At 43.4% G+C, this 72,089-nt stretch overlaps 1 pseudogene; it reads left to right on the top strand.

Annotated features, from left to right (window-relative positions):
• Positions 1–27,283: 27,283 nt before the first annotated feature.
• On the top strand, positions 27,284–63,187 carry LOC134486034 (nidogen-2-like; annotated as a pseudogene).
• The last annotated feature ends 8,902 nt before the right edge of the window (positions 63,188–72,089 follow it).

Here is a 72,089-nt window from a genome sequence, read left to right as displayed (position 1 = left end):
TGTAAAAGGTTTTTCATGATCCAATAAGATAGCTCAATGGGTAAAGGTTCTTGTGTGGCCAAGCCTGATGTAATCAGTTCACTACCTGGGACCTACACTGAAACCTGACTCCTACCAGATGCCCCTGACCTCCTTGTTTTGAGGTTTGGTCTGTTGCTCTGCATTGTAATGCTAACAGCAGACCCCCAAGGCCTGATTGTCCCAGAGACAAGAGTCCATAAGTAGACCCAAGTGATGAGATGTGATTTTTCCCCAAATTATTTCTGATAAGTGAATAAAGATGCCAAAAGTCAACAGTTGGGCAGAAGACACAGAGACAGGATTTAGCATTCCAGGACTCCTGGCACCAGAGAAGAACCATGAGGGGAAAAGAATGCGAAGGGAGGAGGAAGCCTCCATGGGTCAGGTAGGTTGGCTAATTGGAGTTAAGAGAAGCCCAGACATAGGAAATTTAATTTTATAGTGGGATTATTGGCTGTGAAACAGACATAACAGCAAGAGGATCCATATCTGCCCAGCTCCTTTGCTGATTAATGTAAATATAAAGCTTGTGGTTGTGTTAAAAAGAAAATTATACAAATTCTAGGTTTAGAAATATAAAATTAAAAGAGTTAGCCCCAAAAGCCACAAACTCAGGGCTAAGCCCTGCCTCCAGGAATAGCAGGCCATAAAGATAAAGAAAAGGAATACAGGATCCAGCTCAGGCTATCGAGGACTGACCCATAAACCATCCAAAGACATCCCCCCAGCTTACTCAGAGTCATACTTTAACCAGATGTCCTCCAGACCCTGATAAGCCCCTACTTGTGCTTTTCAGCCATTGTGTCCTGCAGAGAGCACTCCAAGAAACCGGACAGCCCAAGCCTAACCAGAGGTGTTTCAAATACAAATGCTCCATCAGTTTTGACATACGTTTAAAAATAATGAGGACCTGAAGACCCTACCCTTCTCCTGATTTAGTAGCTCTGTTCCAGGAACCAGGGGGCCATAAAACCTTCTGGAGTCCCCTTATCTCCTGGAGCCATAAAACAATCCTGTAACTTGTGGTGCATTCCCCTTTGACATCCCCCATCCCCTGGTGCTCACAGCCTCTGCCTTTAAATACTCTTTTTCCCAGCCTCTCGGGGTTGACACCTCTGTCTCCTGCATGGGATATGTGTCGGCCCGGAGATCTCTGTAATAGGTCTCCGTAATAAACCTCGCCTTTGCTTATTACATCCAAAATGGTCTCTCTGTGTCTGGGGTCCGCGATTTCCCAAGACTTGAGTAAGGGTCTCTCTGCGTGGGATCTTTCAGTGTTTTATCTAGGAACTAAGTGTTCAGAGGCAGGGGAGAAACCCTGTGTGAGGATTAAGCAATTTCTACAACATTCACGCATCCAAATCCTGCCATACACACACACACACACACACACACACACACACACACACACACACACTCACACACACAAATAAAAATAGTCACTTTTAAAAGGGGGTAAAGGAACTTGTCATCACCCATGAGGATACAAATTCTATCACTACAGTCCATGGGGTAGGAGGACGACCTCCCCACTCATTTGTCCTCTGGTCTCCATATACACACACTAACATATATAGACATAAGGACACAGAATACATTCATGAGTTAATTAATTAATTAATTAAAAGCTTTTCTAATTCTCTGTTCTTGGCCCCAGCTCACGCTGTCTTTGCTTTACACAGCTCAACTCCCCACATCTGCCTCCCCTTCTCTCATGCCTGTCATGCTTTCATGCGTGTTACTCCTCCTTTAGTGTCCATGTTTAAATCTATATTCGCCTCCTTATAAACTATAGTCTGGTGATTAGACAGATACTTCCCAGGTTGAAAGAACTTGCTGTGCGATCATGAGGCCTGCAGTCCGAATCCCAGCATCCTGCAAACACCAGTCACTACAGCTGCCAGGACTCAGACATCTTCTTAGGCAAAAATAATGAAATACTGCCAGTAATTTGGATGAACATACAGTTATGAATATATGGCAAAATGCAAAACTTTGTCCTTTTAAGATGTAGCTCACAAAAAGAGTGAGGACTGGGGTCATGAGTCAAAGGGAAGTAAACATACTGGTTTCTTTTATACCATGTGAACCAAACAAGTACTGTTATCTCTGCAAATCTGTTCCTTTCTCATAAGCCAAATCTAAATAATGCTTTGGAAAACTATCCACCTGGACCTGGATCATTCTGCTCTGTTGTCCCCATCTTGATTTTCCTCACCTCTCTTTCTCCTCCCTCCTTCCTAGACTTTTCCCCACCTACCCTTCCTCTCATCCAATGATAGGGTATGCCTTATCCTGGACTCGCCTTGCTCCATAATGGCATCACCTTACACAGAGCAGTGTCACAGATTTCAGCAGAATACAGGAGAGGGATGGACTGGGGAAATAGGATGCTCAATGTTCAACACAGTGATGTGAAGGGTCAACATCTAGCCGAAGTTCTGTTCTCAGACAGAACAAGGCCTACATTAAACTCCTGGGCTTGGCTATTTCTGTAGATTTCTAATTTCTCAAAGCCTAGCTGAGGAGCCACCCATTTAGTTGAATGCTCACTTTGTTCAATCATTAATGTTTAGGAGGGTTTTTTTACCCTTTTACATCAATATGGGAAAGTTCGCCAACAGTAATAATAGTCTTGACTATAAGATCTGTTTGTCAAGTCCATTTTCCTCATGAAGAACTATTATAAAAATTGAGGACCAGCATGAAGGCTCAGCAAAAGGCTTTTGCCACAAAGCTTGATGACTTGAATTCAATGCCTGGATCACATGTGGTAGAAGGAGCTACCACCCACAACTTGGCCTCTGACCTCCGCACCCATACATGTATATACATACATACACATAAAAATGCGATGAAAATTTAAAACGGAAAGCCTAACAAAATTAATTATAATTCAGCCAAGGTACCTTTAGTGCAATTCGAGTTGCTTTATCTTCTGCTGACTTAACAATACAGAGGGGGAATGGAAAGAAATGGCCTATTGTTTTGACTGTGCCTAAAACCTCAAGCATGCCCAAGAGAAGGCAAGCCTGTAGGATGGGCAAGGTCCTAGAGGGATTGTACCAAAATATCACCACATAGTAGAGAACACATGTAGTCAGAAACTACTTAAACAGAATGTGTAAGTCCTCAATACACAGGACACAATTGATGGTGCTTGTGGTGCAATTCTTAGGGGCCCTGCAGTGTGTAAAATACATGACACTTGTGTTATATAACTGTCTGGGATTCAGTGAATCTATATGCTTCAGTTCTAGCTTTGGATTACCTCAGCGGAGCTTTGTGGAGTTTTTTATCGATAGAGTAGCTCTTTACCTCCTCATAACCTTATTATGCTTTAGGCTTTTTTTGTTTTATTTTTTTCCTCCCACTATTTAAAGTTGACCAGAAGAAAAGGCTTGTGTTGAGGCTACGTTGGTTGGTCTGGTTTTCTTCTTGGAGGTAGGCTTCTGAACATCAAAATATCTGAATGGACCACCTCACCTCTAGATCCCAATGAGGGCTTTTCATTAGAACCCAACTGAAATTGTCTGATTGTCTCTTCTCAAAGATCAGGAAAAAACAACAGTGCCATTTCAGATCTCTTATAGAGGGAGGGCATGTGGCTGCCTCAGTATTCTGTTGGTCAGGATTTTTGTAAAAACAGAATTTTTAAAGTCTGTTAATGTTTCACAAAGAAGAAAGCCACAGTTTGTGGTATCCTATAGTTTTATAGCTTGACATTGTGTGTTTCTTCCTTTTAGGAGAAACCCTACCCAGTACAAGCCATCACATGCACAGAATGTCCAATGAGTGGGTTGGTGTAGTACTTTAGGGAGGTCAGAGGTCAGATAGAGTGGGCTTGAAGTTTGGTTTTCACTCTGGCTGAGTGGGTTCTTGGTTAAGGCAGGTAATCCCTCTACACTCCATTTCTGTATCTGAAAATGAGGCACGATTACCGGATAAACAAAACAGTGGAAAGAGTGCCCAGAGCGAGCCCTGTACGTTATAGATGGCTCAGTTAAGGCTTGCTATTGCTATCACTGACTTCAGGAACATCGTTCTGGCTCAAGTACCAAGTTCTAGAGGAAGTGCTGGTGGCCAGCAGGTCACATGTAACAATAACAGGTGATTTGATTTGGGGAAAAGCAGAGCATATCTAGGCAAACAGCACAAAGAAAGCCAAAGACAACTGGAAACATGGCTGCTTTCACTACCCAGTGGAACCAGCTCACACTGATGTTATATTTGGGCAGCCATGAGCTCTTTCTGCATCATCAGAAGTACACCAGCATTTATTTACAGAACACTGTTTTAGGGCCGCTGGGAAAGTCTTAAAGGAAATGAAAAGTAGAACCTAAGAGAAACAGAGTCTGGGGAGGGGAAGACTTCTGTGTGGAGGACATAGAGACTGATAGAATATACTTAAGTATAGTTTGTGTGTGGGTTTGCTTCTTGTTTTTCTTTGTTTTTTAACTCAAGTCTCATGTATTCCTAGTAACAATCAAGAATGTAGCAAGAATGCAAAGAATCAGGGAGTGGATTATACAGGAGAAAGTGTGGGAGTTAGGAAAGCCATTCTAGTAGTATTTTTTCCTATTCATGTCAGCAAGGGTTTACTGAACATCCCTGTGTAGCAGGTCTGTGCTGTGAAAAATAAGATAAAGAGATACTATGCATCACTGACCACATTCCAATGACTATGCAAATCCAGCCAGGAATACATTTGTAAAGCTTTCTCTTGTCCTATGATCAGAGAAACAAGCATTCTTAAGTGACTACATAAGGTAGATAAGAGAGCAGAGAGACAGAGACAGACAGAGTGGGTCAAAGATGTACCATGACATGAAACTACAGTTCAAACCCTGGAGCCTTTGGGAATGACAGACCTAACTAGAGTACTGGAGAGTTTAGAGGAAAGGCTGAGAAACATATGCCCAAGTATTAGGAATGTAGGAAGAGCAGGTTCTTTGGAACATCTGCAGGTGGGAATGGCAAGGAGCAGCATCTGCTGAGATATACCAGGATCCAGCTGTTATTGCAGATTCTGAGGATGTAAGGCTGGAAAGAACAGTATATATCAGAGGAGATACAGAACAGCATTAGCTTTCCAGGACGGTGGGGAAGCTCCACCCAAGCATGTCAGACAGAGATATACCATAGATTTGTTTAAATTTTATGGACAGTGCAGGGTTAAGTGTAGAGTGTATTAATAAGGCATAGGAATTCCTACATGTAAGAAAAGTTTACGCCAGCAGTGGTGTGTTTTCTCTCACAGTGAAGGGGTGGTGACAGGAGGGCAGGGCTCTCTGCAGTTTGGCTTTGTCATGCTTTGCTCTCATAGAGGCCATTCTGCCATAAGAAGATGGTTGGTTGAGCACAGGACCTTGCAATTGTGTTTAATGATACAAGAATGGGATATAAGCCAACAGGTCCTTTATCATCCATCATAAAGGCCCTTCCAGAGACCAACAGCTTCAGTAGATTTCTTCAAGTCAGGTACATACCATCTCCAATGGCCACCTTTGGCTGTAAGAAAAGCTAAGCAATCAGTAATTCTCCTTGTATAAAAGGTCTGGGCATGGGAAACTGGAAATAAACAACGAATAAGTTAAGCTACCATTTCTTCTACCATAGGGAGCAGGTGAGATACAATGAGGACCTGCAGCAGGCTAATGGTAAGAATACATGCCTTTAGAAGAAACGTGGAATTTAGACATTCTTCTCATTCTTGATGTGGAGTCTCAGGGGAAACTCAGCAAAAGGCTAGATGTAAGTTCAAAAGCCAAAGGCTCAGGGCTGGGTCTGAGACTCTAGCTGTGAGCAGGGGCCATTAGAAGAGTCCGGACACTCCAGGATGGCATGGAGCAGAAAGAGAATCAGGCCTCAGTAATGACATGCTTTTAGAGCAGAGGCATAAAACAAAGACCTTAAGGAAGAATATAAGGAGATGACCAGAGAGGAGAGCCAGGCAGAGAATTTCTAGAAAGAGACTCCAGAAGGGCAAGAAATACCAAAGAGGTCTAGAGGTAAAAGGGTGGAAATTGCATAGAGAATTTTGTCATATGATTTCATAGCTGGTCTCGATCTGAGCCATCTATTGGTGGAAACGGAACAGTCCATTTCCCTGTATTGTAAAGGAAGGCACCTGGCTAGTTTAAATTCCTTCTCAGCAGAGGCTCTAAAAATGCAGAGAAAGAAAATCAATGCAGTAGGAAGTAGAGAAAAATATTAATGGCTTGACTGGGGTATAGTTAGGGATTAGGAGAAAGGCCAATAGGAAGGGAATGGTTGAAGACACAGGAGACACTTGTAGGAATGAGAAAAGGCATTCAGGCATCGCCCTTTATCCATGGCTTTGTATTTCATTGCCTTAGTTATTCATGGCCAACTACCTGCAGCCCCCAAACTTCCATAAATAAATAATGCATAGGTTTTTTTCAGTAAGTCTTATTAAAGCATCTTGTTCCATTCTGTTTTGTTAATGCCTTTAGGGCTTACTTTTACTATGATTTTTAACTACGTGTATGTATGTGTGTCTGCATGTCTCTGGTTTCCACATTCCCTAGAGTATGAGACAGTCCTGAGTTTCATGAAGTGGGTGCCCAGTACCAAACTCAGGGGCTCTCTGAGAGCAGCAAATTCTTTTATCTGCTGAGCTGTCTTCAGCCCCTTCAGCTGCACCTAATTAACAACTCAATGCTGTCCTAGGGGTGCATAGGAAAAGCCCCAACACAAAGTTTCAGACATCCAAGGGATGTGTTCTGCAATGGAAGAGGTAGCAACTGTAATCATGACTGCCGGACCAATTTTAGTTGTCTGTCAGAATGGGGGCCACCATTCCTAGCTTTGCTGCACTTAGAGTCTGAACAGTATGAAGCTTTTGAGTCCAAAGAAAAGAAGAGGAAGGCTGTTGGGAAAGAATCTGAATGCCCCCCCCCCCCCCCCATACCATCTCTGTATTTAAAATTATAGGAAACCTACATGCTCAGTAACACAGATGACAAGACTGCAAGTCTCACAGTCATTATACACCGTACATCTTACATCAGATACTATCTTGCGCGTGGTATTTCTTAGGCCCAACATAATTCCACGTGAGCCTCAGTCTGAGAAGACGTGCTAATTTGCCCTACTCTATTTTTTCACAGACCATCACACCAACCTTGGAATAAGTTGGATAGCAAAGTTAGGCAAAGAGTCCCTGAGTACTACAAGAGCTGGGCTACACAGAGAGTGTGCTCCCCTGACTTTGCATGGCACATGCTTGTCTGACAGTCTATGTAATTCAGGGACACAAGACCATTCACTTCAGCCATCTCTCTGCCGGATTCACTTCTTGATCCTCAGATTATGTAGGAATCAAATCCAGTACTATCTTTACTTTCAAAGTCAGTTTGCCTGTTTTGCTGGTGACTACATGGTATGTTAGAGCCTTGTACTTATGCTTCAGTTTCCAAACCTAATTGTGATCGTGGGCCGGTAAGTTCGAGGACCAGGTCATGAAAGCCCTCATAGCTTACCCACCTGGGTAAGCTTGCAGGAATATTGCCAAATGAATGAGAGACTGATGAAAACTGGAGTACAGTAGTGGGTGGGTTGCTAAGCAGCCTGGTAAAGAGGATTACAAATTAGGTCCCATTAGTAGAAAAGGTGGGGTGGACAGTGAGAAAGACCACTTTTCAGGGCCAGCAAAACTGGGTCCTAGTCCCAGGCTGGCTTGCTTGGCTTCACTCACTCAACAAATACTCCTCGAATTTCTAGGGATTTGACAGGCTCAGAATAAGACAATATTTCTTCTCCCAAAACATACTGAAGGTGTCTAATTGGATCACAAGAGAGATATGGGAAGGCATTCCACCTTGGTAAGTAAATGTGGGGTATGTGCTGAGCAAGAGGCTTCTAAATCAAGTTGTTGTCCAGGAAAGCATTCTGAAGACTATTGCTTCATGCCTTGAGGGATACAAAGGGTCATTTGTGGAATGGTGGAAAAATTTACCCACCACAGGGAACGGGACTAGTGTTTGAGTTATTCTGCATCATGAAATGTAGGTGTTGGCATTTGACAGCTGATAGCACAGCCAGAGGTGAATCTAACATAAGTTAGACTGCAAAGTAAAAGTGCCAGTGAGTCAGTACAATTTGCAGTTGAAGGTAGAAGTCCAGAGACAAGACAAAACTGGGTTTAAAGATAAGCTTTGACATACACCAGTCATGTGACAGTAATCACTTAAAACAAACAAACAAACAAACAAGCAAACAAACAAACAAAAAAACCCAAACACTCTTCAAGTTTAGTTTCCTTAGCAGTGTTCTGATTTGGTTATCTATTGATGTCCAGCAACTCCTCTCAAATGAAATACCTTAAGACAACACATATTTAGTAATTCTTTGGGTCATTATGAATTAAGAATGTGTTATGGCTTAAATGAGGCCCTTGCTTCAAGGGTCTATCACATGGCTTCAACCAAAGTCAACCATGGTTGTGGTGCCATCTCAAGACTCCAGAAGCTCATTTACAGGTCTCTTGGCAGTTTGGTTCTTGCTGGGTGGTGACCAGAGGCTCTCTGGAGTTCTTTACTATGTGTTGCCCTCCTAAGGCAGTATACAGCTTCCTCAGATCCAGTGGAGATATGGTGTTGACTGGCAAGACAGAAAGGCCATTGAAGTGAATTCTGAACACTATGGCCCCATTCTGTTGGTCAGAATTCACAAGCTAGCCTACCCTTCTCAGGTTGGCAGGGGTGTGTTGTTGGAGAGTAGAAGTGCATGGGAGGATGGGCATTTATACAAGAAAGAGAACACTAGGAAATCAAGCTGTGGGGATTCCATCTTGAATTTTGGTTTGCCTCTAATTTGTAGGCTAGACCTCCAGTCAATGTTAGAGCTATTGCTATGCAGAATAGAGGGACAGTGAGCCAGAGGCAGAATGTACTGTGTGTACATTATTTACTGAGTAAATAAGGTGACTTTGGACTAGTCAAATCACCTCCTGCCTCTGAGACATCATTTTGTCCTCAGCAAAATGTAAATACTTGGTCACAGGGGGGCAAATGAGAAAAAAAAAAGTGCAAGCTTCAGTTTGTTTTCTGAGGGAGAAAACATAGCTCTCTCCAGCTTGCGGGGACAAACTGCTCTTGGCCGTTTCTGTTTTGTTGATTCGGAGTCTGTCAGTCTAGTATCTTCAAGGATTTTAGTATTTGGCCCCTTGGAGCCAAATAATAAAGAAATATATTAAATAATATATAAATAAGTAAGAATTACATGGCTAGGAATAAACACAACGAGAAAGCTGGTTTTGGGCGTCCTTTAAAGTATCTCTAAGGTTTTTTTTAAAAACTACCTTTGCTTCTAAGGAGCCCATGGGGGGTGGGCCTAGCTGAGAGAAAACTGGCTGTATGTGGGAAATTTCACGCTCCTGATAATAAAATGGTAATAAAATCTCATCTGGCTCCCGAGGCTTAGAGCAGAGGGGATGTTTATGGTGGAGGGGGTTCCCCAACACAGGTGCAGCTGCTTTCCAGGTTGTGAGGTTTCCAGCCCTACAGGGCAGCTGGGATTATGGACTCTGTGGCCTCCTGCTCGGGCAGTTCCTTAACTTTGGGAGAAAACACTCAGTTGTCCTGCCCTGGCGCCAGGCAGCTTCACTCTAGGCTCCAATTGAATGGTGTCAGAACAAAGTGAGATTCACAGTCTGCGCTGGGGTGGTTTGCCCCAGGGAAGGTAAACAGCTGGGGAGGACATTTCAGAGGGTGGCAGTGTCCTCCCAAAGGTTAGCCAGTGATTGGGGATAGAGTTTGGGAGTCAGCCTTTCACAAAGGCATGCTTCTCAGCAGGAAATGTGGGTGGGGCGGAGCAGTCCTGGGATAGAGACAAAGCTCCTTTGAATGTTTATCAGAAGGCCTGGCTTCTTGCAAGAGGGGTACCCGGGACGCCAGGGCAGGGAGAAAACTCCAGTGTGTAATCTCATTACACTCCCTCGCTCTGCCAACCTAGAGTGCACAGTTGCTTACAGCCTCCAGCTGCCAGCGCGCTGAGTGTCCCTCCAGCTCATGAGGTCACCTCCTGCAGCGTCGTAACCCAAACTGGAGAGTTGTGGGTAGCCCAGGAGTAGTTGGGACAGCCCAGACCAGATCTGGCCAACAGTCTCACCTTCCCAGGCTGGCTGCTCCACCAAACTACAGCAGTCTTAGAAAACCTAATGAGAGCCAGTTGTAGTGGCCGCTGGCAAACTTTCTCAGAGTCGCTGATTGGTCAGTAGCCGAGAGCTGTAGCCAATCAGCGCGGTGTTTGGACCGGCATTTGGAACCAAAGGTCCGAGTGGGCGTCTGGCGGGCACAGTGGCCTGCAGAGACTCAAGGTGGGGAGTGCAGAGCCAGGGAGGAGTGAGCATGTCTTGGGACGGGACAGCCAGGCTGCTGGCACCGCCATCACCGCTATCGCTGCTCCTGGTGCTGGTGCTGCTGTCACGAACCGGGGCTCTGCATCCTGAAGAGCTCATTCTTTATGGGAAGTCGTGGGAAGATTGGCTGCTGCGGGAGGGCGATGTTGAATGCTCCGCGGCTGTGAAGCTAGCAGTATGTAGAAGTAGCTTCTACGGTGTCCAGTTCAGCAACCTCTGTGTAAGTTCAGCTCCTAGAGGTGCGCGGCTTGGTGTGGGGTTGTAGTTTCTTCCCAGGGTGTGGAGCAACTAACCTCCATGTTTAACTGTCATCGCCGCTGGGGACTGGACTTAGCAGCGGTGCTGCAGCTTCTTGATCCCTACTGTGGAGGAATAAGGATCATTTCAAGGGAGAGCTGGGACCGTCCCCCACTACTTTGACTTCCCAGGTAGGAAGATGAAATTGAGGCGGCTAGTGCGGTTTGCGTTTAGGGGCAGTGGGAGGCTGTGCACGCAGGCATAGCAATCTAATTAAGGACACGGCGCCCAAGGTGTGCAGTGGTGGAGAAAGATGAGCGGGTTCAAGAGGGGCCGCACCTGTGAGTCGCAGTGCACTTGATCACTGTCGCCAAAGTTGAGTTTGTTACCCTGGATGTGTCTCAACCTGCCAAGAGGAGGGAGTCTTCTTGACTTGAGTAGAACTCTGGACCGTAGGTGCGTTCGACTGGTGGTTGCCCACCACCAGTTTGAGCGACTACCGTTTTGCCCTTTTAAAAATGTTTATGTGGGGCGGGATTCACGTGCTACCTCATGCGTGTGAAGAGCAGAGAACAACCAGTTTTGTTTTTTGTTTTTTTTTTTTTTTTTTTTTTTTTATCCCACCTTCTGTCGGGTCCTAAAACTCAAGTCATCAGGTTTGACAGCAGAGTGCCCTTACCTGCTGAACTGTCTCACGGCCCTGTGGTCTCATTGTAGGTGGGCACCAATGGGATCATCTCCACCCAGGACTTACCCAGGGAGACTTAATATGTCGTTGATGATTTTCCTACTGACTTCCCAGCCATCGCCCCATTCCTGGCTGACATCCACTCGAGTCACAGCAGTGGCTGGATCCTGTATGGAGGACACCTCCTGGGCTGTGCTGAGTCTGGCTGCTTGCTACCTGTGCACAGGCTTCCCCCCACCCACTTCTTCCTGGCCACCTGGGAGCAAGTGGGCGCCTAGGAGGAGGACAGGCTTGGGGCTGCCTGGTCTGGAGAGGTAAGCAAGGGGTACCCTGCAGCTGAATAAACAGAAGGGTTGGGCTTGAAAAGGAAACTAAGAGATTGGCTAAGAGGCATTCCCTTGATTCTGCTCCTCAACACTAAGAAAATTGCTTAGTAAAATGAGGGACTAAGGTGCAGATACCAAAGACCCTGAGGGAACTTCAGGCACTTTACAGTTTTTTTTTTATTACCTATAAGTACACGAATAGTTCTAATGATATATTCATCAAAAAATTAAAAATTTGGGAAATTTAAAAAGGAACAACTTTTTTTTTTTTTTTGTATGAGCTGGGTGTGGTGTCACTCACCTTCAATCCCAGCAGAGTCAGAAAGGCAAACAGATATCTGTGAGTTCTAGGTGAGGCTGGTCTACAAAGTGAGTTCCAGGACAGAATACAGAGAAACCCTGCCTGGAGAAACCAAAAATATCCTATAGGTTCGTGTGTACATTTCTATTTATTTCTTTAATATTGTTGCCGTTGACAACAGTGGGTCCACAGTGCCCATATTACTGTTTCACTTGCTTGTTCTGCTGTTTAGTATGCTCTGGTCAGTGTATTTCTGTAAAATTTATTACAACCTTATAAAATCTCACCCTTCCTAGTGGTCATTAAGGTTGCTCCCATGACATTTTTACTATAATCAATACTATAAAATGTTTTATAAGGTTTTTATTTTATTCGTGTGTGTGTGTGTTTGTGTGTGTGCCTCTGTGTGTGCCTGTGTGTGTGCCTGGGTGTGTGTGTGTGTGTGTGTGTGTGTGTGTGTGTCTTTCTCTTTGTCTGCTTGTGTTGGAAGGGCCAGAAGAGGGCTTGGGCCCCCTGAAGCTGGAGTTGTTACATACAGACAGTTGTGAACTGCTTGACTGACAATGGATACAGAGATTTGAGCTAGCATGCTGAAAGGACTACAAGGTGCTGAGCCACCTCTTCAAAGCCAACACTTTTTAAAGTGTCAAAACACTGCACAGCCTGAGCTGACATCACAGGAGAGTGAGCAAGCATGCCTTGAACTTCTTAGTAAGTTCCCTGTAGCTTTCTCCACATTGCCTTTGTAACAGTTTACATACTTCAGTCTGCAGGAGCCTGCTTTGCAGTCTCCCTGGAGAAAACACCAACTCTGCTCTGGCTTTGGTCTTGGCAACATGTGAAGCGGGTCTGGGTGGGTGAGGGTAAATGGCCTCATTCCTGGTGTAGGTAGAGACAGAGTCCTCTTGTGAAATTCCACCTGGGTGTAAAATGCCATAGACCTGGAGCAAATCTGTGTTTGCTTTAACTCCCCTAGTGCCTCTGAGCTACAGAAGTGATGTCTTCCCTAAGAGCTTGCCCATTGTTCCTGAGTTTGTTCTGTGAACTTAAAGGAAGAGACATGTTTTCCTAAAGCCTGCACCAGCAGAGATGGAGAAATTGTTTGAAGTTCCAGTTTCTTACTTGACAGGTTAACATCCAGTTTTGTTTACTGACTAGCCTTGTAATGCCTTGGCTTTGACATCTCAATTACAGTTCAACAGAATACCTTCAACTCAAACACTGCCTCCTTGGCGCAGGCCAGCCAGGTAGAGGGCTAGAGAAGACAGTCCCCACTGTTAGGTTTCATTCGCTCAGTCATTCATTCATACATTGTTTTTAAAACGTTTATCTAATATCATGTATAACAAGCTTATAGTGGAAAAAAGATAAAGTTTTATAATACAAGCAACTAGGTCGCCAATTCTAATATTTCTATTTTCTTACAGTCTTTTTAAAAAATTTTAATTTATGAGTGAGAGTGTGGGTGTGCATGCACATGTGTGCATATGTATGTGTGAACCAGAGATCAGCTTTAAATATCTTTGCTTGGGAGCCATCTTGTCTTTCTACTCAGGGTCTCTCTGGGACCTGGGGCTCCCCAGTTAGGCTAGGCTTGATGGCCAGTGAGCCCTAGGGATCTGCTTGTTTTTCTCTCCAGAGCAGAGATTACAAGTGTGCTGCTACGACCTGCATTTGATCTGGGTGCTGCCATTCAAATCAGGACTTCATGCACGCACAGCAAGCACTTCATAGGGTGTGCTGCCCTCCAGCTTCTCCTGTAATGTTAAAAAAATCTATGTCACAGGGTTAGGGTTAGGAGCTAGGGTTTAGGGTTAGGAGTAAGGGGTTAGGGTTAGGGTTATATATGCAGAGAGTCATATATATCATATATAATCTCTATCTGAACATAGTCGATATTTGTTAATTCAGAAACTACTTTTACACATTTTCCTTATATCAGCACTGAAATAGACATAGTCTCTAAGCAGAATGCTCTTTCACTGAATGGCCTCTCTTACATTTAGTAGGAACACCACTGATAACCTTTTGTTGTGGTAATATGGTGGACTCTCCAGCTAGAGCTTCCTCCTAACCCATCTTGATTCAGGGATTCCATTTGGGTAGGTTTCAGTGAGCAAGCCATTTCTCCAGGATAGAAGGCAGAGCATGTATCAGCCTGTGCGCTGGAGGTTAATGTACTAGGGGCATGGCAGGCACAGTGTCTTTCAGAAGAGCAGGGTGTTGGGATCTGATGCAGGAGCACTCAAGGGTAGAGACGTTGTCCCCTCTGAGGACTGCAATTGGTTCCTGGAAGTAGGCAGCCTTGAACGATTTGAAGTGGGGAGTCTGACGTTTATGTTGTTCCTTTTGTTTTGCTTTTGATCCCCCCACCCCATGCATCTCAGGTTGGCCTCAAACCTCATAATGGAGGATGATCTTGAATCTCTGATCCTTTTGACCTGACTGACCTGTGCTGAGATAGTGGGTGTGCAGCATCACACCCTACCCATTTGATGGGAACTGAACCGAGAGTGCAGGCTGGCCAGGCACTCTACTAGCTGAGCCACAGTCTTTCTGGTGACCTTAGTTAGTTAGAGTCGAAGGGCAAACTAGACAACTGTTAAATAGTCTGTTTGTTCACACCATCAAACTTCTCTTTAAATTTTTAAAATTGTGTTTATGCACATGGGTCATATGCCTACATACCGTTGCATGCAGTGCCCGTGGAATACCCTGGACTGGATTACCTACAGTTGTGAGCTGTCATGTGAGTGCTGGGAAATGAACATGGGTCCTCTGGAAGAAGAGCCAATGATCTCAACCAGGGAGCCATCCCTCTGCCCCCCTCTCCTTACCTTCTTGCAGGAGTGTTTTATACTGTCTTCTCGACACAGTCCCACAGGATAAGCACAGTAATTACTGTTTATATCACAGAAGAGAAAATAATTTCCAAATCTGCCTTAAGTGAGGCAAAGTCACCTTAGAAGACATACTTTTCCCCTTTCTTACACTTTCCATGCAAGACCCATTTCCTGTACACGAATCATATAAGTAGTTACAGTAACAATCGCTGCACTTTTTCTGAAGACATCTAATAAATAAGGTTAGCGTTTTAGTGTTCATTGCGGCTTTGGTGCTAGGATAGTTCTTGGAGCCATATTCAAAGGAAGTGTGAACTGGAGTGAAGTTGCTGTGAAGGATGCTTCTGATGATAACCTCACTTTGAAATTATGTTCTGCTGCTCCCAAGGAAAATTCAGCTGAATTAGCTAGCCTCTTGCAACAGAAAAAACAAACAAACAAACAAACAAACAAACAAACAAAAATTAGAGCAAGAAGCATTTGCACTGAGGCTCCGGGGTCTTGAGGCTGCAGTGGGTCCCAAGTGTTTTAGTGTTTATTTGACATGAAGATTACAGCCCCAGAGAGATGAGTGTACTACATAGGATTCTCATTTCATTAGCAACCTTTCATTAGAAACAGTCTTTGACAGTTTCCCTTTGGTGTCCGTGCATGCGGTACCTGTGTGTCTGTGTGTGTCTGTGAATGTGTGCGCATGTGCAGGCACACACAGACATTCATGCATGGTTCACATTTGTGTGGAGATGCACGTGTGTGCAGACCAGAGAAGAACTTTGAGTGTCATTCCTTAGGGACTATCCACCTTTTAAAAATTATTTATTTGTTCTGCGTACGTGTGCATGCTTTGACACTGTGGTAGTCACAACATAAATTCAGAGTCAGCTCTCTGCTAATCCTCCTTCATGGGGTCTGGGAATTGAGCTCTGGTCATCAGGCTTCCGAAGTAAGTGCCTTTATCCTGCTGAGCACTCTATCCAGCTCCCTTTCAAATCATTTTCAGGCACACCTCCCTCTGACCCAGTACTCAGCAGCTAAGCCAGGATTGATTGCTGGGTGACGAGGTTCAAGGAGTTGCCTTCCTTCTTATGGGACTAGAGATCTGGGACTGACAGACACCATGACTGTTTTTGTTCAGTGTGTATTCTAGGGATCAAACTCAGGTGCTCATGCTTGAATAGCAACTCCTCACACTGAACCATTTTCCCAGCTCTTCCTTCAATTTTGCAGTTCTGGGCCTTGAACACAAGTCCTCATGAAGGTTAGCTAAGTATGTCCTTCATGAATGAGCAACACCCATAGACACAGTAATTCTTTCATTACACCTTCCAGGTACTGGTGAAGTCAGGAACAAGGCAGAAAACACTTGCAGCAGTGGTCTTGGAAGACACAATCCCTCAGTCTTCATTTTCTAAGCTGTAGATTGACATGGTAGTTCTGACTTTTTAGGGTTGTCATGAGAATTAACCAAGGCGATGTGTTGTTCCTGCCATGTAACGATCTTGTGGTAGAACTCCTTTATGTAAGGACTTGGTTGTTTTATTTCATTTTATTCTCTCTCTGTGTGTGCATATATGTGTACGTATATGTTTACGTGCTACATGGGAATATGTATGTCTATGTATGGTGAGTGTGTATGTAAATAATCTATGTTAATGCTGTATATGAAGTTGTGTGTCTGCATGTTCATGATGTGTATGTATGTCTGCATTTGTGCGTTATGTGTGTGTTTGTATATGTGTGTGTGTGATGTGTGTGTCTGTGTATGGTTTATGTGTATGATGTGTGCATGTGCATAATGTGTGTGCTTGTGTGTGTCTGTATGGTGTGTTTATATGCATATGGTGTGTGCATGTTGTGTGGGTGTGTGTGGTGTTTGTATGGTATGTGCATACTGCATTGAGGCCACTTGTGTGTGCATGATATATATGTGGGGTGTGTGTATGGTATGTGTGTAGGACATGTATGGTATGTGGTTTTGTATGATTTATGTGTGCATGTAGCGGGGTGCACATGCAGAGATTGGGAGGAGATCCTCCCGGTACCAGTTCTCTCCTTTTACATGGGTTCCTGGAACTGAACTCGGATTTCAAGGCAAGGGATTTATTTACCTTTCGAGCCTTCTCTGGCCCTCTCTGTAAGTACTTTTTAAGTGGAGGTTTGTCCAAATTACTGTTTTGGGTTTTTTCCCCTTTGTTTTTCTTATCTTTTTGTAGGGGAATTTGGTGGGGAAAATTCTGTAGCTTTCTTGTTTTTTAACTTTTCCAAACATCCATATTGTTCTTCAGATATTGCCATAGGCTGAATGGGCTTCAGGACTTGTTCCATTCGATGAGGTTTTGAGCACAAGATGTGTTTTCAATTACTCCTGTGGAAGGCTCTTCTGAGTGCTTGGAAGACCGTGGGATTGAACTCTAGCTTTGATAGATTTTTTTTTTTTATTTTTGAGGTAGATTTTGGCACACAACAATCTCCTTTGCCTGGAAGATTCTGTGATCTCTACATAGTTTTCTTACATCTGGTATAGTAATATTAATATTAGTCACTGGAAATGACATCAGATGAATAATATCTTTACAGCGTGAAATGTTTCTGCTCTCATCTTTCCCTCCAGGATGTTCACATTGGGTGTGACAGAGTGTTCTACCTGGCATGCAAGAATGGCATGGTGCAACTGCATTACAAAAATGAACAAATAAAGTGTTTGTTCATTTAGTTAATCTGAGATTTCTTAAACTGTCACTTCATAGAGCAAAGAGGTAATGGCTGAAAGACCTGAGTAATGAATGGTACCGTTTTTTGTTGTTGTGTTGTGGTTGTGGTTGTGGTTGTTGTTGTTGCTGTTACTCTGTGTGTTTTTGGTGTCAGGGGAAGGCTGTTGTGTTCTCACTGGGAAAGAGGGTGTTATCTAGAACTGAGTTAGATAGTATGTCGAAGGTTTTTGTTGACGAGGAATTTCATTTGGGTTGGAAGGACCACAGGAATGGGAACCGAGAGTGAGTGGTAGGAGAGCTTGCCCTAGTCTGGGCTGCATCCTGGGAGAGGGATGGGAGTGTGGAAGTTGCTTCAGAAAAGGATGGAAACATTGTATCTGTAGCCAGGAAGCAGAGAAAGATGGGTGTTGTTTCTAAGCTTTCTTTCTTCTTTGTATGCAGTGCAAGCCTGGGCCCAGGGAATGGTGGTGTCTATATTTAGGGTGGGTCTTCCCTCCTTAATTAATCTAATCAAGATACTTTATCAGAGACATGCCTGGTGACTGTTTCCTGGATGGTTGTAGATAGCGTCATATTGACAGCTAATAGTATGCATCACAGCTGTTCCCTGGATGCTTTAACATGGAATGGTGGGTGTTGAGTTGGTGCAGAGGTGACAGTTGTTGATCAAGAACTTTGGATTTAGCTGGAGCTTTTAATTTATGAAGCTAGAGTCCACAGAAATGGTACGTGTGTAATTTACCACATGTCAGTGAAGACAGCGAGGATAGAGAATAACTAGATATATGAAAATGGGTTGAAGAAAACTGCTTAGGTGTCCTTGAAGACTACATATGAAGGAGGATACACTATGCCATCATGAAAGCATTAGGCATTCTCTTAACTCTGCAGTACAGGGGTGAATTTGGAATACCCCAAGCACATCAGTGTCCCCATGGGAATGGGGAAAAAGTAACATACAAAGTGGTGGTTGGTGTTCACACCAAACATCGTAGGCCAGAATCAGTGGCCTTACACCTCCAGAGAATGTGTCCTTAAAGAAGACTGAGGATTGAACTTTGTCCCCCAGGAATGAATCACCTCATTTCTTATTTTGTTATCATTTTGGTAAGGCTGAGTAGACAAATCCCTTGTTGTAAAGATGTCATTCTGCTGGTTGATGTTTTACCCTTGTTGGATGGTATGTTTGAGAAGCCTTCTGGTTTTCTGCCTGAACAGGAAACTGGAGACCTTGCAGCTGGGCAACTCTGACCTGATCCTCTTTGTACTGCTCCCCACCCTGTGGAGAGCTCCTCTCCTAGCTGGCACTCTCTCTTTCTCTTTGGGGAGGTTGGGAGGCCATGACTCTTGTACAGGTTTTGGCAGTGCAACTGAGGGCTTACCTTCAGAACCGCTGTGGAGGACTCTTGGAAAACTTGTCTCTGGGAATGTGAGGGCCTTTCCCTTTGGAAAAGAGTCAGACAGAGGGTGTCTCTAAGGAGGGGCTCTTCAAAGCCTATGAAGTGGCCTCTTAGCGATTCTGTGTGGAAGTCTGTAGCCCTGACAAAGGGTCCATGTGGCAGATTTCAAGCAGCTCAACTCTTCCGGAATGTACTTTGGGATCATAAATTATATTAAAAGGAAGTTTTTGTTGTTTTCTCCTCTGTTATTTGCCTCTTTTAGTGGGGATGAGGAAATTAAAAACTTGCCATCTGAAGTGAATGCTTCGAGAAAAGGTGACACAGAAGAGACATAGAGCAAATAAGGCACTACATGTGCAGATCTCCAGGTTAAAAGTCGGGTTCTCCCATCACAGCCTCCTCACTTCTTCCCAGACCTCCTCCCCACTGCCTTCTGATCTCCACATGTAGACAGCCCTTATCATATGGAATTTCTGTAAATTTAGGACCTTGGTTCTCCCTTATCTTGTGAAGTTGATTGTGGCCACCATACCAGGAGCCTCCACAGTTGGTTATTTAAGGATGGGAATATTAGTTCGGCTTTTTATCTCCTACTTGAACTTTGTTGTGACTGAAATAAAGCTTTCACAGCCTCTGGCCCTACCTTGACTGATGATGGATGACGCATGTTCTTCGTGTACCTGAGTTGGAAACTTAGAGGGTTTGACCTTTCTGGGGAGGGTCAAGCCCCGCAGATGACATACTTGAGGACTACAGCTGCAACAAATGTAGAATGTGGGGACTGAATTCATGAACTTTTTTTTGAAAAACAAGGAAGGTAAGCAGACTCTTCCATTTAGAGAATACAGAGGAGCTACAGAGGTTTTTTTTTTTTTGAAACCATATTAATATCTGCATTTCTTTGTCTTATTACCCAAACCTCAAAGCTGTACTTTAGCATTACTTGTCAGAAAGGTAAAAGTAACATTTGAGATGTTCTAGAACAAGGCAGAAAAAAACACAAGGACACATTCGTTCCTTGTATTCAGTTTTGAGGTTCTTGCTGTGTCAGTTTGTCTTGTTTAACAAAATGAAGAGGTAATGATACCAGTAAGTGATTTCTTTTCCTTCTTGTCATCCACCTTCTTTATAAAGCGAGTATTTGTAAGAGAAATGTCTCCCCAGTTCCCTATTAAATTGTAAAGCATATATGATCTAGTGAGAGAAGCCAACTACAGAGTCTAAGACAGTGGAGCATCCCTTAACTAATCCTTTGGTGGAAGAAGGTGGTAATGGCAGAAAAGGTCCCTTTGAAACTCAGTAAATGAAATATCAGGGAGTAATTCCACAGTCACCCTGGTGTTAATTCAGACTCCAACTCTCATCTAGGTCTGCTTTGGCTCCCACAGTGTTTATCTTCATTCATTGGCTGCCACTCTGATGCTACCCTACCCCACTCTGATGTCCTGGACACTCTCCTTTTTCTGTGGCCACTGCCACCATGCCTGTCCCCAGTCACTCTCCTAAAATTCCAGTCCTGGCTGTTTCTCTCTCCTATAATTCAGGCTCTTGGGGCATAGTTTTTTGGCTCTGTCCTGAGTGCAGCATCAAACATAATGTGGTTTAGCGGGTACCCAACCCCGATGAATTAATATTCAGATGGGTTAGTGAGTGGAGGCCAAAGCCAAACCAGACAACCAACAGGAGCCAAATACATACTGGAAAACCAACATAGTGGGTGCCGAAGGATGGAAGGGGTTCCGCAGGGAATCACAGTCCTTGACCCCCAGGAGGCAGTGCTTGCTGGTTAGGATTTTCTTGGTGCAGGGAAATATGGACACAGCATCAAAGCACTTAGTAGGAGTGGGCACCCTTAAACACTGTGCAGAGGGCTTAGTGGAGCTGAGCCTGGAAGGTGTCCTGGAATGGCTTGTTTGGTAGAGTTCAGCTGAATGTCTGTTGCAGGGGATGAGCGGTTGGGTCTGGCTGGCTTCCATCATCAATAATTGCCCGACCTTAAGCAAGCGCCTGGGTCACTTTCTTCATCTACAATGTGACAAGATAACTCGTGTTGTAAAGAGATTGAAAAGGAAAGGGAGTTTGGCTGTGAAATCAGTAAGGATGCCTTTTGATCAGCTGCTTCCTGACTGAGTGTGGCCTGCAGTAGGCAATGGGTGGATGCATAGATGGATGGATGCATGTCTTGCTGGATGCACGGATGTTGGATTCATGGGTGGATGGATGGATGGATGCATGGCTGGCTGGCTGGATGCATGCTGGATGGATGCATAGATGGATGGATGGATAGATGGATGCATAGATGGATGGATGCATGGATGTTGGATGCATGGATGGATAGATGGATGCCTAGATGGATGGATGCATGGCTTGATGGATGCATGGATGGATGGATGCATAGATGGTTGGATGCATGGGTGGGTGCATGCATGAATGCTAATATGATATATGGATGTGAAAGCCATTCAGACACAAAATAAAAACTGAGGGTATAGGAATGAGCAAGTCAATTTTGTTCCTTGTCCAGAACTCTCAAAAGAGTTTGGACTGGAGAAGCTTTACAACCTTAACACTTTTAAATGCACTGTTCTAATGTTATTTGTTGAGAATTTCATACATTGATACAGTATATTTCAGTATATCCACTTCACCCCTGTATTTGTTCTAATAATCCCTTGAATACAGCGAAGCCTACTCATGAGTGAGGGGCCACCAGTGCAGCATGGTCCACTCACGAGGGACCATACCCCTAAAGAAAACCCTCCCCTAGCAGTCCTCAAGTGACAGAATCTTCTAAGCTGCAGGCAGGGGCTTCAGTGCCCTACCACATTCGTGCTGGAATGTTGAGTGGTTTGCTCTTCTGCTGGACACCAACTGCACTGAGTTTTTGAGTTCAACGACCATATCATGAGAACATGTCATTGTTTTGATCCAACTCCTTCCGACCTTTGGCTCTTAAACACTTTCCACCTCTTTTCTTTCCAATATTCCGTGAGCCTTGAGGGAACTTGATACGGTGGGAGCTTCTGTGGCTGAGCTCTCCACAGAGAGTTCATTCTCAATACTCGGACTAGTTATGAATGTGTATTAACTACCATCCACTGTATGAAGATCCTCCCCCAATGACCACCCAGAGCTGTGTTAATCTATGAGCTTGTAACTGGTATAGTTTGCTACTGTATATCCATTTAAGAAAATAGTAGTTATGGTTCATTCCCAGGGCTTATGAGCCTGTCTGCCATGGTTTTCCTGACCAGATTTACAATGCCAGGCAAAAGTTTCCTCTTGTAGTGCAGACCTTAAATGCACCCAGAAAATGATTGGTGATCCTCATTACATTCCTGCCATTTATGGCACACCCATGAGTACATCTTGCCAGGGCTTTTGTTATGTAGCCCTGAGTAGTCACAGTGGAGTGAGAATAGTCTGCATAGCATCTTCTAGCATCATAAAGGGTAGCTAGCAGGGGTGGAAGCTTCCTGCTAAGTACTGTGCAGGCAGGTCTGTGTGATTTCTTCAAGTTCTTTGACCTACTTGTGTGGTGTCATCAGCTATAGGATCTTACCATCACATTCTGAGGGGTAGCCCTGAGCAATGAGAATTGGCAACTCTGGTATCATCTCTGTGACATCCTCGACCAACAACTTGAGAGCAAGGTGTCCTACATCTAGCTGTGGACTTTTTGAGAACTTGTAGCCAATGGAAGGAGAATTACCCACCTTGTAACGTTCGTTGTAAGTTGGTAAGTAGCTTTTCATATGGCTTTTGTATTTTAATGTTCGTGGACGTTTTACCTACTTGTATGTCTGTGTGAGGCTGTCAGAAGTCCTGGAACTGACGTTACAAGCAGGGGTGAGTTACCATGGGCGAGTAGGTGCTGGGAATTGAACCCAGGACCTCTGGAAGAGCAGCCTGTGCCCTTAACTGTCCATCTCTCTGGCCCTTCATAAGGCCTTTTCAAATATCCTTAGTGTTAGTTAGTTCTCCTTCATCCTCTTCCCTACAATCCTAAAGATTTTAAACCAGTATTTCATTTATGCATCATTTAACCTATTGACCTAAATTGGTAGAAAAGATTAAAAAAAATAACACATGGTTTACAAAATTACATTTGTAATTTGAAGAGGGGATTCTAAAGGAGATTATGTTCAAAACCAACATGGGGAAATCCTAAAAAGGATCTGGCCTCTGCCCCCTTGTTGGAACTCCTTACCTGTGTTCTGATTTTCTTCTTTTGTTTATTTCTTTGTTTAAGGGTGTCGGCAATTCCTTTTTGTCCACAGCTGAACACTTTCCAGGCCGTTCTGGCATCCGATGAATGTGATTCCTATGTCCTCTTTCTCTATCCTGCCAATGGTCTTCAGTTTTTGGAACTCACCCCAAAGAATCCTATAGTGTCCAGTTACAGTTTCCTGCTAAGGTGGGATTCTGCCAAGGGGAAGCAGATGACGTGAAGAGAAAAGCCCTGTATTTCAGCCTGACTAACAGTGAGCAGTCGGTGAAGAATTTCTACCAGGGAGTAATGTGGAGTGTGTGACTGTGCTATGCACTGGAAGGACATTTAGGAGGGACACTATCTCTAGTGGCCAGAAACCATTTGATAATAACCTTTGGTGGCTTCTAAGAAAGGCGCTGGTTGAAAACCAAGAGCTAAGCTTGAACTCCGGAGCTTCAGGCTGTCCAAGATTTAAAAGATTCTTTCTTTTTCCTGCACTATTTGTCAGGCAGAGAAACCAGAACCAGCAGTGATTATATGTTTTTGCAGAACTACTGGGATTTGCTGTGAAAAACATTGTTCTTGGGGCTACATAAAAATATCCCGTCATAACTAACTGCCTCAGTGGACCCTTTTCAGGTTAATGATTTCTGGAGAGGAGGCATCATGATTCAGTCTTTCAAACAGGTATTGTTAAGGATTAAATTATGAGTACTATAATGGGGGGCAGGTAGGTAGATGAGGCTTTTAGTCATCTCAGGTTTCTCCTGGCACCATCACCAGAAATCATGCTGACTGGTTTACCCACAGAGTTGCCAGAGACAAATCCATTTCTTAGTCTCCCCAGTAGGTTATTCCGCTAGTGCTGCAATAGGCTATTCTGCAGGTGTCTGTCCAGTTGGTGCTCCTAAGAGACTATTGACTTCAGGTGGGCTCTTTTGTCTTTGTATTTTGCAATACTAGCTTAGCCCACAGTAGTTACTTTGTGGCTTTCCATAGTTTCTTCTCAGTCAAACTAGATCGTGGGCAGAGAGAGTGACAGAGCAAAAATTTACCGATCACTTTATCTGCAGAGCATTGTGATAAAACCCTTGCAGATATTATCTTAATTAAAACTCTCTCAACTTATAGGTGGTAAGTATAATTATCTTCCCAGTTTTACCAATAGTCTTACCGAAATTATGAAAGGTGCTTATGTCAGAGTCAAATGGCCGAGCCATAGTCAATACAGCTCTGAAGTATGGATACAGGGGTGATCTCTTATGCAGAGTAGATAGGGTGTTTCTTACTTGGATTTCATGTTACCTGGTTGTTTGTATTTTGGGTCATTTTATCAGTCACTCCGGTTACAGCTCACTCTGCCCCTCTCCTGCAATTTTGATATTTCTGGAAAGCATCAAAGGAGACAGTGAAGAACCAGAGTGAATGGATGACAGTGTTTGTGTGTGTGTGTGTGTGTGTGTGTGTGTGTGTGTGTATGTGTGTGTGCATGCGAGCGTGCGTGTGCGTGGATGTGCATGCATGTGTTTGTGAGCACATGTATGAAGGCCTTTATGGCTCCAGTAGGGAAACACAACTTTCTCCTCACATGCTTTTTCCACACACACAGGCACAGACACATGCACACGCACACGCACAGCAGCTTCTTATGGCTATGCAGGTACCAATTCTCATTCTAATACTCTGTCATTCTTGGTCCTTCCCAGATTCTGTTGGTGTCCAGGGGCTCTGCCTTTAAAAATCATAGTATTTCAAGCACTCAGCCTTATTTCCAAGGGTTCTACATACAAGTGTGCCCTCCTGTTCTGTGATCCGTACCGGGTCTAGGTCTCCATCTCACCCTAGTCTGTGTAGTCTAGACTCTAGAACAGACTTAGCAGTTGGCCTCTACCCTTTCTCCTCTAACCTCTTACCCTCTAGCTTAAAGACTCTCTCTCCCCAGGTAGTACCTAGAGCCCCTTGGAAGGAGGGCTGAGTGCTTGAAATACTACAATTTTTAAGACACAGGCGTGTGCCAGAAAGGAGCAGCGTGAGACATGACCAGAGTGATTGACAAATTTGGTGTGCCTCACGCTTAATAAAATGAGACAAACTACAGACCATGGAATAACATAAAATGCAAGTCAGAATTATCCTACCACTACTCTGAGTGACAACTCTGCTACCTCCCCTTTCAGCGTGGGCTTTGCCTCCCATTCAGTGTTTGCATACTTAACAATGTCTCCTAGTCTTCTTTCCTCCAGGTTCTGTCAGTATCGTTGTCTTAAGGGTTGAAATATTGCATCACACATGCCCAGCATTGAGGACAACATTTGTAAACTAAAGTAGCTCAGGATCATGGTCCTAGCTCCCTCTGGATGCTTTGCTGTACCCCTCCAAGGAGAAGAACATTTTCCTAGTCCTGGAATCTCTTCATCCAACAGAGGTAATACATTATTCATGTTTGCAGGCCTCTTCTGAAACATATGTATATTCAGGTAGGGAAGAGAGTAGTTCCTGGGAAGGGATTAGTCCCAGGCAGGCCAGCATGGCTGTTCTGTTTTGTGATACAGTTTTTCTTTCTAGGAGACAAATTCTATCTGTGAGCATTCATAAACGACCTCAGTGTGGAGGGTAAATTAACTGTTTAGATTCCCACCAGGCACTGTGGCAAACGCCAGGATATTGATTTATGTCTCATTAGAAGGCATTTATTTAGCTCCACGCTTGCATGATTTGTATTTTCCTTCTCTTTGAAGCTTTGAAGCTGTCCACTTCCAAACTCCAGAGGTTTCCCAGCTGCAATACCCTGCTGTGGGATGGGCTGGGGCTCCAGGGTCTCTTCTTACTGATTGGTTTCAGTTTTTATAATTACCTTACTGTGTGGGAGTTGGGGGTTGGACACAGCTGTCGGGGAGGTGTCTGGGTTGGAATCCAGGTTGTCAGAGTTTGTGCTCTCCCCCTACCACGTGGATTCTGGGTATAGCTCTAAGCTCTTGTAGGTAAGTGGCTTTCCCTGCTAAGTCATTTTTTCAGCCTGGAGTTTTGTCTTCTGTGGTGTGTTTTATTTGCAACCCTAATTTCTATAAGCACCAACTGAGGGCAAGAGTTGAAGCTCTGCTGGTAGACATGGCCTTACAGACACAAAGCCCAGAGTTTTGACCTTGGTGCCACACAAACAGGGTTTAGTATCACACCTGGTATCCCAGTGTTTGGGAGGTGCAGGCAGGAGGAAGAGAAGCTCAAGGTTATCATCAGCTACATGAGGCTGTGTCTCAAAAAATGAAGAGAAACCTTAGCAATTGAATATAACAAATCACAGAGGGGACGAACACTGACCTGACTGGGGAGGAGAGGGTTTATTTGGTTTACTGTCCTGGGTCACACAGTGCATTAGGGGAGCCAAGGCAGGAACTAAAGCAAGACAGGAACCTAGAAGGAGGTAGGAACTGGAGCAGAAGCCATGGAGGAACATTATTATTGGCTTGGTTCCTCTGTCTTACTCAGCCTGATTTCTTACACAACCAGAGATGGTACCCTAGGGTGGTATCACCCATAGTGAACTGCTCTTCCTCCCACCAATCATTAACCAAGAAAGCGCCCCTCCCCCAGACTTGCCTTCAGGCATGTGTGATTGAGGCAATCTCTTCTCAGGTCTGTATCATGGTGACGAAATCCAGCCAGTACAGCAGAGTATCGTGAATACACTTGGGTACAGGTAGTGGCTAGTGGACAGTGCACAGAATGAGAGAGAGATAGAGAACTGAAGAAAACCTCAACTCTCCTCATTATTGCAGTAGAAACCGAGACTAGAATGATGAATACTTGCCCCAGTGAACAAAGATCTCGTTATATGATTCAGTGGATCTTAATACTTCTTTTTAGCCATTCCCTCTTATTCTTGATTGTTGACTTTTGAGGAAATTACATTGTCTGGGATAATTTGAGGTTTGGTATTTCGTGCAAACACAGGATTGATATCATTGGCTAGGTCCCAGTTTCCAGAGTCATTTTTTTTCTCCATCTTTATTAAATTGGGTATTGTTTATTTACATTTCAATTGTTATTACCTTTCCTGGTTTCCAGGCCAACATCCCCCTAACACCTTTCCCCTCCCACTCTATATGGGTGTTCCCCTCCCCACCCTCCCCCCATTACCACCCTCCCCCCAACAATCACATTCACTGGAGGTTCAGTCTTGGCAGGATGAAGGGCTTCCCCTTCCACTGGTGCCCTTACTAGGCTCTTCAATGTTACCTATGCAGTTGGAGCCCAGGGTCAGTCTTTGGGTAGTGACTTAGTCACCTGAAGCTCTGGTTGGTTGGCATTGTTGTTCATAGGGGGTCTCAAGCCCCTTCAAGCTCTATCAGTCCTTTCTCTGATTTCTTCAATGGGGTGGTCCCATTCTCGGTTCAGTGGTTTGCTGCTGGCATTCACCTATGCATTTGCCATATTCTGGCTGTGTCTCTCAGGAGAGATCTACATCCAGTTCCTGTCAGCCTGCACTTCTTTGTTTCATCCATCTTATCTAGTTTGGTTGGTGTATATATATGGGCCACATGTGGGGCAGGCTCTGAATGGGTGTTCCTACAGCCTTCCAGAGCCTTCCTAACCCGAGCTTTCTCTTAGCGTTAGGAATCATCCTACACATGGCTGTCCTCTTCACAGCAAGCGTACCATTGACACTGAGATAGTAGGTGACTAAGCTGGCAAGAGTAGTGCCACATCCCAGCAGAAGATCTCGAGGTTCAGGATAGCTGGGTCTATCTGGTGAAATTCCTCTGAGAAAAGAGATTCTTGGGAACTAACAGGGGTTCATGGTCTACTCTACGGAGAAAATGAAGATCTGTTCCCAAATACTGAGCCTCATTTTGATTAATACATTTGTATCTTACCCATGTTGAACTTTTGCTCAAAAATTGTTTTAGACTTGGTCATTAAAAAGTACTGATAGATCTATCATTCTCTGTCATTAATACATTAGTCTATGTGAATCAGAGTACACAGAGATGTTTGGAAGACAAAGTTTCTTCTTAGCATGAAATTCTTGCCGTGGCTTTGCCAACTTTGGGCTGTATGATCTGAAGATTAGCTAACCCCTCAAAACCAACTTTTTCCTCACTAAGATCTAGCACAGCTACCACCCCTATCTTGCAGAGCACAGTGAAGACTGATAAGCACTTGTGTAGGCACGGCTTGTAGAAATCAGTACTATTTAAGTGTTTTAGGAATTTTAAGCTTAAGTAAGCTTGAGTCCGATTTAAATTTTCATTCATGTCGAGAAAGCATAAAATATTCTTGCATTCCATGTTTGCTCTCAAGACAGCCAGGATTTTGACAGAATATTTGATTTGGGCTTCTGGAGCAGACATATAACCTGATGGCTTAGTGTTCCATACACAATGCCAGACAAAAGGCAGCTTTTAACAAAGTTCCTGTATGGTATTTATCTCAGTTACTTAGATGCTTTGCTTCTGTTTGACATAGCATGGAAAGTTTGGCTTTGATCGTTAAAATCTTTTGATTTCAATATGAATTCTGAAGGAGGATGAATGGACTGGTTACAATCCACTCCTTCCTCTGTTCTTAGACTAAGCAACCTGGGGATTCCTGGGGCGTGGGCTTTTCACATCAGCAGCAGGCTGGCGCTGGACAATGTCTGGCCAGCCACGGTCAGAGGTGACCATTCCACAGCCTGTTCCTCAGTGCTGGAGCATTCCTTCAACCATGCTGCAGCCCTGGAGATCTGTACTGAGGACAGTTGCAATTATCACAATGAGAATGGAGAGGATGTAGAATACCCACCAATTGAACCAGGGGAGGCCCTAGAAGGCCACAGGAGAATGGATGTATTGATGTGTCTTTCAAATCAAAGGCTAATTCGAGCTTTGTGGATATTGGCACCACGTCTCCAGATTCTGATCACGCTTCTCCTTTGCCACACCCAGCACCTGGTAACTGGCCATCCTACCGGGAAACAGAATCGGCTTCTTTGGTCCATCAAATCAAACAGGGGCCACCTGTGGGAGATGTAGGGGTCCTGGATTTCAAGGACGTAGCATTGCTTTTGGATCCAGTGGGCACCAGAACCCCAGCTCCTCCACAGGCAGATGCAGCTTTCCTAACTCCAGGCAGGAAAGACCTTGGGAACAGAAACACCCAGTCCTATCCAGAGGCACGGTCAATGCTTTCACAGCCAGATGTTCCCCTCGCTCCTTTGGAAGGAGAAATCCTTCCTAATTACCCCGAGTCTGGTACATGCCACCCCTGAGTGGAGGGAGGTATGTGGTAGGACTGGATGACCACGTGAGTTCTAAAGCTCAAGGCAAGTGCATTGAAAAACTGGGCATTTGAGGTTTTGTTTAAAGAAAATATAGCAGAGTTGACAAACTAGACATGGTCATTCACCTGGGCCCATTCCTGTCCGGGCAGGCTGGGACAGGCTGGGGCAGACTGAGACAGAAAGATTTTCTAGGTTCAAGAGTAGCCTGGGCCATATAGAGAATTGTAGGCCAGCCTGGATTATACAGCCAGCTCTCCTCCCAAGTGTAATGAAAAATTTCGGGTTGCAAGTTCAGAGAAGGTGAGCCATTTCGAGGCTTCATAGGCATTGCAGGATGGAGGGTATAGCCATTTAGCTTTGACTGTGGTAGTTAGCTGTGCAGGCTTAGGCAAACATGCTGAAGAGCCTTAGGGAGAGAACATGGTATAGACACCTGTGTCTGCTATTAGTTCTGGTTCTTGTCCCCACAGCTGTGGCCTTCACCTCCCCTGAACCACCTTAACCTGGTTCTGTGACTCACTAGCACTAAAGGTAGCAGGAAGAAGGCAGGGGAATGCCCAGAGGGAACAACTTTTCATCCATCCTGATGGTCTGGGAAACTGGTCCTAGATTCATCCTCCCCTACACCTATCTCCCGCTCTCCCTGCTCAATGATCTCTGCCAGGAGGACGTGTCAGAGGTCACACCTCTCTCCACAGCATTTCAACTTCACAGTTTTTCTGTCCGTGTATTGACAAAAACATTAACCTAGCAGAGAGGACCTTCTGGTTCTGCTGGGACATTTTCTGCAGGTTCAGGAGTTGTTTAGAGAAATAGTTCAGGAGGGAAGAAAACACTTTGTGTTTAACAGAGTATAGAGTAATAGTTAGGGTAGGACCGTTGTTGTCAAGTTTGAATCTTGGCCATGCTAAGGCAACTTATTTCACCCTCAAGTCTCTGATTTTCATTTATAAACGTATCGCCAGGATTTGTTGTTAGTGTATGTTATGTTTTGAGTGTCTGCATTAGTCTATTCCTCAGAAGACAATTAAGACCATCATTACTAATCTTTAGAGGATTTAAAACATAGCAAACTGGAGGATGGTGGGGTGAACAGCTGGGCTGGAAAACAGAGAAACTGAAAACAGAAAGTCTCATTAAAAAGCTTTTGCCTCCTGGCTCCTTTTCTGCTTGATGACGTTTGATGAGCATTTGTTTTTTTTTAAAGCCAAAGGCATGGATTTCTTTTCAACGTTCTAGAACTTTCAAATTCGTCTAACAATCTCCTATAATATTCAGTGTGAGTTCTTTCTATCTAAAGAGATTTAAAGGCACGAATCAAAAATTTCCTCAAAGGGATTTTGTGTTACAGATGTGTTTTTGAGTGGCCTTTTGTTGCGGGTTGTATTTTCCTGGCCCAGGAAGAGCACACAGTTATTGGAAAGTGGTTGTATGTACAGTTGTCTGAAACCTGAGGAGCGGGCTATGGCCCAGCACAAAACTGTAAACTGACCTAAAACCTTCAGAGAGTTTTCTTTTGCAATCGGTCATGGTCCTTGAAGCATGAACTTTGGAGATGATAATGTGTCACGGTGTCAAAGGTTGTGCGTGGCTGTTTAAGAGCTCAGAAAGGCCTGAAATGGAGCCAGTCACTGGGAACTGAGGGTAACAGCATAACCCAGGAGGGACATGATCTGTGCTATTTAATCAGCTGCCAAATGTAGTCAATGCTGACATCTAAATGCTAGAATGTTTATGAAAAAGACATTCAGGGGGAGATTGTCCAACTGGAAGCTTTTAAGTCTTAGAGGAGAAAAATACTTTTAAATTTTATTTAAAAAAATTTATGTGTGTTCATGTGTACACGTTCATGTGTGGGAAAGCCTAGCCCTTAAGAAAGAATGTTTGGTGAGCTGTGTGAACCATAGAAACACGTAATTGTTATTATTTATGTTCAGAGGAAACACTGTTCTCCCGGAGGTTTATCCAGCAGCTGTGGGCTTACTCTGGGCAGCTGTTGACATGGGGCTGAGCTGTAGTACCAGCTCAAGGTAGGAAATGCGTGGCTTCTGGTAGTGGATGGACTTGAGTTCCCCCGCAGTGTAGTTTGAACACAGATGCTGTTTGAACCTTATTTTCTGAACAGAGAGCACCCTTCTCAATAAATTTTAACTTCCCCTTTAAGCATATAGGATTTGGTTTGCTGAGTCAGGGAATTAGGATTTTGTTAAAGGCTCAGAAAATTTCTCTTCTTTTTAGTATTGTTTTCATTAGGGTGTGTGTGTGTGTGTGTGTGTGTGTGTGTGTGTGTGTGTGTGTGTCTGTGTCTGTGTTTGTGTGTGTGTCTGTGCATGCCTGCCTGCCTGCCTGCCTGTGCATATGTATATGTGTTGTATAGGCCCCATAGGCATAGGAATAGGAGAGGTGCTCTGAAGTGGCCCCAGGTCAGCTTATGCAGCATGGTAGTATAGACAGGTTCCATGCTGCCACCCTGAGCAGTGTTTCTTTGTCCTGCAGCCCTGCTCATATTGGGAGCTTTCAATTCCAGGCTGCAGTAGGTTTTTGGTTGTCACAGCAGAGAGTATCTGCATTCTCACCGCCAGGGAGGTAGACCCCATTTGCAGAGAGAGAGAGATTGTTGGGGAAAGGCTGCAGCGCATTTGTTAGTCTCAGTAGATTGAGCAGCTGTGAACTTTCCCTTCACTAAGGCCATCCCTAACTCAAGCCTCGGGAACTGTTCCCTACAGCTTTTACTCTGGACTGAGCTCACCCTCCCTGTTGCCTGCCCTGATCCTCAGCTGTAGAGAGCCACAATAACATTCGTCACCACATGATGGCGCTGGCTTCCACTGCACCCCACGTGGAAAGCCGAGATAACATTTGCCATTACAAGATGGCGCTGGCTTCCGCCATGCCAGCCCGACTTCCTTTCAGGAAGTTAACTGTGTGCACATGTGCAAGAGTGTCTTCCTGCCAGGTCTTTGCCGACTCCGGGGCGTGCCTATGAGATCATGGGTAAGCGACCAATCAGGAGTGGATGTGCCGCGCTAGGGTGTATATAAGCCGCGCCATGATGGCGCCCCGAGTCCCCTCTCTTTAAGATACCATAAACATTTTGCTACAGAAGGATTCATGTGTCCGTGAGTGTTCTTGCTGGCGAGACGATAGCGCGAGACACTCAGCTTCCACCTGGTTCCCAGCAGCTACACAAACAGACCAGTTCTTTTAGTCTGAGGCAGGGATTTTGTTGCAGCTTTCAACCTGGAGTAGAAAGCGCTGCTAAGGTGCTGGGGTCCTCGCAGCTGGGAGAACTGAAGTAGAGGAGGAAGGTGCGGCCAGGTCGAAAGCTCTGGGCCAGGGTGTGGTGGTATCACAGGTGGCCATTTCTGAGCACCTTCTCCACTGCTGTTTCTCACCCCCTGGCTTCTGATACTCGCAGGCTGCTTCTGACATTCCCATAGTGACGCAGGATGGGGAGGGTACTGTGGGCAACAAGTAGACACACCACCCAATCCGGATCAGGCGACCCAAGGGTGTCTGTTAGCCCCGCCTCCGCCCCCCATGTCCCACCCCCAGACTGCGGCCAAGCTGCTCAAGTGGTTCTAGCTGTTGGTGGGGTCCTGCATCTGTGATAGGCTCCTCCTCTCCGGCCCTTCCTCCCCGCACACCTCTCAGGCCCTCCTGGGATAGCTGTCCTCCTCTGGGGCCCTGTACTTGCTCCCAGCCATGGTGGCTAGCTCACTGCTCTCCTCCTTTACCTCGTTTTCTCCTTGGCCATCCTGGTCCAGACAGGTAAGGTGAGGGCTGGGGCACCCGGGGACCCTGCCCTGGTGCCTGGGGGTCGTTCTGTGCATGAGCGACTTTGTCTCTACCTGACTGGCCTGAGGTGTGGCGTTGGGGTAGGAATAGGGAGACCTGGCTCCTCTGGGCCTAGGGGTGAGGGTCTAAGATTTACTGGAACTGAACCAACTCTGAATTGAAGATGAGGGATGGGACCTTCTTAGGGCTGGTATGAAAACACTAGGATGATAAAATCCTAGCCAAGTATTAGTGATAACAGCTGTCCCCAGCAGTGTACCTTGGGAAAAACCTTGGAAAAAGCAGTCATTTTGAAAATTGGCCTTGAGGCCACCTGCAGCAAAAGCATCTGGAGAGCTTCCCAGGAGACTCTCTGGCCACTTTCATCGGGAACTCAGAGGGTTAGTAGAGAGACAAAGGGAAATTAGGGTGGGGGTGACTTGTACTTCTTAACAGCATCTTATGTGCTTTTGGTGTCTGTCCCTACACTTCTAGAGACTCTGGTCATATTTTGTGGAGGAGGTGGACACAGAAATTGTGCTGAATCAAGGGAACACGTTTCTTTCACCTTGTGCAACTCAATTTATAGACCAGGCCTAAGTGTCATCACCTGGGGTGTAAGGTTCGAAATGCAGTAGCTCCTGAGTTACTCTGTCAGATTCAATGATCTATTTAGCATAGTAATCAGATCCCCAGGAATTTGCAGGCACATTCAAGTCTGAGTAGTGTCTTCTTATGATAAATACAATCGGTGATTCAGAATAGCATATTAAGCATGCACCAGCAGAGTCTTCTTTCATTTATTATGTCCGGTCTCCACATCAGGAGGGGAAAAATGGCTTCAAGAAAACACTGCAATTGTAGTTGATTCAAAGCAGCATTATGATTTGAGCTTTCTAAAAATGAAGGCAAACCCAACTAGTGAGAAACATAGGCTTAGGCAAACCAAACTTGGCCTTAGCACTGACTTCTAGCAAGGTTTATGTCACATATAAGGAACACTGGGAAAGAGAACTCCTTGCCCAGGTCATTATGATAAATGAATGAATGAATGAATGAATGAATGAATGAATGCAGAAATGGTTTTCTTAAGGCAATTCTGTTGGTGTTGGTACAAGAATCTTTCAGTGAGCTACAGAGAGATGGCCAGTCTGGGTTCTGGGTTCTAAGAACTGATGCTACAGAGGGTGAAGACAGCCAACACTTGTATCTCTGCGATGACAATGTGGTAGAGGAAGAAACCCAGCATAAATGTCAGATCTATGTCATGGACTGCTAAGGAGGGAAGAAAGCAAACAATGACAGGGATAAAGAGTGGCTCATGATTTTAGTCTCCCTTTGGGCATAAAATTTTTATTGTCTAGTGTCCTTTTGTAGAGAAAAGTATCCAGTAGCACACCTTATCCTTGAGGTTTGTGTCCAAAACACTGCAGGAGATGCCTGAGACTGTAAATGTCAATTGTTTTTGCTTTGCTGAGTTGAAACGCAAAGCCCTGTGCATGGTAGATAATTGCATCTTATAGCATGGAGGTTTTGAAACTAGACTGTGAATGCCCTTAGGTTTTCCTGCTTTGAAGTGAGAGAGATGGGGGAAGCTGGTAGAGGTGAAGTCATACAGTGAATAATTGGCAGCTAGGGTTTGCTCCCAGGCTTCTGTGACTCCACAGTCACCATCTAAAAACATGCGGCATAATTCATTTAGACCTGGAGGCTGCCCCACTTCTAACTTTCTGTCGCTTTCTGAAAATGAGTTCTCTAAACCCATTCAATCAGTCCATATAATGACTCATAATCGCAAAAGATGTCTCTGGTCCAGGAATGTGTCCATCTTAGATCAAGTACTACTCCCTGGGTGTATTTTGTGCCCATCGTATGCCTTCCATCCTTCTTTGCTTGCTTTCTTTTTTTAAAAGATAGAGTCTCAAATTTGCTATGTGTTCAAAGCTGGCCTTGAACTCTTGATCCTCCTGCCTCTGCTTCCTGAGACCTAGGCTTAGATTCCTGATTCTCTTGCCTCTCCCACCTGAGACTTGGAGTTACACTTATGTGCCACCATGTCTGACATGCATCTTGTTTTGAATCAACACTACAACTGTTTAGGTTAGATATCCTCACTTCCAAGTGAGGGGACTGTGGCTACAGGTCAGAAAGAATAGCAGGGTTCAACCAGATAAGAACGCCACTCTGTGACCTTTTTGTTTTGTTTCGTTTGACCTAAGAATACTGAACCAGAAGTATCTTTGCTTTAAAGGTAGGGACCTAATTTTTCTGTAGCAGGGTCCAGGGAGCTCTGCCCCAGTGTCCCTTTATTCTTGTTCCTGGACCTCAGTAATGGGTTGTACCTGAACAACACTAGCCTACGGAAAGGAAAGGAATCCAAAATACCACATCATGTCCAATAGAAAAAAAATGCTCTCCTAATTATACCCTACATGGTGACACAAGCCTTTTAATCTCAGTGCTCCAGGACCTGAGTCAGGAGGATCTTGAATTTGGGGCTAGACTCCCCTCAGCAAACAGCCAACCAGAATAAGGTGTACATAATTGTGGGTAAGAGCACAATGACCCCGGTGCTAATTATACTGAGTGGACAGGCTGGGTTCCAAACAGGAACTTGTGCACTGATTTGGGGGTATCAAGGTTTATACATGTGCCCTAGAAAGAGTGTGGGATTGGCTTCAAGCTCCTTGAGTGCCTTCATCAGTCCTGGGAATTGGGCATCATGAGGACAGAGAGAATTTTCTTTCCCTCAGTGGTACTGGGGTCACCATTTTGTTAGCTAGTCCTCCACAGATCTAGAACCTCATTCTTGAGACGTTTGATAAGTTTTCAGTCCCTTCTTTGGTGGTATAGGCCATGTCTTCATTTTTCAGTACAAGACAGACACCAGGTACCTGTATCAAGTGTACAGAAGCCATTTGAATGGATATTGGTGGGTAGCAACAAAAATAAAGTTATGGTTGGGGGTCTCCACAGCGTGAGAAATGGTGTTGAAGGGTCACAGTGTGAGATGACAACGAAAAGGCTGCTCAGAGGGGCCTGAAGCCAGAAGCTTCACTGGGTTCTGAGAGTAGACTTTCTAGACACACTGACTTTCCTGTCTCCAGTTGTGCTTCCTACCTGATGGTTTGGCTTTTCCAACTTTATGTCTACTGTCACTTTGTACATTTTTAATGTTGTTCCTCTGCTGCTCTTGGGTTCCCAAAAAGCCTGGCTCAGAGGCTCCTGAACCTTTGTTTATTCTAGACTCAGCTCTCCCAGTAGCCTTCTCAGAGGTCCAGTGACTAAGGATTTGTTGTTCTAAAATAGGTATATATAAGATCACCATTGGATTTCTGGTGAATGTCTGTAATCTCAACACTCAGGGGGTGGAGGCAGGAGAACCAGGACTTCAAGGCTAGCCTCAACCACACAGCCAATTAGAGGCTACCCGCTGGTATATGAAACCTTGACTCCACTTTTCCATACATCTGCATATCTGCCCTTTGTGGCCTTCACAGTCACACAGTGTTGCTTTCATTGAACTCTACACATTGTAAGTCCCATTGGTCATGGTACATATTCCACCATGAAAGTGGAGGAGTGTCCAATGAATTTTAGCCCCAGTTTCTCAACAGGCACAAACTCATGGAGTTGTAGGGTCCTGCTGAAATGCTGCACCCCTAAAGTTCTCCCCAGTCTTCCCAGTGGCAGTGACTGTATACCTCTAGCATGAAGCTGGTCCCTTTAGTTCTTTGAGTAGCAATGACCATTAGAGGTATTTGGTGACCTGCACATCTCTTTATTTCTAGCCCTTTGAATGAGGCCATGATGTGTCTGTCAATTGTCGGTTGTCACGTTCCCTCTCCATTGGGGTTGGGCGTGAGCTAGGTGGATCCAAAGATTTTTCTAGAATTTTCTCTGTGGTTGGAGCTTCATACAGAGAGTACAATGTCCAGTGGGACAGCTCCGTTAGTGGAATTGGCAGAGCATCGGTCTTCAGAAGTCTAGATCAGGAGCTGGGGCAACCTGGGGTCCCTTGTTTATGACAGAGAAAAGTTACTTAGGTTTGCCTGTTTCTAGATGCAGACAGCAGAGCAGTTCCTTAGCACCAGGCCTTTGAATTTTAGCCTGGAAGTTGTATGTGGGTTGGGGTAGCATAGTGTGAGAAACCTGTCTAGCATATACAGGGTTCCAGGGAGTAGTGGTGGGGCAATAACAGGAAAAGGAATGTTGGTTGATTGATAGTAGATATCTTGTAAGCAAGGGAAATGTGGGTGCTGTCCTGTGTGGTGTAAGATGTTTGGCATATAATCTCTTGCCTTTACCCAGCAGGTACAGCACCCTGCTCACTTGCCTTGCAACCTGAAGACGACTGCAGAGAGCGCCCAGTGTGTGCCAAGCAGTAGATTTCTACTGGTGGAGCACCAGTGATATTGACAAAGATGTCTATCGCATGACTCTTGAGATATCTCTATATGCGTGTGGTTCTAGGGCTGGGAAGGAGGAGAGCCTTGTACATATCACGCAGGTGCTCTACTACTGCCAAGACACAGCCTAGAACTTGGTAGAGTTTTTCAGAGACAGGATCTCTGTGTGTATGTTAGGCTAGTCTTGAACTTATAAGCCCCTCCTGCTTCTGCTCTGAAATGCAAGGATAAAGGTTTCAGACAGCTTGCAGATGTGCAGATGTGTTTTTGTTGTTGTTGTTGTTTTTCTTTTTTTTTTTTTAATAGTTCCCTCTCTTGATTTCAATATACTCAAACACCAAGGTTTTCTGTTTTCCTTGCTGCCTTAGTACAGATGTGTTGGAAGAAGTGAGGTCAGGGGCCATCTTTGTGGGTTGGTGTCAGCTCCACTCATCTCAGACCTACCCTGGACTCTGGTGAGCTTTGGCTGTCCTAACTGTATAGCAAGTCACTGAGATGGGTAGATGTTAGGTCTCGCCAGTCTCAGTGCATGATGACTTTTATTTTATTTTTGGTTTTGTTGTTGTTTGTTTGTTCTTTAATTTGAAAATCTTTTATAACAAAAGTTTTTAAAAAATGTACTTTGATGGCTAGTGGAAGATGCACTCTGTCTTATGCCTTAAAATCTATTTTAACCTTTCATATGATAAATATCAATAGTCAGAAACCATATTTAAAAAGCACATGAAGGTCTTCAAGTGTTTTACCATCTAGGGTTGTAAGACCAAAAAGTTTGGTACTTCTTTTGGCAAAATTATACTCAGGAGAGTGGTTTCTGTTGTGCACAGTGTTTATCACTTTATTGTTATGAAGTGATACCCGACTGTCTCCTGAAGTGGCTGTCTTTGGTTTTGGCCACCAGCAGTGTACTAAAGTAGCCATTGTGTAATGGCCTTGTCAGCACTTGTCAACTTTGTCATGATCTAAACCCACAAGATTTAGACATCTATTATACAATTATATTATAATTATTTATTTGTAATTATATTTAGTTTACATGCTTCTGATTACTACGGGGTAGTCTAAGATAGTTTCTTCTTTAATGAATTGCCTGGTCAACCCTTTGGCTCAGTTCCTTGTGTATATTTTCTCCTGGTTCCTGCTCACAATGCTCTTTTTTCCTGTTTCCTTTGCGGTATTTTTTTCATTATCATTACAATATCTATCTATTGATCTGTCTGTCTGTCTGTCTATCTATCCAAGTCATTCCCATTGTTTGCCCTAATCTTAAGTAGTATATGAATGGACTGATAATTTCTTTATTGACTTATTTTAAAAAGTCAGTATCTTTTGTTTATCAAGTCATATACTTTGTGTTAACAGACAAGGAGGTAAAATATTCTTCTTTGCTCTCAGTTTATAATCTAGTACAACAAAACCAAGAGAATATAATATAAACAAGGGATTGAACCTAGCATAGTCGCTTACTAGCCAAATGCTTCTGAGCTCTATGCACAGCTCCAACCTCATCTTTCTAAAATTATGCTTTGTTTTTGAGATCTATTTGCCTGCAAGTTTCTGCCACATACAGCTGAGAATAAAATTTTCAAAGTTTTAAATGCTATTAGGTTTCCTCCCCACTGCCATTGATTTTTTATTTTTTAGAGAAGATCTTCCTGTGTAGCTCAGTCTGCCATGAAATCTCAACCCTCCGCCTTAGGGTTTATAGTGCTGCCACTGGAGGCCTGCCCCACTATGCCTGGCCTACCTTGGGCTTTAAAATATTGTTTTAGATTTATTTTTTACTATTTAATCACTAGAAATATTTTTCCTACATGCATGGATGTGTATCATGTGGTGCTTTGCGCCTTCAGAGGTCAGGAAGGTGTTCGATCCCCTGGCACTGGAGTTACAGATATAAGCAGCCAGGCAGATGCTGGAAATCAGTTGCCAGCACCCCAGTCAGGTCACTTACAACCACCACAGCTCCAGGTCCAGAGTATCTATGGCCCTCTCTGTAGGGACTGCACTAATACAGATTTAACCCCTCGGCCCCTTATATGCATAATTTAAAAAATCTTATAAGATGTAATTTTCTTTTACATTATTGATATTTCCCATTCAAATGTGATCTATGTGATTCTTTTAACTTTGGGTTTATTTTCATAATCTTATTCATTTTCATTTCTCACAGGGCTGTTGCCAAGCATTGTATAGTATAGATTCCTGTTATGAATAGGATCTTTTCCTCCTCCTCCATTTCTCTAACTCATGAATATTGTTGCCTGAGAAAACTTAAGATTTTTTTTCATATATCTGAAATTAGCAGCAACACTCTTAACTACTTTCTAAAGTTTTGTGTGTGTATGTATAACATGAACAGCTTATGATGATGGATGACCCGTAGTCTCTAGTCTATACACGCATGCACACACACACACACACACACACACACACACGAGAAAGAGAGAGCTAGAGAGGGAGAAAGATAGAGACAAAGATAGAGAAACAAAGATAGAGAGACAAAGACAGAGACAGAAAGACACAGAGACAGAGACAGAGACAAACAGAGATGGAGAGAGGGAGACAGGGAACACTTTACTGACTGAGCTACATTCCTCCTCCCATGTTTTGTTTTGCTGTGTAGCCTAGGAATGTGTCAGGATGCTTGGTTTTGACCAAGTTTTTAAAATGTATAGTTACAGAATACTATCTATTAAGTCCAGTTGAATATATGACTCATACACAAACAGGCTTTTTGGTCTGTTTTATTTACTGTTATATCCCTAGGACATGCAAGAGGGTAGGTGTTTTTCAGTTCAATGGAAGGAAGAACAGATAAATACCAAATTTTCCATTCACAAGCACAGAGCTATAGTGATTTTGTTTTGAACCAGGCATAGTGGGGAAGTTGAAGTAAGAAGATGGTTTGTGTGTCTTCTTATTCTCTGATTCCTTTTATATGGTAGCTCTCTGCCTCACCAGGCTTCTTATTCATGAATTTTCATAACAGCTTTATTTGAAATTGCCTGGTACTGGAATGAACGCATATGTCCCAGACAATGGAATGAACTGTAACAATCACTTGGTGCACTCCATTGGGAGAGATGGCTTCACAGTTGGGGTGAATGGACTCAGACAGTGTTAAACACTTCAAGCAGTACGATGCCACAAGTATTACTTTGTTGGAATTACCTCACTATGGAGGCAAAAAGCAAATTAGTGGTCATTTGGGGTCTGAGGTGGGTAGTGAATGGAGACCTAGGAGAGGTAGAGAGAAGTATGTGTGTTAATCGGAGGTGAGGAGAAGGGGCCAGTATAGTGATGTAACTGTTCTTTGCCTGGACTGTGGTGGGGTCACATGACACATTTGACAAAAGTATGGATGAGCAAACATTCTCCAATGAACGAAGGTAAAACAGCGGAAGTCTAAACCCAGTGTATGGTTGTGTGAATTTCAGTATTTTTATTGTGATGATAGACTATGTCTTGCCATAATGTGACTTTTGGAGGAAACTGAGCAAAGCACAAGAAACCTCTTATGTTGCTTCTTACAACTCTGTGAACCTGTAGTTATGTTGGTAAACTTTTGAGATCCTGTGGCTCAGTAATTCTGAAGACATCTGCATACATGTCATGGGTAGAGGGCAACACCATGTGTCTTCAGTTGTTCTCTACTTTAAAAAATATATTTATTTATTTGCACTTTTGTGTCTGTTTTGGCTGCTCATACGCAAGTGCATTACTCGAATGCAGTGCCAGAAGAGGGCACCAGATCTCCTTGAACTGGAGTGCAGGTGGTTGTAAGCCAGGTAACACATACCCAGTGCTAGATTTACAGCCGAGCACCACCACATCCGGCCTTTACATGGCTGCTGCACACCTGAAGTCAGGCTCTTATGCTTGTGCAGCAGTAACGGTTCACAGAGGTCTCCCTAACCCTGTTTGACTGCTTGAAATAGAATAGACTTTTCTGACATTGGAATTGTAGCACCCAGTTCCTCGTGCTCATGTGTACAGCTGGTTTCGTGCTTGGGCAGTCAGACTTAGGTTTTGGTTGGAAGCCAGGTATATTTATGGTCCTTAAGACATAAGACCTCCCTCTCTCCATCTCACACCGTGAATACTTGGCCATTTCTCATCCTTCTTCTCAGCACACATTATACAGGGCATCACTGATGCAGATGGGAGCTGCAGAACTCCTGATCCACTAAGATGTGAGACATGTCATCTGCTGACTCCTGTGGTCCCTTACCGAGCCACTCTGTTAGGCTTCCCTCACCATGATGCACTTTATCCTCTAAGACTCGAGTCAGTGTGAGGCCTTCCTCTGCAAGTTGCTTCTGTCAAGTGTTTGTCCCAGCCACAAGACTAGAAGTCAGAAAGTGGAGAGATGGGCTGGGCTGTTCCTCACTTGGTTCAGAACTTGCTTGGTCCTACCATCAGATAATCCCAGGCACAGAGACTGCAGTTACACACGCTGTCAAGGTGCATTCTAGCTGCAGCGTGGCTCAGGACTCTGTGCCTTTGCACCTGACTGATAGCCCACTGCGTAGCTGGACTGCATCATAGGAGATGACCTGTCCTCACCTTTCTCTAGTTTTACTTCTCTCTTCTTTCCTTCTCCTCTCTCCCCACCCTGTTTCTTCTTGTATTCCTTTCAGCAGACTGGACTGCCCCAGTGATCCTGCACTTCTGCTTGTCATGCAATGGAAGATGGCTGTGTTGCTGTCTGCTCAGTAGTGTTACAAGTGATATGTGATTGGCCAGCATCACCCTTTTTATTGTTCTTGGGTAATTTTCCGTATTCCACGTGTTTCTCCTGAAAATAGATGCTTGAGTTGCTTTGTTTTTATTACAAATGAAACATGTCTGAGAGACCAAGGAGGGGCATTCCTGACTAATGGAGCACATATATGTTTAATGTCTTAAGAAACTTCTGGGGGTTTCTAAAGTGTTCCTACCATGTTACACTCTCAGCAGCAATGCATGGCACATTCCATCCTTCCTCAGAGTAAGAGGAACTTCCAGAGGAACAGACGCGGCTTAAATCAGAAAAACAAATTCACTCAAGAAGAGCTTTGAATCACTAATAAATGTTGACTGAAACACAGAAACATGGTAGAAGCACTTTGGAATGCCTCCTGTGTCTAGCTAGTGTCTGTGGACACTCATGTGCTCTTTTTTTTTTTTTTTTTTTTTTTTTTTTTTTACTCTTTCCCGGGTGTTTGGACAGACCAAGGATACAGACATGCATGCCTGAGGACATAATGTTTTAATTATACAGATGTGTGTGGCATCCAGCTTGAAGTTCTCTGTAAACAGGGCCAGCTGTTCCTGACATTTTCCTCTTCTCTGCTTTTTCTTTGTATAGAGGCACACAACGAAAAATGATGATTTCTGTTCCCTCTGATCAAAGACTGTTAACCTTTCAGCTATAGCCTTTTCACAAAGCCAAGAACTACTCATTGAAGGGGGGAAATGGGCCTGTTGACATTTTACAGGATATTTTGAAATGTTAAAGATCTTTTTGAGGGTGGGGCCAAGGGCACAGACACCTGTAATGTGTGCACTGTCCTGAGTGTCCTTACATTCTCAGGAAACAGGCGGCTACTGCTTTGTGTGTACTCTTGGAACGCACACATACCCTCCTGAAAGGACCAGAGTTTGTTGTGCTGATAGAGGGGGCATGTGGTAGAGTGGGCTGAGGCCTTCACAGCCTCTGTTGAGGGAGTAGTACTGGGGGGGGAGCCTTTCTCTCCGGTATTCTTAAACAATGCTTGTCATTTGGGGCTTTGATATGTTGCTTAGGCTATGACTTGGCAGGACACTTCCATAGAGCAGGACACACAGACTGGTATGGTACCAAAGTGGCAGGAAGGCAGTTTTTTTTTTTTTTTCATTTAAGAATTTAAGAGGAGGGCTCAAAACCTCAGCGCTCTGTAATTTTGGTCAATCGTCATTGGCTATCTGTTAGTCTGGCAGGCATGAGTTTTAAAAACACGAAAACAGTATTGGAAAAGGATGTTCTGGCTCAGGGGGAAACCCAGGCTTTGCCAACCTGACTTTAAACATCTCTTTTCATAGAACTTAGCACAGCTAGTGATGCTGGGGGTGGGGTGGGCAGTGTAGGGAAGAAACTTAATTATGCAAATTTTGATCTTAATGCTTTATTTGTATGTTTCTGGCAGGCTGTTCTTTAATCTCTAGAGCAAGATTGCTCAGAATTACCATATATTCTCATTAATTTCATTAAAATTATAGCAAAGGTTGTTTTTGCTATAATCAAGAGTGATTTTGATTAATACTTAGGAAATCAAACCCCTCGCCAGCAGTGGGAATGAGAACAACCTTTTCAGTCAGTCGTCCTTTCTCTTCCTTCTCACCCCTTCGCAAAAGGCCAAAGATACAAATGCACCAGAGGGATTTTTAAGAGTCTGCTTGCGGGGGCTGGGGATTTAGCTTAGTGGTAGAGCGCTTACCTAGGAAGCGCAAGGCCCTGGGTTCGGTCCCCAGCTCCGGAAAAAAAAAAAAAAAGAGTCTGTTTGCTTTTGCAGATAGTTCTAAGGAAAACACTCCAAAATGGGAGTCCATTTTCCTCTCTCTTGAGTGTGAAGAAAGAACACACGTGTGCACACCAGCCTGCCTTGGCTGGCAACAAACAGTGCCAGGAGCACACACCCTCTCTTACAGGCTAACTCTTAAGTCAGCAGAGAATGCTGGGAAAATCTAGAAGATGAAGAAGGTAACATACCCATGTACCCATGTAAAGAGGACATGAAAATTGCAGACAGGTATTAGATAAAAACTAACGGACCAGTCGAAGATGATCTATCTGTGCTTTTAGAAACCATACCTACTGAGGCATCCCACATTATAACTTGCTCTGATTTCAAAGCCTAGTTTGACACGTGTATTTTTGTGCTTATGATCTGTTCATGAGCGTTCATTACTACACTATGTACAGTGTGAGGAGGAGCAGGTCATTGAGGGAGAAAAAGATACTGGAAAGATAGTCATTTGACACACTATAGTTTCTAATGTTTCAACCACACCCTCCTCCATTTTCCCTCCCTTCTTTCCATTCTTTTGAGTACTGATGCTGGAAACCATGACCTTTTGTGTGCTAGACAAACACTCTGTCAATGATTCTCTGTTGCCTCCTTATTGATCTGTGTAATAATTTTTGATCACAGGATAGGTGTTAAATAGTATATCTTCACTACCTCCTCCTTCAAGGTGTGCTCAGTACTCTAATCAAAGACAGAACCCATTTGTCCATTGTCTTTTTCCTTGCCAACCTCTATGGTTCCTGCTTTTAGGAAAAAGTGGTGCCAGCTTACAGGTTCAGAGGTTCAGTCCATTTTCATCAGGGCGGGGGCAGGAGAGTGTCCATACAGATGTAGGGCTGGAGAAGCTGAGAGATCAACATCTTCCAAGGGCAGATAGGAGAAGACTGGCTTGCAGGCAGCTTTTAGGAAGTCTTGTCAGACTATTTCTTATGTTTGGACACTGTAGGTATCTGTGTTGCACTGCTTTCTTAGGGCTACTGGGACACAATGGAGTTAAAGTATACATTAACAACTGGCCACACAGCAACATTTGATCCATTAAAGACTGAATACATGACAGTATGTATTATTTACTTCTTTATTGCTTTGAAAGACACCATGGCCAAAGCAAATTAAAAATAAAATTAGGATGATGTTTCCAGAAGGTTAGAGTCCATGATGGCAGAGAGAAGCCATGGTGTCAGGAGCAGCTGAGAGCTTACATTTTGGGTAATTTAGTGTGAGCATGAGTGAGTGTGTGCGTGTGTGTATGTGTGTGTGTGTGTGCGCGCATGCACAAGAGTGTGTACATTTATGTGTATGTGTATGTATATGTGTAAGAAGAGAGAGAGAGAGAGACAGAGAGACAGAGAGACACACACACAGAAAGAGAGATTGATATGTACCATGGTGCCTGTGGAAGTCCAAGAAAAGTTATGGAGTTGATAATTTCCCATCTCTACATTGGTTCAAGGAATTGAGTTCAGGTTATCAGGGTTTCTGCTTTTTATGTAGAAGATAACTGTACAATAAACTGGATAACTTAAAATTTGTAAAGAAATAATAATTTTTTCCAATTCCCCAGAATAGAATTCCCCAGAGTTCAAAATATCAGCAGAGCCATGCTCCCGAGTGTTCCTGGATTTGAATGGAATCCTTCCTTCCTCCCCCCGCCCCATTCTTAACTACTTTTTATCTCACTAAAATATAAGAACAGCTAACCAGTTTCCTGTGGATAGATGTGATGACTTGGAAACCTTTCTTCTGGATTTAGATTAGTGTGAGCAAAGGATGTGTCCCTCAGGTGAGTGGAATGCCATTCTTTGTCACCTCAGCTTTCACAAGTCCTTTGTAATCACAGTAATTGCAAGACGCTGTGCAGACGACAGGGCCATGGTACAATGTTCACAAATGCCAATATGTAGCAAAGGCCTAATAATACACTAGGTGTGAATTATGAACCTCAATTAAGGCCTTTGCCAGTCATATTGCCCAGTTAGAATATACATAATTGTAAGTAGGACTCCATTTTTTTTTACAAAAAGAATATTTGCTTGTTAAAACTGTGACATTCAAGAGTTAACTTAATAGGATGTGGAAAGATTTCCCAATGAATACTGCAGACCTCAGAAGAACAAAGGCGAGCACATGGTTTATTTTAAACAGATGTCACCTGCTGTGGAAACTTCTTTCAGGCAAAGAATACAATGTTCTTACTGTTCTCCAGGCCTGTGATGGATTGTTATATACATAGGAGAAAGGGGGAAATAGTCTCTCTATTTCTGCCTTGAACTTAGATGCCTAAAGCAACACAAATCCATCCATTAACATTTTGGGTATTAGGCAGCTGAAAGATTCCCACTAGAATAAAGTTCAGCTTTAGCAGCGTTGTCCTCCTCTGAAGGCTCTAGTTTCTTTGCCTTTCCTGAGTTTGTTCTTATTGTTTGTTTTGTTTCTTTTTGTTTTGTGAAATGTGTCTTCATCTCATGGATCATGGCTCCTTCCCCTGATCCACTGACTACATGTTGTCTGATTATCACTCTTCTTTTCTTATCATGACCCTAGAATTCACCTTGAGCCTGTCCAGATAATACAAGATAATAACTGTATCTCCAATACCTTAGAAGCTAGCTTAGTTACATTTTATAGTAATTTCTGCCTCATAAAGTATCAACTGTGTATGCCCTGACACTCGAAATGAGAACACCCCTGAGGGACTGCATGCATTACAGGAAATTGAACATTATATCATTAGCATTGTGTCATGATGTCACACTTTTTATTTTACATAAAACCACAATAGATTCTCAGAAAAGATCATATCTAGACAACTTCCATATATGGTTTTAAAAAAATGTAAGATCTTATGAAAACCAGAAATGAAAATTCCACAATATGTGTGTTAAGTGCGGGGTCAGCTGAAATGACTCAGACCCATTGCAGGGGCCTAAGTACTTTTTCCTTCCACTAAGTGGTGGTTAATGAGCACACAGTAAGCTAAATGGACTGTGCATGCAGTCTTCTTCTTTTGTAGCCTGGGTTCTGCTATTTTTGCACAGGTCTGGTATTCATGTTTTTGCATGTGTCTCATTTGGTAATATCTATGTTACTCACAACACAGGTCTAAGTGTGACAAACATGTTGAGTGTACAGTGGGGTTGTGTCTCAGCGGCTCTACCACAGGTGTCTTGCCTCAGGCCTCTTGGGCATTCTTTGTGCAGAAATGTTAGAACTCATCTACCCAGTGATCCCACAGGGATGTGGGGAGATAGCCAGGACATAATGATTCTCTGGTTGGGGGGGAGGGACATGATGCTTTAAGTGTGTTTTAAAAATTATCACTTTTACTTTTGAAATTATAACATAATCCCAACATTTCTCCATTCCCTCCACTTCTCCTCCCACCAAACCCTTCCATGTGGGCTGGAGAGATGGCTCAGTATTTGGAAGTGTATTTTACTCTTCCAGAAGAACTGAGTTTGGTGCCTAGTACCCTTGGCAGATGGCTCACAACTGCCTGGACTTCTAGCTCACAGGCTCTGATGCCTCTGGTTGCCTTGGGCATTCACACATACACAGGATAAAAATAAAATAAAATAAAATGTTAAAATGACTCCCATCTACTCTTGCTAGCTCTCCTTCAAGGCCACGACCTCCTTTTTCATTAATTGTTGTTACATGCAACTATGTATAGATTTTCCTACATACATAAATATAACCTATTCAACCTGTCTAATGTTGCTTGTATGTTTATGTTTTCAGTACTGACTACTTGGTATTGGGTAAAAATTGACCTGCTCTTCCCCGGGGAAGACGATCAAAGTCTCAGCATTTCTTAGTTGCATGTAGTTCTTTGTGTAGAGTTGAGGCTTCACGGGCTTTCATCCACTTTGACATGTCTATTAGCTTGGTAAATCAATTAATTTATTGAGGCTTAGTTACTGAGAAGAAACTGTGTGACTGAAAGGTAGGTGCATCACCAAAAGCTCACCACAGAGGCTGGGGAGAGGGTTCAGTCCGTAAAGTGATTGCTGCATTAGCACAGGAGTCTGAGCTCAATACCGAACACCCACGTGACAAGCCAATGCTAGTGGCACACACTTGTGCTCTCATTGTTGGTGAAAGGGGGAGAGCAGATCCTTGGCACTGAGTAGCAAGCTGACTTGACTTAATTGCTATGTTCTGTGTATGTATGAAAGATTCTGTCTCAAAAAAAGAAGGGCCTTCAAATACCCACAAAGGTGTGTGTGAACCTAAACATAGAAACATCCACACACACACATACACACCTGCACATACATCTACAAAGTTTGGTTTTGAAGTTCCACCCCAGCATGGGTGATGGCTCACCAAAGCTGTAGACATAGAGCGCTCTGAAAAATTTACAGGTAGCCCGAGGAACCAGAGGCATTTTGTTAAGTTTTATGTGCCCTACAAGTCTACCTTCTCACTCTAGGAAGGGATTAGCAGTGACTGACTTTATGGAGGACCATACTTTGAGCTGTTGGAAGGGACAAAAGTCCTTAAAGAAAACGGTGTGCAGTAAAGAGTCACAGGGTAGGTTGTAGCTAGACTGGACTAAAATCCTTGCCCTGCCTTGTTTAGAGCTGCTTCAATCCAGTCCGTTTCTATCTTCAATAGGCCTCCTTCATGATATACCTTCCTCCTCTTCTTTAAGGTAGGGTTTCAGCGTGTAGCCTTGGCTGGCCTAGGACTTGACACGTACACCAAGCTGTACTTGAAATCGCTGTGCATACCAGGCTCGCCTTGCACCTGTAGTAGATCGTCTGCTGACTCCCAGTTTCTGGGAGTAGAGAGGCTCTCGAGAGGACCTGGATTCAGTTCCCAGCATCCACACGATAACTCGCAGATGCCTCTAAGTCCAGTTTTAGGGGGTCCGATGCCCTCTTCTGATCTCTAAGGATTCTTGCACAATCATTGATTTTTTTCTTTGTGTGTGTGTGTGTATCATATTAATAACATATTAAATAAATAAAAAATATATTTATTTCTTGCCTATGTAGGTGCAGAGTATCACTCTTTGCCTTTGCTGAGGAAAGGTTTCCTCTTTCAAATTAGCTGCCCCTAAGCCATCATCCAGCTCACACACAAGTCTTGAATCTCCTTATGAGCAGCAGTAATTAGATGGACCAGAACATGAGAAGGGGAGCGGAGCAATAAAACAGGCAAAATAATTTCGCATTACTTCCAGACTGGTATCTGCTTAATGGACTGCTTGTTCTGTAAGTTGGGTTAGCATTCAAGTGTGTGTTTCTGGGGTAGTGCTTGGGGCCCAGGGCTAGAGAGAGAACTGTCCATCTCTACTGGTTTATGGTACTGTTAGTGTCGGTCAAGAGGATAAGATCTCCAGTCTGAGTGGGGACTGGTTCGATCCCTTTGGTAAGGGATCACCATAGAAAGGTTGGCTCACCAGCTAAAACCTTACTGAAAAGATAGAATGGTTTTTAAAATGAGACACTGTACTTTCTTTCCCACGATTCCCACCACCATTGTTCAGAAGCTTACCGACCAGTCATGTAAAAGTTCCTAAGTCCTACCCTATGACCAAGTCAGAAAAGCATACATATTTTTCACATTTTCTATCTCTTTTCTAAGTGTTCTTTCCTTAGTACTGGGGTCTTTATCCCCAGCATTTTGGGCCTCCCTACTCTTTCCTTAAAACCTGTAACCCCACATGTGGCTGCTTGCTGGCCATGAGTCTTACCTCCATGGCAGCTTAAACAGCACGGCATGGACCTTCTCCTTTCTCGTCCTCTGGGAGCTGCTAGGGCTTTACAGCTTGCCAGTCCTGGGGTTCTTCTTCTGAACTCTAATAAATCGTCCTTGTGGTTCTTTGTGAGTCTGTTTTTAAGTCCTGTTGTCAGTGTGACTCCGAATCCCAGAGGGGACCTTGATCTCCCCTGTGTCACTGTGGGAGGAAGATTATAAGAGTTGGATTTGATAATACTGAATCCCATGTTCAGGATTTGGAAGTAATATGTAAAGGACTCTGAAAAGAAGCAAGACTTGGCTACTAGGCTGTAAGCTTTTGACTCAGAAACTTTTTCGGTGCATTTGTAAGCTTGGCACTAGCAGTAATCGCCAGGTTGTGGAGAGGGTCCACCTGACCCTGTAACTTTGGGCAGGTTGAGTATGGTACACTGGGTGGTTCCATTTAAGTGGGGCTGACAGTGCTGTTTGGAGGGGTATATGGGAAGATTTGGAGGGAGGGAAGGGAGAAGTGTTGTAGTTATAATCTCAAAAATAAAGGGCCTTTTGCACACACCAAGTACATGTGCTATCACCAAGACATTTCCCTAGTCTAATAACCGTTTTCTGTATTCATTTACCTAGATAAAGCTTGAGTTTTTTTCCCCATACCTTGGCTACTGTGAATAGTTGTGCACTGAGCGTGAGCGTGCAAATGCCTCTGATTTACCAACCTCAGTTCCCAAGCTTCATATAACTGGATTATAGGATAATTCTATGCTTACTTTTCAGGAGTGTCCATACCATTTTCCATGGGCTAGGATTAAAGCTAGCTTCATTGCACTTGTAGTTTTTGTTTCGTAAAAGATAAGACTTGTCGTACATTATCTCTTAATTCATCGGTTGACCATAAACATCATTTCTTTGTGGAAAATGTCACTTAATTGCATGGGTCATTCTTTAGCTGTGGTGAAGCATTTTGGTTGGATGCATGTTAGTCTCCTTGTTTTGTGGTGCTGGGAATTGAACCCAGGGCTTTCCACTTGCGGAGTGAGCTCTTGGCCTGTAAGCTCTGCCTCACTGCTGCAGTTTGCTCTTTTGCCTATGCTTTGGGAATGCTCTTCAGGAAACCATAAGCCAGACCAATGCCCGCTACTTCTTTTAGTACCTCTTCAGGATTGGGTATCACATTTAATAAATTGCAAATTAGTTATGATTCAGTTACTGTATTGGAATAAAGGTCTAATTTTATTCTTTTGTGTTTTCCCACCAGTGATTCCTGAAGACACTATCCTTAACCCTTTGTGCATTTTCAACTCTCCATAAGAGTTACGTTCGACTTTATTTCTGGGTTGTGTATTTTACACTACTATTATTTTGCTTTTATTTTTGGCAGCTTTGTAGCATACAGGTCAAGTACCGCTTATACGGATTTTAGATCATTTTGTATTTCTGACTTTTATATTATCGCCAACTTGTAGTTCGTGCCTGTCACTGACCAATGTTGGCCCTGTCACTTTCCGCACTGGCCACACAGGGCTTTCACTTATTCTGAACTGCGTCCTAGGATTTGTGATGTGTGATTTTATTTGTTCTGTTCCTCAAGTGCTTGTTTAAAATCTAGGCTCAGACTTGAAAACTAGCTTTTCATTAAGATTTTGGTTCCCAGCATCCATGGCGGGCTGCTAGGTCTCCCTCCTAGGGAACTGATATTCACATCTGGTTTCCAAGAGCACCTGTACCTATGTCCACAGATACACATATATATGTAATCTTTAAAAATTAAAAATAAAAAAATTAAAATCTGGACTCTCCCATTTGGGACAAAGTGTGTGATATTCAGCTTTCTGAATTAATCCTTGTATACAACCGTTTCTTCTGTGGGGTTCCAGAAATGACCCAGCAGTAAAGATCACTGACTGCTTTTCCACAGGACGTGGGTTTGTTTGATCCCTAACATCCACATGACAGACCACAGTCATCTGTATTCCAGTTGTAGAGGACTTGACACCCTCTTCTGGCCTCTAAAGGCACTGCATGCATGCCATGCAGAAACATACATGGCGTGCCAAAGCATACACATACACACACACACACACACACACACACACACACACACACACACAACACACACAAACACACACATACACACCCGCACACACACACACACACACACACACACACACACACACAAAGGAATTTCAATCGTTTCCTTTAGATTACCTACTTTGTTGTTTTTTAAACATGCTTTGCTCTGCTTGGCTTTCCCTTTGTTCTGCTTTCTAGCTTTCTGAGGTGTAACATGAGGGCTGATGTATTGCAGGCTTCCAGTCAGGACTGCTTTCCATTTGAATGTATTGTGATCCCATTTGCCCTTGTCTCTGGATCCTGTTTGGTTTCCGTCTAGTTGGTTTTCCTTGACTTATGGATTGTTGAGAAGAGTGTTGTTTAATTTCTACATATTTGTGAGCTGTCTCTCTCACCATTCAGTTTTCGTTTCATGCTGTTGTAGTCAGAAAAGAGACTTGATATGATCCCACTCTTCCATAATCACCGCTGAAATGTGCTTCATGTATTAGCACACGATCTATGATGTTCCCTATGTGTGCATTTGCAAAGAATACTCGTAAAAGCCACTGTTTCTCCCCATGGTTAGGTCATCCATTTGATGATGGAAGTTTCCTATTACTGTGTTACATTCTATGTTCATATCTATTAATGATTGCCATATATGTTTGGGTGCCTGACAATGGAGACACACACACACACACACACACACACACACACACACACACATATGCACATATCTCAAATGCATTTGACTTGTTGCTGAAGTAGCCCTTTTGCATTTTGTAATGATCTGTTTCTTTCTATCACAATGGAGTTTTTGACTTCTGCTTTATTTTTTCTTGGTGTAAGTGACCCGTCCAGCAGGTCCAGTTATTCAGGGTCCCGAAGAGGCCTTCTACCTGTGTATCAAATGGGGGTGAAGAGAAGAAGGAGACCAAGCAAAAGTTCTGTTGTCAAGGTCTCGTTTATTGGGGTGAACGTTACAGCTTTTAAGGTTTTCAGGTAGGGGGAGTGTCCTTAGTGAAACACAAAGGATGGAGGGAGAAGGGCATTCCAGCAGCGAGAGCAGAAGGTGAAGAGGTCATGCGATGGAGACGCTGGAGATGTCTGGTGTTTGCTCAGACTGAAACAACCTGTGAATGTTATCTTCCTGTGCCGTAAATTCATGGGAGAGGCTTTTGTCCAACACTCTCAAGACTTATGACAGTCATTTCAAGGTTGAACATCTGTGGCCATGCAGCCAAGAGTCACGTAGACACTTTGAGCCACAAAGCGGCCAGGCCCAAATCCAATACGGCTCCCTACATGTAAGTATAGCTACTTTGGATTTTTGTTTTCCGTTTGCATTCACGTCCCCCTTTTTTTTTAAATGACAAACACCATGTCAAGAGTCTATTTTAGCATCAGCCTCAGTGGTGAACACTTGCCTAGTACATTCTAGGTCCTAGGTTGAGTTCTCAGAACCACAAATTATAATGGTAAGGACAAAGAAAATATTACAGTCTTTCCTTCATTTTAAAAACTACCTAAAAATTAAAACTACCAAAAAACTAACTTAAAATTGTCTTCTTCTTTGCAGGATATGGAGACTTCGATGATTTTAATCTGGAGGATGCACTGAAAGAAACTTCCTCAGTAAAGCGTGACTCAAACAAACAAGTCCACCAAGCAAACACAAGTGGTCGGCCATGCACCACACTGACAATCTTGCCTTCAGAAAAGTACACGCATATGAGACTAGCTGTACCTCCATCTACCTGTTTGTTCTGTTGTGCAAGGCTTGTGTCGTTTTGTCATACGTGTGTCATCTTCCTTTTACATTTAGAAAATTTCATAATTTTCATTATGTTGAAACCACAAGAGAACATGCATCTGCCTTCGCCTTTTTTCTGCTGTACAAAAAGAGAACTCCGACCCGTTTCATTCCTCTCACTGTTTTGTTTTGAGACAGGGTCTCTTGATTCAGCCCGAGTTGTCCTGAAATTCTCTGTGCCGAGAAGCCCGGCTTTGACTTGGGTCCAGTGCTAGAGCAACAGTGACTCTTGGCCACTGATGTGCATTTCTAGCTTCAGAACCCATGACTTTTTATGATTCTTCAGTGTGATCCCCACAATGGCCTCGGGGACCTATACCGAGACCATTCTCACGATGTGACTTCCGTTAACCATAAAGCAGCCACTGTGTTTTACAATCTGCTTCCTTTCGTCCTCCCTTCTCCCTTCAGAGAGCCACTTTAGCACCACGACTAGAAGGACAGGAACAACCAGAGCCCCATCAAATCCAGCAGGTAATGAGGTGTGGGAAGTGAGGAGGCCAGACTCACCTGAGAAGGGACACAAGGAGGGACTCGTTAGGACTCCATCTGGGACAGGGTCAAAAGGAGCCGTGTAGAATTTTTAGCAGCACATATGAAAAGTTAGCAAAGGCACCCATGTGAATGTTAGATTTAATTCAACAGAATCCCATCTGGTTGGTCACTGTGCCTTACGTGAAAGCCATGCATTTCCACTTCCCTATTGCTTTGGGTGACGATGGCTGCCAGAATCCAGGTACAGGAGGCAGAAGGGGTGAGCTGAACTTGACTTAAGCCCCAGCCGATCCCCATAGCTCCCAGGTTAAACATGAGCCATTCATAGACGAGCAGAGTTGGGCAACCTGAGGCCTAAGGAGAAGTCTTCAACGAAGATATTCAGACGTTTTCTTGAAATTCTCTAAGTTTTTGAAGATCTCGGGAGAGTTTGTGTATGTGGGTCACATCTATAAATACTTCTCATCTGAGAACTTAGAACTAAAAACTGATATTAATCCGAGGAAAATAAAAAGCCGTATGCATTGACATATGTGGTGGGTTTTTATGAGAAATAACTGTGCTTATAAGGTGAAAACATAATTTAGAGTAATGAATGACACTATTTTATAGTTTTCTGTAATGTTTGGCTTCAATAGAATGCATCTGGATTCTTTGTGTGTGTGTTTGTGTGTGTGTGTGTTTGTGTGTGTGTGTGTGCATGTCTGTCTGTGTGCGCCTCTGTGTGTGTATGTTTGTGTGTTTGTATGTGTGTGTGTGTATGTCTGTGTGTGTATATGTGTGTGTGTATGTCTGTGTGTGTATATGTGTGTGTGTTTGTGTGTATGTGTGTATGTGTGTGTGTGTCTCTGTGTGTGTGTGTGTGTGTGTGTGTGTGTGTGTGTGTGTGTGTGTGTTACTGTGAGACAGACCTAGGAATCACTATGTAGACCACACTTTACTAGACAGACCAGACTGGCCTGAAATTCACAGAGATCTGTCTACCTGCCTCTACCTCCCCACCCCCCGACCCCTGTGCTGGGACTACAGATATGTGTTACCACTCCTCCTGGATTTTTAATATTTGCATCTGGACTGAGCAGTTATAAGTTCCTGAGGTTCAGTACAACATGCGGAGAAAATCCAGACTCATGCAAATGTGTAGGAGAAAATGGGGAAAGAACTCAATGTGCTTTTTTTCTTTAGTATTTTCTTATTTATTTATTTACTCCCTTTTTGTCCAAATTGCTGCCAGTTTCCCTGCTCCCTTACACAGTCTCTCCCTCTATCTCGCCCCTTCTCCTCAGCGAGGGTGGAGCCCCCAGGGTATCCGTCCCCGCTCCCCACCCCCCCTCACCTAGCTGGCACATCTAGCCTCTTTGGGGCTGGATTCATCCTCTTCCACTGAGGCTAGTAAGGTAGCCCAGCCAGGGAAACAGGATTCACAGGCAGGCAACAGCTTTAGGGACAGCCCCTGCTCCAGTTGTTTGGAGCCAACGTGCCCAAGCTGCATATCCGCTACATATGTGTGGGGACCTAGGGCCAGATGTGCATGCTCCCTGGTTGGCGGTTCAGACCCTGAGAGCTCCAAGGGTCCAGGTTAGTTGACTCTGTTCATGGTCCTTTGGAGTCCGTGACCTCTTCTGGTCCTTCAGTCCTTCCTCCAGCTCTTCCATTGTACTCTCCTATTCTTTGAATGGATCATTCACAGTTTGCTAGCGCTGTGCACTGGTCACTTGGAAACACTGATATCCCAACCAATGCACAATGTAATATATTACAGAATCACCCCGATTCCTGTTGCCACCTATCTCATTGAACAAAGCGTTCAGTCAGTCATACAGGGTGGCACCACCTGTAATCCCAGCACTGTGGAGGCAGAGGTGGGGAGAATACCAAAAGTTTGAGGATAATCCTGTTATGTATTGCAAGTTCCAGGCTACTCAGGGTTACAACAGCAAGATCTCTTGTCCAAAAACAAATAAGCAAATAAATGATGAGTAAAACAATGATTTAAAAAACCACCTAGATATTGAAAAACTGCTCATATCACAGCCACCAGCAAGTTTTTGGAAAACTGTCTTAAATTCCAAGTTTCGTTATTGGCAGCAGATATGATCAAGGGAGGCTGCAGGGATAGTTCAGTGGCGCAAAGCACTAGTGCCTGTGTGGCAGCATTCCTCTTGGAGGCTCTGCGGGGGAGTTATTTCTCTCCTTTTGCCATATACATTCTTTGGCTTATGACTACTTCGTTCATCTTCAAAACCATGAATATGCCAGTGTTTCCTCTTTCAGTTTGTCTATTTTTCCGTATCTGTAGCTCAGGCTCATTTGAAATTTGTTATATAATTCAGGCTGCCCTTCCAAGTCCTCCTACTCCTGAGTCTGCCTGTCAGATTCTAGGTTCATAGGTGGGCACCACCACACTTGGTTCTCATGGATCTTCTGTGCATACAGTCCTGTCACCTACAGACCGTTTCAATATCCTTTCCTCATTCTTGCTAGGACTGCTGGTACTGCATTGCATAGAATTGGTAGATTGGACACGGTTGTCTTGTTCCTCAGGTTAGAAGGAAATCTTTCAGTGTTTCCCCCTTGACTATGTACCCTGGTGCCTCATCCTGTGTGGTCTTCATTCCGTTGGGTGACATCGCTTTCATCTTCGTTACTTTTCTAGTTGCTGTAAGAAAGCGCCAGGGTGGAAGTCGCTTAAGGGAAAGTTATTTTTGCCCAGTTTGAGTGATGATGGCATACACTCAGCTCACTCCATCACCTGTGTACAGGCTAGGATCTCAGACCGAAGAACCATGTCATCTGCCAAAGGTGCTTCTTTTCAACACAGTTTACCGAGTCAAGATGATCTCCTACCATATTGCTGGAGGCCTCTCTCTCAGGAGGTTCTAGAACTCATTGAGTTGACAACTCGCGCTAACCACTCCAGCTTCTATGGCTGATATGTGGAATTATCATCAAAAAGATGTTAAATTTTGTCAATTTCTCTTTCTATACCTACTGACATGATCACATGGTTTTTATGCTTCATACTTTTAATGTTTAATGATTTAATTTATTTTGAGCAATCCTGTGTCCCGGGCATAAATCCAGTTTTGATTTGTGCAATCTTTTAAATATGCTGTTCATTTTCATTGCTAATGTAATGTTTCCTTGATTTTTGCCTCTATTCATGTAGTTTTGCTTGTTTTTGCCATTCTCCTCTGGCTTCGCGTGAGGGTCATGCTGTTCTCATGAAGTGAATTTGGAATTCTTTCCTCCTCTTCAGATCTGCAAGGATTTGAGAAGGATTAGCTTTAACTTTTCTTTGAATTCATTTTAATAACCTTCTCTTACCTGGATATTTCTTTGTTGGGAGGTTATTAATTATTCTAATTATCATCCATCCATTTATATTTTGATTTTTCATAATCACCTTAATAGTTTGTGTGCTTCTAGAACTCTATCCATTTCCTCTAGCGTGTCTGATTTGTTGGAATACATTGTCCATTGTAGTTTCCTTTGTACCTATTTAGTATTAGTTGCAATGCCTCCTCTCCCATTTATAATTTTGAGTCCTTAGAACAAGTTTTGAATTTTGTTTTTTTTTCTCAAAAAGCCAACTCCAGATTTCCTTTCTTTCCTCTCCTCCCCCTTGTTTTTCCCTGTTTTTTCTGAGGAAAACCTAGGACCTCTAAGTAAATGCATGCTTGCTTCTGAGCTACGCCACCAGCCCATAAGAACCTTAGTTCCATTAAAGCTTCCTGATGGTTTTCTTGTCTAGAATTCTTTGTCCTCCCTACTTTCTGCACATCCTATTACTATGCCACTTCTTCCTCTTCCTCCCTCTTTTGAGACTGAATCTTACTATCTTGGCAAGCAGTCCTAGCTGGATCTCAAATGCCAGGTCCTCCCATCTCAGCTTCCTGGATCGTGGCCGTGCACCAGGTGGTCTGCTCTTTCCAGCTTCGTAACAACTTTTCCTCTTATGGGCCGTGTTTCTGTTGTGTCAAATATCTGAAGTCTTTACTAAGCATTCAATTCTGAAACACTTCCTTCTGAAAATTTAATGGTTTAATATTTAAGCAAATAGAACCTATCAATTTGCAGTTAGTTTTATATGAAATGAAACCCATTGCTTTTTGTTTTAGAAGTTTAATTATTCCAGCACCTTTTGCTGAAAAGATTTCTTCCTCCCTTGAGTTGCTTTGCATATGTATAAGAAAAATCACTTGAGCAGATCTGAGGTCTTTTGAGCTCTTCATTCTATTCTGTTGCCTGTATCTATCTGTCTGCCACTTCTTTGATAAATGTTAACTATGAAATATTAGGTAGAGTGATTCATCCCACTTTATTCTTTTTAAGGTTTAAAAAGACAATCTCAGGTTCTGCCTTCCCCAAAAAGTTTAGATCAAATTTGACGATTTCTGGAAAGAAACAATCAGTGGGACTTCTATAGGCTTTCATTGACCATAGAGAGTGTGGGAGCTGATGTTGCCAGTGTGGTGTGTTTTCTGGTGTGTATCTTTATTTGGATCTTCTTGGTTTTAAACTTTTAGGTTTACTTTATGTTTATAGTAATTTCCCTTACCTCTGCTTTAAATACTTTGCTTTCTGAGACACTGCTGAAATGAGTTCAGTAGCATCGACATGTAATAGTGATGACAAGGCAGTATCCAATCCATCACTTACAAAATCCTAGAGTAGTTCTCCTTTACTCTTAAACTGGGCCCCATGTGACCCCACTGCCCACGTTGGAGTGACACGCAGGAAGCACAGAGACAGAGACAGGAAGTAGACTAGTAAACCTTACATGTCACCTTCCAGTGACGTATTCCCAACAATTGGCCTGTCGGGTCATTTCACGTTTGACTACAACACCCATTTGTATGTTGTTCTGTGACGGTGCAAGTGAGTTGTTTGGAAATCCTTGTTGTTTTTTTCTTTTCATTTCTTTCTCTTTTTGTTTTTGTTGTTGTTTCTTTAATGCAGGGTTTCTCTTGGCTGTCCTGGAACTCACTCTGTGGACCAGGCTGTTTTCAAGTTCAGAGATCCTCTTGCCTCTGTTCCTCGGAGTGCTGTGATTAAAAGAGTGCATCGCCGTAGATCACATGAAACTCAAGAAGGAAGACCAAAATGCAGATGCTCCACTCCTTCTTTAAAAGGGGAACAAAAGTACCCTTAGAAGGGGATAGGGAGGCAAAGTTTAGAGCAGAGTCTGAAGGAACGGTCATTCAGAGCCTACATGTGGCTCCACATGTGGCCCATACATATACAGCCACCAAACTAGATAAGATGGATGAAGCAAAGAAGTGCAGGCTGACAGGAACCGGATATATATTTTTTCCAAAATGTTTTCTGCTGAGTGTTTAGAAACTAGCTTTTTAGATCTTTGATCCACTTTTAGTTGACTTTAATGTATGGTATAGCATGATGGTCAAATTTGCTTCTTTAACCACTTTCAGTTTGTAAAGCAGTTCTCTGTACATCACATAAATGCTAGCTTATAAAACAGTTCTCTGCACATTACAGACAACACCAGCTCATTCATCTCTGGGCATCGTAATCTGCTGTTCAGTTCTTGCATTAACATTGGAGGAAACCATAGCTCAAAGGTTTCAGGGATCATCTAGAATTCCCTACTCCATGTGTGCAGCAGATCTGGACTCATGTTTTAGCTCTGGTCAAGTGGTGAGATGTGGGTCTCTCGGTCCCCAACCGATGAAGAATGGTTAGAATCTACCTCACTTAAACCTGTTCCATCTCTTTGCCATCTTTTTCCGGGTAGTCATGCGGTTGTATAGGAGCTTTAATAAGTATTAACGATGGTCTATTCACGGTGTGACTTCCTTAAACTATGATGTAGGTATACATTTTATTAGTATTTATTTTTTATTGCTCTTTTTCCTCCTACTGTCAGAGAGAGGGGACCACATCACCACTACTACAACGAGAAGGCCAGGAACAACTAGAGCACCATCAAATCCTATGGGTAAGACAAGCTCTCAGAGGAAAAAAGGAAGGAAGGATTTTCCACATCAGCTACCTGTTTCAGTGGGTATCCTAGTTTGTTTTTCTACGGTGATAATTAAACATCATGATCAAAACCAACATAGAAAAGAAAGGGTTTATTTTATTTGCCTTATGACCACCAATGTAGGGATGGAACCTTCCACGGTGTACCGTGTCCTTCCCCACTGATCGATCACTGAGAAAATGCCTAACAGCCTGAGCTTATGGAGGCCTTTTCCTAAACACGGTTCCCTCCTTGTAGATGGCTCTAGGTCATGCCGACATAAAAACTACCCAGTACAGCAGTGATTATCTCTTTTGTTCTGTGGTCCCCAGAACTTGATAGGTTTGACTTGGAAGATGCCTTGGATGATCAGAATGATCTAGATGGCCCCAAAAAGCAAAGTACAGGAGAAGGAGGAGGTAAGTTCTAGATGCTCAACATCACAGGCCAGTGCTATAGTTCCTGGTACGGTTTGTCTTATACCTGCAATGGCGTTCTGAGACGTCCAGTGTACTGTAGATTTGGGCCAGATCTGGGCCACATTGAGCTGCAGGAGAACCACACAACAGTAGTACTGATATATTTTGGTCTTGGGATTCTCCGAATTATTGGGAATCTCAGTAACTATTGTCTGTGTGTGTCATATCTACCTCTGTCTATCATCTATATATTTAATTTTTTTAAACATCAGTATTGTTCATATAAAATGATAATACTAAACCAATACATATTAACATAAATAGCACAATGTATGAGTCTGTGTGTCGAGAGAAAAACAATTTGTCAGAGAGTGGCATTATTTTATACTTCTTAGAAATTTCTAGAATGTCAATCTTGCTAGGAGATACCTGGATTCTCATATTGAGATATGCAGCTTGAAAGCTGTCCTCTGACCTACACACACACACACACACACACACACACACACACACACACACACACACAGACACACACACACACACACACACACACACACTTGAATACAATTAAATTCAAAAGTGTTTAAAACAGACATATAAATGAATAATACATTTTAAAAAGTGTTTAGTACCTTTCCTCACTTAGTTCTCCTTTCATTACTGTTCTGGTTGCCCTGACCAAGTACCTAGCAAGCGAAGAGAAGAGGAAGGATTCTTTCAGCTTATCATTTTAGAAGCAATGAGGCCCCGATATGACTCTGCTGCTCGAGTTGTATCCACACACAGGAAGCAGAGAGACAGAGACAGGAAGTGGGCTAGTAAAACCCAGATGTCACCTTCCAGTGATGTATTTCCAAAAGCAGGCCTCAAGAGTCCCAGCACATGAGCCTATAGGGACATTTCACGTTTGAACTACAACACCCGTTCAATGGACTTGTGCCCATTTGTTGTTTTCTAGCATTGCAGGTTAGTCTTTGGAAAACCTTGTTCTCTTATGATTTATAAAAGTTCAGTGTAATGCTGCGTGGTATAATAAAAAAAAAATCTAACTTGCTGCTAACACCACCCATACCACTGGAAAAGACTCACGGTAGCTTACATAGGCTTCACCCGAAATCTTGTCGACAAGCACCATCAGTGGCTGTCCTGGACTGACAGATTCATTTCATTCAGTTTTAAGAAATGCTTCCCAAGTCATCCAGTTGGTATGACATTCATTCTGCCTGGCAAAAGTGGTCTCGTGACACAAAGCAGACAAAGCCAAGTAAGAGAAGGAACAGTGACGCCAGGGGCTTATCAAATCACCCCTCTGTCCTCTGGAATAGAGCGGGACGGCTTTAAGCACACTTTGCACACAGAGCATAGGACATTCAGGAAGATGTGTACTTAATCACTGAACTATGGTTAATAATGATTCTGCTTCTTGTATTAGTCATCTGTGATTGTGTTGCAGATCGTGAGAAAGTTGAGACTTATTTTTGCAGAAAGACATTAATCTCCTTGGTTCAGTTAAGAAGCAGAGTCTTCTATAGAGTCAGAGCCTCAGAGAGCTGCCATCGAGGCAGAGGGATGGCGTCTCATCTGAACTTAATTATAGGATTGTATTTCTTCTCTCTGTGGTCACACAAACACTCAAGATGATTGGCCGTTCTACAGAACATATACATCGGCAGTGAGCTGTCTGAGGGGCCGGTTGAAATTTTGCCTACCCCCTTTCTTCCTTGTTCATTTCCCTCAACCTCCTGCCCACCCCACTCCTTCTCCCCCTCCCCATCGATCCTTAGTATGAGCACAAGGTGTGGTTCTGAGACCTTACATCTGCTGTGCCACTGAACCACACTCTCAGTTCCATGAAGAACACTCACGTGTCATGGACAACTTTGACTAATCCAAAGGTTTGCTGCTGAGATTTTTTCTTTTGGCCACTGAAGTGTGTGGTTTTTCTGTAGGTTGATCAGACAAGGATCTCGAAGATATCTTGGGAGGCGGGGGATACAAACCTGACAAGAATAAAGGTAGGAATGTTGCTTTGTTTGGCAACACATGGATTCTCCTTAAAATGCTAACCATCCGGCCACCAGGTAAACATGTCACTCTCAGCCTCTGGCAAATCAGGCTTTGACATGTGCACCTGTCATGTGCAGTAGGCTCTCATTCTTGTGGGTGGGGGCTCATTTGTGAGCCATCCTGGGATGCTACCCATTTGCTCTGTTGCTCTTTAAGCCTGAGCTGGTGTCCCCACTACCTAGGTGCACCTCATAAGCCAGTTTTCCATGCAGTGCGAGGGTTCAAACTTAACATGGCACACATTTTAAAGAAGCCCCTAGCAAATCAGATGTTTACAAAATTCCTTTGGATTCCATTTCCCCTTCCCAGGAAGATTCACACTTCCCTCCTATTGGATTCCAGGAAGTGGAAAATCTCCTTGGGGTGTATCCTGTGAGCAAAGAAACTATTTTCAATTAAAAAGACAAAAAGTTGGGGGAGGGGAAGGAGAGGGAATGGGTGCTGATGGACAGGAAAGCGGGAAGGGGAATAACATCTGAAATGTAAGTAAAGAAATATATCTAATAAAAAATTTAAAAAAAGAAAATTTAATACAAAAAGCTATTTATAAAAAAATTATCTAATGAAAAATTAAAAAAAAAAGAGAGATAAAAAATCCCACATCGTCCCTTGCTGGGTCCAAGCCCCGGGTCCTGTTTATCAGCTGATGGAATCCATTCTTACCTTAAAGATCATGGGAGCTTTGCAACTTTGCAACAGAATTTCAAGGTAGCCATCCCTGAGGTTTAACTGTGTTTAGATGTGTAGGAAAATTAAACCACAGGATCAGACTGTCTAGAGGTTTCAATCCAGTCTGACACACAAAACAAAACACAAAACAAAAACAACCAACTGAAAAAAAAAAGCCCTTAATATTAAAAAAATAATGTAGCACTGGTTCAGGAAAACTACGCAATCTTCATCCAGCCTCGCCCAAGGAGCCTCCATTGTAGAACCATAGAGCTGGTTGTTCTAAATCGGAAGTTGTTATCTGTGAAATAAAGTCACCTATTGACATTTTGGAAATTATGTTAGATCTCATTTTGTGTGTGTGTGTGCGTGTGTGTGTGTGTGTGTGTGTGTGTCTATGTCTGTGTGTGTCTGTGTGTGTGTCTGTGTGTGTGTCTGTGTGTGTGTGTGTGTGTCTGTGTGTCTGTGTGTGTGTGCCTGTGTGTGCATCTATGTGTATGTGTGCCTGTGTGTGTATGTGTGTCTTTGTCTGTGTGTGTGTGTGTGTGTGTGTGTGAAATTTTATCACATGTTAGATTTCAATAGCCCTTAACACAACCAGGGAGAGATTATCATAAAATCTCTTCTGCATGCTGCCCCTTGAACAGTCATGTCCTTCCCAAGCCTCATGTTTGCAGTTTCCACAGCTGTTCATGACTGAAACCTTTCTTCACACATCTGTCAGATGGGATCTTAAGCTTGAATGGGGTGAGGTGTCTGAGTCTTGTGTGGTGAAGTACGTTCCTGTTGGAACCCATAGGTGTCACATGCCACAGTTGTGACCTTTCACATAATCACTTTTGACAAGATGTTGGAATGTTGTGGTGTTTGAAACCCTTTGTTTATTATTCATGTTATGATGGAGAAAGGGTCCATGGATGGATGTAGCAGGGTCCGAAGAATTCAAGCTTTGAGTCCATCAAGACCCCTCTTTCCGAGTCCAGGCTGAAGTTGAGCATTTGCTTCATTCTTGCAAGCACTATGCCTTGCATATGGGAACAGTGTTCTGTTGCTTAAAATGCCCCGCAGTCATGTTTGTTCCCAGAAACACCTTTCCAGATGGTGTCATCTCAAGGAAAAAGCTGTAAAAGCCTCTAAGTTAAACTTCCAGGGATCAGGAGGACACGGAGCATTTAAAGGGTGACAATTGGTATTTCCAGAAGGGGAGAGAAGGGCAGTGGTTACTTCTGTAAGCGTGCACGGGAACAAAAGCCTGAGTGACAGGCCGGGGGCTTCAATTCATTAAATGTACTGGTTTTAGAAAGGAAGAGGTGTCCGGAAATTCTTTAAAGATTTATTTATTTATATATTTATGTATACAAGTACACACCAGATCCCATAGATGGTTGTGAGCCACCATGTGGTTGCTGGGAATTGAACTCAGGACCTTTGGAAGAGCAGTCGGTGCTCTTAACCACTGAGCCATCTCTCCAGCCCCGGAAATTCTTTAATTGGGCTCACGTTGGCGCTCATCTTGTAAAGAATAATTAATTGTTGGCTACGGTTACTCCCTCCATCACCCATCACTGTAGGTGTCAGAAAAGAAGATCAAAGGGGACACGGGAACATGGGTGACATTCACAGACACTGTCCCTTCCACCGAAAACAAGCTCATGATGGGGAGCGAAGGGGAAGCATCATATAATTTCCATACATTATATACACAATTAGCAAACTTCCTCGACTCCAATTTTTACAACGTAGCTTCAGTCGTTCTGGCGTGGATTTGTCAAGTAATATGTTATCCGTTGTGTATTTTTTCCTCAAGACAACATTTTTGACATACTGTGAGTGTGTACCTGAGTCCTCTAGCATTTCTTGAAGTGAGTGGCTTGCAAACCCTCCATTCTTCCTCCTCCTTTGACCTTTCAGGACTCACACTGTTGCCATTTTTTGCAAGTGGCCTTCTTTTCGTACTGTGGATGAGAGAAGGTCCAAAGAGGTTTTTTGGAGTCGTTTCCACAATATTTCTGGCTTTAATGTGGGGAAATACTGTTCTATGGTGAGGAGACACATCAGACACCCACAGTCGCTCCAACAGATCAGGGAGTGCAACATGAACATAGGGAAGTTTTTGAGCTGCTCTTCATGTATAACATTGGATGTTTTGATGTAGATAACAGCGCATTACCTACAGAGTAGTCTCAGTTTTGTGGTAGGAAATGAATGAACATGGCTGTGAGAGATTTTGCAACTGCAGGAATACTATATTCCCTGGTCGTTAGCCCAGATAGTACATTTTGGAGTAATTTCTCTGTTTGCTCTTATTTAGCAATTATAAGTTTTTTTTGCAACAATATTTTCCTCTTTTTATTACTTTTTTTAGTAATTATAAGCTTTTTACAGCAATATTTTCCCCATTTTTATTACTTTTTTCTGTTCTTATTACATTTTTTTTCAGCAGGGTTTTGTTTTCCAGCCCCAGCTTGCCTGTATGTAGCGAGCTTTCTGACTTAGCTCTCTAGGTTCAAGGGTGGCGCCACCTGGCGTAGCTTTGTTTATTGACTTTAAAAACACTGTACCTCTCTTGCTATTTTTTGAAACAATAAAAGCACATTTTAAAAATATTTAAAAGCCCTTGCTGTTTCTTGCTGGAAGCCTGGGACACTCACAGAGTCCCCAGCAGTTGTCGACATAATCACTCCACCATCCCATGATTCTCTGTGTCCTTGTCAACCAGATGTGTCAGGCACTCGATGGGAGCCACAAGCTAGGTGGCCATCAGAGAGGGGCAGACTCCTGCCTCATGTCCCTGCCTCTCCCAGCAAGTGGCTCCACAGGACTCGAGGCTGACATGTGTGTGTGTGTGTGTGTGTGTGTGTGTGTGTGTGTGTGTGTGTGCATTGTCGTCTTTGTTTCTGAGCTGCTGAAAGTCTGACACTTCTGTTAACAGCAGAGCTTATTCATAATTTCTCAACCCATTGTCTTTCCCTATAAGAATAATAAATAATAATTAATAGTAATATTAATAAAGGAAAGATTTTTGTTCACCTCCAAGTTCTGGGAGCCGGGTAACCAAGATGGGTGGCTATATCTGGTGAAGGACTCACATTGCACCCTAACATGGCAGAAAGACAAAAGGGCAAATGGGCACAGATCCAAAAGACAACACTGCCTGCTCTTGTGGCACCGAACGGAAGAATCACACTTTTTACCGCAAGTTTCCGTGGGGACAAGATTTATTCAAACCACTGAGCACAACTTCCTCACTGAAGTAATTCCTTATTCTATGGGGTCCATCCAAGTAAAGGTGGTTGCTATAGTGACAAGGTCCCTGTAACCTCAATCAGGCAAGCATCATAATTTTATAATCTTTGCATTCAATCAGAACAGGACATTTGTCCTGGTCACAGTTTCATGTCTTTGAATATATGTGTTTTTAAAAAGTCAGTATACATCGTGATCTCATGTTCATGCCCTTGTCCCAGTTTCTCCTCATCGTTTTATAATAATTTATATCACCGAGCCCTTTTCCATATATCACCAAACATTTTACTTTGCTATTTGTCAGTGGATGGACTGCTAGACCGAAGGCTGTCATGAAAGAACTGTGCTGCTGTGAACATCTGTATATGGGCGTATAGAAGATTTCACACAGGCATAGTTTTTATCTGTCTTGAGTACATGTGGGCATTGGCATCTGCTCAGCATCTGCTAGGGCCTCTGTGCTGGGTCCAGACATGACTCCGTTTCACTTGTGGGTGTCCCTTTAATACGCGAAAAATATATTATATATTGTCTCTTTACTAATCTCGCTGCACTTGCCCAAAATTCTCCTCCTGAGACTTAACCAGAGAACAAAGTCTCTGCTGGGATTTCCTGAGACTTCCTTTGTCTCTGCAATGAATCTGCGTCTTCACCTTAGCCTCAGGCAGACTCTTCAGACAGGGGCAAAAAGCAGCCACATTCTTCACCAAAACACCACAAAAACAATCTCCAGGCTACACACTGAAATTATTCTCCCCTTAAGACTCCTGGGCCAGGTCTATGCAGTTAAATTCACTCACAGCCACAAAGTCTTCCTGCCAGGATAGCTCATTGGGCCCCACTCAAACCATTTTCTGGCTTTCCAAATCCAAAGTCCCAAAAATCACGTTCTTTCAAACAGAAGTATGGTCAGGATTATCAGTAATACCCAGGATTTGGTATCAACTTCTGACTTACTTAAGGTTTTACTGCTGCGGACAGACAGTGTGACCAAGGCAGCTCTCACAGGGACAACATGTGGCTGGGGCTGGCTTACAGGGACAGAAGTTACCTGAGTGCCCCTGAGGGCTTCAACTGATAATAAAGAGTTGCCATAGCCAATGGCTGAGCAGAAAGACAGAAAGACAGTTCATGGGGTTGGGAGGAGAGGATGAAGAGAGTCACCATGATCCAGAGTTAGAAGGATCAGATTTAAGAGCTACAGGAGAGAAAGCAGCCTATAATGTAGGTAGAAGGGAATAGGACCCTATTGGGGGAGTGGGGTGTTTCCCAGAAGGTAACAGGGCAGCAAAGATAAAACATAGATTTAAAGGTGTGAAACCTGGGATGCTGGGTGGAAGGGAGATGTATGCTAGCTGTCAGGAGAATTAGAAATATGTCTTTCATTCTCAAAACCAGAGAACTCTTGGGCAGGAGCCATGACTGTACTAAGGAGCCAAAGTTGTTTAATTAATTCACTGTTACAGTCTGGTACATTGAGGTCCCAATTGAGTGTCGCATTACCCTGGACACAGGTTACACAGCCCAGTCAGCCAATGCACAGTTTATTCAGTTTCAGCTTCTTTTAAATGCAAAGCAGGATAAAACTTTCCCACCATTTCTAGTTCTCACCAGCTGCTATTTCTCTAGCAATAGCACATCTTGGATCAAAGTGACCCAAACCTCCTTGGAGACTGTGACATCTGTCAGCAGTCCAACTCTTAGACGTGTTAGAGGTGCTGCTATCTAATTAAGCTATAAACAAAATTACTTTCTCATGAGAAAATGACCATGAAGTCCACGTCCTCAGGTTCGCAGCTTATTTGGGAGACAGAGCACCGGGATCCTCTGCTTGAGGAAGTTGCCTCCTCTGTATCTCAGTGTGCTGAGAGTGACCGAACCACCCTAGGGTGCCCTGCAGCTGGCAAGCTAGGAGCAGTCGCCTGATGACATTTCTCTAAATTAAAGAAAAATAGTGTCAACCCTAATCCCTAGAGAATGGCTAAGCAGACAGAGTGACCCATGGCCCTGAATAGCCAGAGAAATGCTGCCCTCTGTGGATTGGCTGCCTACCTTTGGGCTATCACAAGCAAGGGAAAACTCTCAATATTTGCACCAGATCCAGTCTTTTCCAATAGTTTGGCCCGTGCACTAATTAACTTAAAAACACTTAATAATTTTAGTATTAATAATGTATTCCACATTTCAGCTTCATAATTCAGTCTGTGCCTAAAATGGGAAAAATGAAAGGAAGTAAATTCTTAGTAATCTCAGATGTAAGAGTCAGGGACTTTAGAGAATTATACAGTCTTTGTTGGATAACTAAACCTTCAAGAAGTTCCTCTTAAACCTTGAGTGTGACCAAGCAAGACTGAGCCAGAGAGCAACATTCTGGTTCACTTTTATACTAGACTCAAGGACAATCATATACATACACACATCAATCACAGACATTTTCTTCTGTCCTCTCCTGCTTACACGGAAAGCCATGGAGCCAGAAACTCAGATGATAAACTTCAGCCCAGACACAAGAAGCCAATTAAAATAACAACAACAATAAAGAAACCTGGTTTGATGGCACAGACCTTTGCTGGGGAGCGGGGGGGGGGGGGGAAAGAGACTCCATATCCTCCCTACCCAGCTAGCCGGGCTGGGTATTAAGACAGATTAATATTCCTAGTCAAATGAAAACTCCCATTTTATAAAAACTGGTGGATGGCACCTGAAGAGTAAACCCCAAGGTTGTCCTCTGCCCTGCACACATGCAAGCTCACATATGCAGAGCCACATGACCAAACTAGCCTGTAAAAGGTTTTTCATGAACCAGGAAGATAGCTCAATGGGTAAAGGTTCTTGTGTCGCCAAGCCTGACATAATCAGTTCACTACCTGGGACCTACCCAGAAACCTGACTCCTACCAGATGGCCCTGACCTCCATGCTTTGAGGTTTGGTCTGTTGCTCTGTATTGTAATGCTAACTGCAGGCCTCCATGGCCTGATTGTCCCAGAGACAAGAGAGTCCACATGTAGACCCAAGTGATACTATGGAAACTTGTGTCCCCAAATTATTTCTGATAAGTGAATAAGGATTCCAACAGTCAACAGCTGGGCACAGGCAGGGTTTAGCATCCCAGGACTTCAGTCATCCAAGAAGAACCATGAGTAATAAAGAAAGTGAAGGGAGGAGGAAGCCGCCATGGGTCAGGTGGGTTGGCTAATTGGAGTTAAGAGCAGCCCAGATGAAACACAGCAAATTATATAGTGGGATTATTATCAGGGAAACACACATAACAGCCAGAGGGTCCATGGCTGCCCACCTCCTGTGCTGATTAAGGCTTAATGTAAATATGAAGCTTGTGGGTGTCTTTTATCTGGGAACTAAGTGGTCAGAGGCAGGGGAGGAAACCTGGGTTGGGATTAAATAATTTCTACCACATCTACTCTCACAATTCCTCCCCCTCTACACACACACACACACACACACACACACATACACACACACACACACACAAATAAATGTAATTTCAAAACGGGGGATAAGGAACTTGTCATCAACCATGGAGATCCAAGTTCTATTACTAAAACCCATGTGGTAGGAGGATGACCTCCTCACTCATTGTCCTCTGTCCTCCATATGCACACTAACACATATATGCATATGCATACAGAATATGATAATGTATCAATTAACGCATTAATAAATTAATTAAAGGTTTTTCAAATCATCTGTTCTTGGCCCCGCTCACTTCTGTCTTTGGTTTACACAGCTCACTTCCCCATATCTGCCTCTCCTTCTCGCATGCCTTTCATGCTTGCGTGTGTGTTTCTCCTCTCTTAGTGTCCATGTTTAAATCTATATTCACTTGTTTATAAACTACAGATCTGGTGGCTAGACACATGGTTTCCAGGTTAAAAGAACTTGCTGTGTGATCATAAGTTTTGGAGTCCAAATCCTATCATACTGCAAACACCAGCCACTACATCTGCCAGGAATCAGACAACATCCTCTTGGGCAGAAATAATGAAATACTGCCAGTAATTTGGAGGAGCACACACTTACAAATATATGGCAAAAATGCAAAATTTGTCCTTTTAAAATGTAGCTCACAAAAGTGTTAGGACCTGGGTTATGAATCAAAGGGAAGTAAGAATTCTGGTTCCTTTTATACCATGTGAGCCAACCAAGTATTGTTATCTCTGTAAACCTGTTCTTTTGTCTGTATGCCAAATTTAAATAGTGCTTTGGGATATTAAATAGGAAACCACTTAGCAAAGAGTTCTGGAGCATAGTGCATACTATGGAATTCACCAATTATTATTACGTTTTGGAACAAATGTTAAAAAAGAAGTAGAGTTTCATGTTCATTTTTAAGTGTCAGGCACAAGGCTTACAATCCTATGATATAAGGTTGAGACTAAAAGGAATAACAAAACATTATTTGCCAAGGACAAATGCTAAGTAAAAATATGCTCCAAGTTGAGAACCAAAATACAACATGTAGGAAAGCTCCTTGTACAAAATGGTAGAAAACATCACACTAAAGATAGTAAGACACCTCTCCTTCCTGAACACTACAAGAAACAGAATTCCCTGAGATCTTCTAGGGTTTTCCTGTCTGCATAAAGGATGCCCCAGTAAGTTCTCTCATCACCACAATTGTATTTCCAGTAGAACATCAAAGCAAAACCTAGGAAAGGCATCTGTAGCTTTCCCATTCTCAGTAATTCATTTTTATTTCATTGTAGACTTACCCGATAAACTACTTAGAAAGGCAATCAAATTTTGGTAGGCAGCAACATTTCACTCAAAAAATAAATAAAAATGAATTCTATTTTATCTTTTGACAACAATGAAAAGTGTCAGAGAACAAGAAACGGTAACACACCTTTAATCCCAGCACTCTGGAGACAGAGGTACGTAGGCAAATCACTTGACTTTGAAACCAGGCTGATCTATAGGCTACTCAGGAAAAGTTTGTGCATCACTGAAAAAAATCTAGCCTCCAACAAAAGAAGAGAGAGAGAGAGAGAGAGAGAGAGAGAGAGAGAGAGAGAGAGAGGGAGAGGAAGAACCGATTTTATTAAAAAGTTTGGATTATCTGTTTATGTTTCTTTGCTTGGGGACTGGAGTGCGGAGGGTTTTCTAGCAAAATAAAGCAAGCAGAATTTACTTATGAAGCCTGCAGGCTCATTTCCCACAGCAGTACTATCCACCCCACTGCTAAACTCTGCAGAGCATCGATGATGGAGTGGGTATGAAACTCCTCTAGTTTTCTTTCAAGCTGTAAACTGCAGGCCAGTAGCATCCTCAACGCTGCCTCCCAAAGTGGCATCTTCATCTTATATCATCTCATCCCATGTGGTTGGGGGAATGAGAAGGATATGCAGGCTCTGATGTTGTTTCCACTGTGTTTACTTTCCAAATGTTTTTATATCCTTTCTGTTTTCATGTTCCCCTTATAACAAAAGCCTCTGTGGCACTATTTCTATGTAATTGTCTCTAGCTTGTCACTACATGAGTACCTGGTGTCCAG

This window comes from Rattus norvegicus, chromosome 3 (genome assembly GCF_036323735.1).
Source record: "Rattus norvegicus strain BN/NHsdMcwi chromosome 3, GRCr8, whole genome shotgun sequence".
In the NCBI taxonomy this organism is placed as follows: Eukaryota; Metazoa; Chordata; class Mammalia; order Rodentia; family Muridae; genus Rattus; species Rattus norvegicus.
The sequence above is the reverse complement of the archived record's forward strand: the minus strand, read 5'-3'. Positions and strand labels throughout refer to the sequence as shown.